Source organism: Podarcis tiliguerta, assembly GCF_965153285.1.
Source record: "Podarcis tiliguerta genome assembly, chromosome: 3".
Lineage (NCBI taxonomy): Eukaryota > Metazoa > Chordata > Lepidosauria > Squamata > Lacertidae > Podarcis > Podarcis tiliguerta.
In genome coordinates, this window is record NC_139536.1 from 31092541 (window position 1) to 31164629 (window position 72089).

Below are 72089 nucleotides of genomic sequence, written 5' to 3' on the forward strand. Positions count from 1 at the left end.
ACATCAATGATTTCTGGTATTCAATTGAATGTTGGGGGCCTTGCCTATGGTGGTCTTCAAGTGGAAGCTAGAAATTGGAGCTGTAACTAAGGACGGAACAAGGAATTCTGCCTTTAATGTTGCAGGCACAGCAGTGGGGATTTTTTCATTTGATTTGAAATACCTCTGCACCTCTATGTAAATATCTCATGCAAATTCCGTTAGGCTGCGGAGACACAGGCTAAAAGCTGCACTCAGCAGTTGAGCTCACTTTGGTGACCTTGGATCAGTCATCTGTCTTACCTACCTTACAGAGTTGTTGTGGAAATAGGTAGGTGTTATCACTCTCATTTTATTTCCATTATTTAATACTAATAATAAAGCTGAAAGAGGGGTGAATTGAATGGCTGTGGCAAGTGTGTAAGCCTTTCCCGCTGTATCATTTCCCCTAAATTACCCCTCCTCCCCGAGCTCACCTGTGATATGTAGATTTTCCTGCCTAGCCAATAGTGGCAAATGGGATGCTCATGTTGGTGTAATTTGAAAATATCTGTGAAATTGCACTAGCTGCTTAGTCTGTGTCTTCAGTTACCCTTCCCCCATGTCCAATGTTCAGGGTTAGGTCTCCAGTTGTGGTGGGCCTCTTGAAACAGCCCAAGGCCACAGGCCTCAGCCATGACTTATCAACCCTCCACCAAGGCTGCATGCAGCAACCTGGTAGTGAATGGTGAAAGTGGTGGATCTCTCTCTGAACTTTGATCTCTTCAGTTTAGCCTCTAACAGCAGGTTACGGTACTTGGTAGCATAGTTTATGATGCACCAGCATCTTTTAACTTTATGTATATAGTGTGTTTGGATTGTATTGTGTCTTGAGGCAATAAAACACTTTACACTGAATTGTGTGGGCAATGAGTTTTCTTCACCGTCAACTCTGGAAAGGCTGACAACTGGAGAAGACTCTGAAGCTTTGATGGACAACTACTCTGCTGGTCATACTGATATAGGTGTGGTATCCAAATGCTATCATCATTTGCCATCACCTCAGGAATAGCCCACTAGAATGCATTCATGCCTTACACTGTACACAGACTTATCACTTGTTGAAAGCTGGCTTATTTGCAGATAGTGGTGGCTTTTCCAGTGTTTAATAATGAGAACCTAAAGCACAGGCAAGGATAAGATCACAGCTGTTCAATGTCCTCTGGGCTCTCTGCTTCCGTTCTGTTGTTGTGAAGATAAATCCAATAGTTGACCCATGTTGAGTAAAGAAGATTATACAGGGCGATTCATAATGAAGTATACAGTTTCAACATACTATAAAAAAAGAATGTAATATATCTTATGTTACCTGTAACAGAATTGTAGGGGAATGTTTAATTTTTTTAAAGAAACAGTCAGATACATTTTCTGCTTGGAGGTTTTTCCCTCAATCGCGATAAAAAATGCAGTTGTACAACAATTACAGATTCCGTTCTGCTCAATTCAAGAACGCACCTCCTCCACTGCAGACGCAGCCATTTTGCCTGACTAGTCATGTGACATGTGCGCGATCGCCTATGTCACTTCCCTCAGTAGTGGAACACAAACTTTATGACTACATCTACCTCACAGTTCGCAGTTGTGGTCCGTGTTGTTGCCTGAAAACTATTTTACAGCATCTGGAAATTATACTTCAATATGAATCACCCAGGTGGCGCTGTGGGTAAAAGCCTCAGCACCTAGGGCTTGCCGATCGAAAGGTCGGCGGTTCGAATCCCTGCGGCGGGGTGCGCTCCCGTCATTCGGTCCCAGCGCCTGCCAACCTAGCAGTTCGAAAGCACCCTTGGGTGCAAGTAGATAAATAGGGACCGCTTACTGGCGGGAAGGTAAACAGCGTTTCCGTGTGCTGCGCTGGCTCGCCAGATGCAGCTTTGTCACGCTGGCCACGTGACCCGGAAGTGTCTCCGGACAACGCTGGCCCTTGGCCTCTTAAGTGAGATGGGCGCACAACCCTAGAGTCTGTCAAGACTGGCCCGTATGGGCAGGGGTACCTTTACCTTTACGAATCACCCTGTATAATAACCTGGGACAATAAGCCAGCAGACACTGGCATGTATCCTAATGAAAAATTTGTTCCTATGTGCACACTTCACAAGACTGCATTGTATGGGTAAGATGAGCAATCTGCTACTCAAGTGAGGCTACTGGTCCACAGACCAGTCACTGGCTAATATGCTGAATTTGCAGGCTTATATGTTTTGGTGTCCTCCTTAGCCCTAGGAATCAAACATCTTGGAATCCAAAGACTGAACTACCATTCAGGATTGATCTAGTGTAGAAAGTCTCCCATGTATACAATGGGTGGATATGGCAAGGCTCTGCATGACTAGAAAGCTGCTATGGATACATGGTCAAATGGTTGCTCTGTGGAGGTTCTGGCTTCATGACAGCTTGGGCAAGGAGAGATGTTGTCTTTCTGACTGCCTGGTAAGTGTATGGTGGAAGGGCTATTGGGAGTACAGTACTGGAGTTGGGTGATGTCAACGGGTTACTTAGCTGTTGACACACATCGATTGGAAGCCACACAAAGCAGCCACCTTTGGTGTAGACAAGATCACCGGGGCCTCATCAGTGCCTGGACTGGGAATGCCGTGCAATACTACCTTCAATTCTGTTAGAAGAAAGCTGGGGGGGAGAATACAACTGATCAACTATTATTACTGTCATTGACTGGAGTTGCAGGCAGCACAATCACATTGGCTTTCGTTTCTACAGCTGCTGTTGTGCTACTGACTGCTGCTGGTTAAGGATAGAATCGTGGCTAATTTACAGAGGCATTAGCCCTGGTCAATCACAGGATTGCACGAAAAGTAACTGAAGCTTTAAATATTTAGTATGAAATTAGTTTTTATTTTTACTTCAAAATAAACACGTTTAACATTTATTCATAATCGAAACTAAGGAAGGTATTTTGTAAAAAAAAAAACAAAAACAAAAAGATTTATAAACAATTCTAAGCTCCTCCTCCCTGCCTTACTTACAAAAGACGAAAATCAAAGGTGTGTTTGTGTGGCTATTTTGTTTTTGGTCTGTCGGTTAAAAGTCACAGAATGGCCTTCATACTAGAATTGTCCAAAAAAGAAGGAGCTGGGGAGGAGAGAGGAAAAAACCCAAACATTTCTCATAGTACAGTACTCCGTTTCATGTGTTTTTGCACATGTACCGGGGGGGGGGGGGGTCTTACTAAGCTGACTGACTAAACTTAGATTCAGCAAAGCCCTGCAACTTATTTCTTGCATCTCAGCAATGGGAGTAAACACTTCGATATTTCAAAAGGGTTTTGCGTTATTAAATCCTTTAACACGTCTTCCAAAATACTTGTTCACCAGAGGGATGTCTTATAGTTGAACTTCAGTTTTAGCAGGTACTTCAGATTAACCTGAGCAGTATCGTAGACAATATATCTGAAGGAAACAATGAGTTAAGACTTTTTCTTTAAAAAATGTTTTGTGAAGGACATCAATGCAGGGTGGATGCTGAAATGTTTGCAGCGCCAATGGGGAAAAACCATTCTTACTTACCTTTGTTACTGGTTTCTTCCATGCAGCCACATTCTGGGGCACACACACACACAAACAAACAAACCACTGTTTGGATTCTTCTAAAATTTCAGAAAGGAGCCCGATAGGTGGCTTCTGTCCCTCCCCTTGTCATAGTAGTTTGTCATATTGATAAGAGCACACAAAGTGGCACACGCTTAAGAATACAAAATATACAATAAAAAAACCTTTCACCTGAAAATTAAAATAATTAGAAACCTCATTGCAGATTGCAACAACTCCCCAAAGTCTGGCAATATAGATGAGTTTTACCAGAAAAAACTTACGTGGGAACTGTAAGAAAGAAAAGGCCTAGTTGTAGGAGAGAAAAGGCCTAGTCAGCCTCCATAAAGGGGCACCATAGCCAAGGATGTTTCACTCCAGGTTGACAAAACTGAAGGATGGGGATCAGAGAATCATCACTCCTAAATAGTTTGGGATTGGGTTGGGGCAGGGAGAGAAGCATTCCCTTAAATAAGCTGGGCCAGGACATTTCCACCAGTAAAGATCAAAACAATCTGAAATGGGCCTGAATACAAACTAGCAGCCATCATACCTGCAGGAGCACTGATACTTTATGGTCCTTAATACCCAATTCCCAACTAAGATAAAGGATTCAAACCCCAGAGAGCCGTGGCTTCTGAGTGTAAACAATAGTAAATTAGAGGAACCAACTGTTGTCGGCCTACAACAGTTTTCTTAGGATCCTAAAGGATCCTGGCTTTTTAACAAGGTAGCTTTTGAACTGTCACCAGTAGGAACTCTATGCAGAGCCAATACTTGTCCATCAAGTAAAGGCTGAAGGAACAAGGCTCCTATCTCTCCAGGAAGAGAACGCCAATACATCAGTGTGCAATTGATCAAACGCCCCGCTCCCGCACCCAGTAGCCCCTGACAAGCTTGGAGGGCAATCAGGGCACACCCACTGAGAACAGGTTTTTAAAAATCTTAAGTACTAGTGGAAGGAGAGGGTGCTCCTCACTCCCGGTTTGCTTCACGACTCCTGTGGAAATCAAGGGGTTTGGGTGCCATGCTTTCCAAACTGCAGAAAAAAGTTACTCACATTCAGTCTCATACTGATGTTAGGAGGTCAGTATCCCTTTCTGATGGTGGCATTCAATTGTCCAGAAGCAGCCATCGGCAGGCAGGCCAGCTCTGCTCTGTGGCCATGATTATCCCCTACCAGGAATGCTGTAGGAATGGATTTCCTGCATTGGCAGGGGGCTAAACTCTATAATTCCACGATCCTAGAAAAATACTGTTCAAAGGATACTCGTTATACAGAAGACAGGTATTGCTAACTCCTGATGGTATTCCATTGCCTAAAGGAACTTCTACGCCATTGAGAGAGGTAGTGGCTGTGGGATCTGGTGCTGTTTTGCCCAAGCCTAAATAGGAGGAAAAGCAAACAAAATTGCAACTGACAGATGCACATATGCATTAAGTGACTTTGAACTTAGCTGAACCGTGACTAATTTTCACTCGTTCCTTTGGTGTCAAGAAATCTATATATAGTACTTTGCTCCGGTGAAACTGGGAAAAGCACTACCTGTTAGATCCAGACTAAGGCTGCAATCCTAATCCTGGTTACCTGGAAGTAAGTCACATTCAACTGAATATGGCTTACTTCTGAGAAGACATGGCTAGGATTGTGCAGCAAATTTTTTTTTATTGTGAATTTTATGTGCTTTTACTGTGGCATTCTTTAGAGTTTCATTCCATTGTGATTTTAGATTGTTGCAAAGCAGCCCTGACTGCTTCATGAGCATTAGCAAGGTGGGATAGGAGCTTTATGTACAAGTTCCCACATAGTTCCCACTGAAATCAATGGGACAAGTCACTTGCCCTATTGATTTGAAGTCCTGATCCAATCCTTTGTTACTGCTCACAAAGATTTACAACAGGACATTATTAGATATCCAGCCAATCCAGTTCTACTAGATAGCCACTAGATCCAAGCTTTTTGTGAGATGGGTTTCTATTTGCATATACCAGAGATGGGGGATCTTCTGCATCTCAAGGCCACATTCCCTCATAAGAACTAATTAGTGAGCTCTGTGACAGAGCAAGGGATTTCAACCCAGATCTCTCATATCCAGCTTTGAGGATGTATGCAGAGCATCATGTTGGCATCAATGAATTAGAATTTCCAATCTTATAATTTGCTATTCAGCTCAAATTGTCAGTAAATATTTTTTGGGTTTTTAAAACATATTCTATTGACCTAAAATAACTGCAGAAGTCACCAAACAGTTTGCAGATCTTTTCCCAACAAGTTTGAAGGAATTTGGCCAAAAGCCCAGGGCCAGCCTTGGCTACTATGGCAAATTTGCTTGCAGTCTTTGAGTCCCCATTTGTAGCAGCATTTCCAGTGGGGTTTTACCTTTGACACTGTGTTTTCCTTTCGGCAGCTTGGTTATGTGGGATGCATTCTTCAACTCATACCTAGCAAACAGAGAGGAGGAGGACTTAGAGCAGTACATCAAATACATTTGAAGAAAAAGCCTTTCCTTTTCAGTTTGTAACAGTGGTTCGCAGATTCAGCTGATGCACGATTTCACCACTTCAGAATGCAGAATGCAGTGATTTAAAGCCTGCCATTTGATGAACGCAGCACAAGCATTTATATTTTGCAAATAATCAACTTGGTGAAAGGGTTCTTAAAAATCAGTCGAGTTCCAAATTTGGATTTAAGATACTTTTGGAGTTAGGAGCTGCATCATCGTACATGGTGCAAAAGTACTCTAAACACACTTGACTTACATGTTTCCAAGGGCAACTTCTCCCAGCAAGATTAAGCCAATCGGATCAGTCTGAGAGGTGTGACAATAGTTGGCACTCTTGGACACCATATCAGCAAAGTAGATACCTTTACCAAACATGTAGCCCGTCTAGAAGGAAAAGAACGGCGACAGTTTAACAGCCAGAAATCAGCTCATCAGAGAAGTCTAGTGAGAAAACAGAGGAATTGAGGACAGACTGCAACTTCCTGTTTTGTGAAACCTGGTTAAAAGTATATGGATATTATACCTGAAGGAGTGTCTCGACCCCCATCATTCTGCCTGGACACTGAGGTCCAGTGCCAAGCGCCTTCTGGCGGTTCCCGCACTGCAAGGAGCAAAGTTACAGGGAACCAGGCAGAGGGCCTTCTCGGTAGTGGCACCCGCCCTGTGGAACGCCCTCCCACCAGATGTCAAAGAAATAAACAACTATCTGATGTTTAGAAGAAATCTGAAGGCAGCCCTGTATACTGTCTGATGTTTTAATGTATTTTTAATCTTTTGTTGGATGCCGCCCAGAGTGGCTGGGGAAACCCAGCCAGGTGGGTGAGGTATAAACATTATTATTATTATTATTATTATTATTATTATTATTAATTAAAGCTCTGCCTGGAATGGACCTGGCTACAGCTCTGTGGACATGTAGCTCCTTCCTCGGCATCTGACAAGATTTCCCACACTGGAAGGCAGGAAATGATTTTCTTCCAGATCATCTTTGGCAGCAGTTTTACCATTTTGTTTCCTTTTGCATTCACCTGTGTGGCATCCAACCCCACTTGCCTGATTTAGTCATTTGGGTCTCTGGTCCGTGGTCTGGACTGCAAAGGGTAGCCTTCCGGTCTCTTGCAGCCCTCCAATTAGGCAAACTGAGCAGAACCACTTTCCCCAACTTGGTACCCTCCAGATGCCTTGAGCCACAACACCTTCTCTTCCCTGACTACTGGCTGTAGTGGTTGCAACTGAGGCAGTTGTAGTCTAAAACAGTTAGAAGGTACCAGATTGGGGAAGGCTGGAGTAGAACTGTACTGCAGGTTACAATGGTGATGGGTCTCAGATCACCATTCCCAAAGGGCTGGATTTATGGGGTGAGAATGAGAACCTCATTGTAAAGGCCTTCCTCTACGATGGATGCTTTAGTGGAGATTCTTGCATTGAAGGAGTTGGAATAGATGACCCTTGGAGTCTCTTCCAACTCTGCAATTCTATGATTCAATTCTGATGTATAGGGAGCTGTCTTTAAATTCTTCCTGCTATGCTTGACACTTATTAGTATTGCTTAAATGTTATTGGTATGTCCGCTTGACTCCCTTGGATGCTTGCACTTTTTAAAGCAGCCTGCTATCTGGGATGTATTTGCTGCATTTCTCGCTTTTTTGTGCTTTTCCCATGGCCTGCTTTTATGCTCATTTGTCTACTCTTTGCTGCCTTGGGCGCTTTAAGAGGAACGAAAGGATAACAACATTTTGAAAAGCTAGATATTATCCTTGGCTGTAAAAGCTTAAGCCACTTTGGACCTTGAAAGGCAGGGCAGAAATGGTTTTGAAATAAAATAATGCGTACATCTTGCCAGAATTCTGAATGTAGGGGAAAAGGCAGGCTTACACAAAATTACTTGGGCAGTTTTACTAGTATGCCTCATTCTCTCTCCGCTTTAGCAGATGGAGACATGCTACTTGCGTAGACATATGCAGAAACATTCATAACCTGAGCTGTATTAGAGGAATACTTTCTTGAGCAATTATCTTAATGGAATGTTTTTGAAGGTTGTTTTGGCTAGCCTGAGCCACATTAATATGGTTTCCAATGGTATATCTCCAGACAAGTAGTAGATTAGATGTTTAGTGTTCCCTCTACTTCTGATGTTCCAGTTACCAGGGCCATTGCTTACGCAGCCTAAAAAGCACCAGTCACCATGCAAGGAGGAGTTATCGGGAGGCTTGGGGGAAACTCCAAAGTTTGCAGAAGTTCAGAATCAAAGGAAAAATATATTCAGGACCTTTACGATGGGGAGAGGCAACGTGGTGCCCCACAGATGTTGCTGGGCTACAAATTCCATGGCCATGGGCCATACTGACTAGGGCAGGTGGGTGTTGCAGTTCAGCAGCATCTAGATGACATCATACTGGCTACCACCAGTGCGGACCGCACATGCTCAGTAGCTGACTGATTAGGAGCGGACGGAATACTGACTGATTGTTGGGGAGAAAAAAGCCTTGAAAATAGGTGGGAGTGGAAATCTGGGAGTATCCACTGGAGGAAGGCATTGAACAGGAACTCCCCACATGGCAACATTTTGTTGCCGGTCACACTTCCTTCTTTCTATTGTACATGGAAACCAAAAAGGTTTTTTTTGGGGAGAGGGATTAAAAGTTCTGTTTCTACACGCAATGCACTAGCAAACTAGCCTTGTACATACCACAGGAGCTTCAGGAGGAGCTATTCGGAGACCCTGCGACAAGATGCCAGCGTAGTTGGTTGTGCGAGAACCGTGCCAGAGCAACTGACGGTTGTGCAACTCCTGGAACGGCCTATAACGCTGAGCTTCTCCTTCCCGCTCAATCTTGAAAATCTTCGGAAGGGGTGGAGAGGTGTGGAGAAGAGAGGGAACGAACCATACATCAAGATATGTGATCACTGAAAAACCATTTCACAACTGCCTTATACTAAAGACCATTGGTCTACCTAGCTCAGTAATGTCTACGCTGATTGGGAGAAGCTCTTTCACACAATGGTCTCTCCCAGCCATATATGGAGACGCCAGAGACTGGACCTGGAACCTTGTGCATGCAAGGCTGATGTTTACCACTACAGCTACAGCTTGTCCTTGCTGCTGTGGGTTACAGTTCATGGCTAGTGAGCTTAACCATGAGCCTGATTTGGATGATACACTCAGCCAAGCCTTGAAAGGCAGCAGAAAGGACCACGGAGGAGCAAAGCGGCTGCCAAGTTCTTGCCCACGTGCCCTCGTGTTCAGCTTAGCACATCATGCAGAACAGGCCACAATCACAGCACACCCGTGGGCCTTGCCAGCACAAGTTATACACAAAATGTTAAATTCAGAATTCTCTGGGGAAATTAAATCTTCCAGATTGCTTGAGATACGGAAATGCTTGATGCCACATTTCGTTTCAGCCATCTAAGAATTAAGGTGGCTTTGAAGGTTCGAATTTCCATACTTTAGACTTGGGTTTGGGGGGAAAAAACCACTTGTCCAAAAATGAACGAGACAGCTGCATGGGCTGGGTTTTCATGTGACCTGGGACTGGGGAATCCCAGACAGGCTATTGACCAAGAAAGAAGAATATGAAAAGAGAAGACTCAATCCCATGGCCCATCCCATCCTCAATCCTTAACCTGCAAAAACAAAACAAAATAAAACCCACAACTGTCCTGTCTGGATTTTCTAGGTCAGCATTCTTCTCCTACAGCCACCACCCAGATGCCTATGTGAAGCCCACAAGCAAGACATGAGACCTCCTCTTGCACCCCAGCAACTGGCATTCCAACTGGTATTTATTTCCCACCCTTCACCCAAAGGTCCCAGGGTATATACACATATAGTGAGCAACTCACAGAGCCTCACTCACGGAAGAAGAGTTTGGATTTGATATCCCGCTTTATCACTACCCAAAGGAGTCTCAAAGCGGCTAACATTCTCCTTTCCCTTACTCCCCCACAACAAACTGTGAGGTGAGTGGGGCTGAGAGACCTCAGAGAAGTGTGACTGGCCCAAGGTCACCCAGAACTGCATGTGGAGGAGCGGAGACGCGAACCCGGTTCACCAGATTACGAGTCTACCGCTCTTAACCACTACACCACACTGGCTCTCAGAAGAGCTTGTGTTCCTTTACTATAGGTTTTTGCATATGGGATACTATTCTACACAAAGGTTAGTTCAGAACTGGTCATTTTACTTGTTTTATTGTGTGTTAAAATGACCGATTTTGAATTTAAACAATTACTTTTGATCGCCAGTCAGAACCTACCTCCATGACTTTCAAGTCATACGCGTTGTGGGTGCTTGCATGGGTATTCTTAACATACTGCTTTAGGATCTTCGCTTCTTCCGAGTCTTTATCTACTACCTTTGAAGGAAAATAATGGGGGAAAGTATTGAAAACCTGAAGCGAAAAGAATGCTAAGAACACATTAGGCCATTAAAAGTATTACACAATTTAAATGATTTCATGTTCCTATTGAGCCGGGAGGTTTGGCCTTATTTTGAAAGGGGACAATGACAAGAAAAAATACTGGTTCAGCACCCATGGGTTAGGACATTTTCTCAGAGGTATCCTGTGGTTGATCCTGAAAGCCCAGCTGAGTGACATCCAGGGAGTAGCAAAGACTAGACTGCAGACAGGACCACTTTTCCTAAGGCAGGAAATCTGGCTTTGGTGCTCTTCCAGCTCTTCTTCATAAGCCTATCTCCTTTTAAATAGGGGTTCAGAAAGAGACAGCCAAGGCACAGATGGAAGGCCTGCCCTAGAGGTGTCTTTGAAGCTTATTTACTCTGGGAGTAAGTTGAACCCAGGTTGAAATTGTGTCCCTTGTCTGGTATCTCCAAGCAAATAACAAAATGTGCTTTGTAGGTACAGTGGTGCCCCGCAAGACGAATGCCTCACAAGACGGAAAACCCGCAAGACGAAAGGGTTTTCCGTTTGCAGAGGCGCTTCGCAAGACGAATTTCCCTATGGGCTTGCTTTGCAAGACGAAAATTGACAAAAAATTTTGAATTTTTTCCCCGCTCCAAAACCCCTTTTTCTGAAGCGCTAAGCTGCTAAAAGCATTTTAGCAGCAAAACCTCTAATCCCTTAAGCCTTAAAAAGCCGTTTTTAGCCCTTAAACTGTCAATAGCGCTAATAGCGCTAATCCGCCAATGGGCTTGCTTCGCAAGACGAAAAAACCGCAAGACGAAAAGACTCGCGGAACGGATTCTTTTCGTCTTGCGAGGCACCACTGTATAGCCATCCAAACTGCCTGTCAACACTGGGTGGGTGTCCTCAGCTTGTGTTGAAAAACAACTCTTTTGAGATATACAACAGCCTTGTTTCTGTGCCATGATATCTTACCTTGATATCTGTTTTGAGCTTTTCATAGTTCACATCTATTGGATCTTTATCCCCATCCTGACCCCCACTTCTGAGTAGGCTGTAGGCAACCTCAATGTCAAGCAGATTGTCCAACATCTCCACCTTGGACTTGATAAAACAAGAAGATGCGGTTATTCTTGGCAGCAAACACATTTCATGGCCTAAGGACTTAGCCCCAATAGATTGTGTGGGGATCTACATGTCACATTGCTGCTAAGGAAGTCGGATACAAGGTCAGCAGCAATGTCCTGTTAACAGTAAAACTTTTGTCCCAGATTTAAGCCTGTCAACATAGTTCCTCCCCTTCCACTCATTTCCCCCCACAAATCAATCCATGAGGTTGATTAAGCTGAGGGCTAGTGATAGGTCACCCACTAAGTTTTAAGGCAGAGCAAGGATATGAACCCAAATCTCTCTGGTTCAATTCCAACACCCTGCTCTCTCCGAGCACAATTCAAAGTGTTGGTGCTGACCTTTAAAACTGTAAACGGCATCGGCCCAGTATACCTGAAGGAGCGTCTCCACCCCCATCACTCAGCCTGGACACTGAGGTCCAGCTTCGAGGGCCTTCTGGCGGTTCCCTCACTGTGAGAAGTGAGGTTACAGGGAACCAGGCAGAGGGCCTTCTCAGTAGTGGCGCCCACCCTGTGGAACACCCTCCCACCAGATGTCAAGGAAATAAACAACTATCTGACTTTTAGAAGACATCTGAAGGCAGCCCTGTTTAGGGAAGCTTTTAATGTTTGGTGTTTTACTGTGTTTTTAATATTCTGTTGGGAGCCACCCAGAGTGGCTGGGGAAATCCAGCCACATGGGCTGGGTAGAAATAATAAATTATTATTATTATTGTGCTATGCAGATCTCTCTTTTGCCCTCTGCTCAGTGGGCCTCTGGTTAAGGGGCAGTTGACTCTCACCTGATGTCTGAACTCATCACATTCAGAGAGATTCCTGCCCCCCTCCTCTTCCATTGCTCCATCCATTTTGTCTCCCCCTCTGTCCATTCATGGCCCCTAATATGCATCTATCTTTTGGGTTTTCCTCCACCCCACCTGAAATAAGCCTGAAGTGTGCAGACTGCCCATCTGCTCTCGGAGTTGGTACACAATATATTTTATTTCTGCACTTTAAGGGCCAGCTGTCAGAACTAAATGCTGCTGTTTGCGCCAGAGGTTCCTCATCAATACCTTGATGTAATCTAGATTATTCAAGAGAGGAGGCTTCTTCATCCCAAAGTCATGGGGGATCAGAGTGTAGAAGCGGTTGGAAAGATCCAATATCTGTGAATCGGTGCCACCATCAGAAACTGCCTACATAAAAAGGAAAAGCAACAAAATAAAAATAATAATAAAAATCAGCAAATATGTGTACCTGAGTGACTTCACTTACAAAAAGCTAGGCTTAGTTCAGGTCACACATTTATAACTCTAGCAAGAACAAGTTTTCTGGAAAACCAACACTTCCGTAAAAGCAGCTCTCCCATTTACCGTATTTTTCGCTCCACAAGGCACACATAGTTTTTTTTTGGGGGGGGGGAGATCAAGAAAAAAAATCTTATTCCCCCCCCCCCGGCCCCAAAGAGCAAAGAAGCCAAGACAGCGAGCGGAATCCATCCCACTGGCTGTCTTGGCTTCGTTTTTAACTGCGGGGTGGGGTGGGGGAAGCCCGAGCTTCCCCCGACCCCAGCCCCCAGAACAGGTCCAGGAGCGGTGGCAAGGTTGTGAAGCCTTTGGAGCACAGCGCGAGTTCCCACTGCGCTCCAAAGGCTTCAGGGATAGCCGCCTGAAGCCTTTGGAGCACAGCAGGACCTCACGCTGCGCTCCAAAGGCTTCAGGCGGCTATCCCTGAAGCCTGGAGAGCGAGAGGGGTCGGTGCTCACAGGCTTCAGCGAAAGCAACGCGTAGCCTCCGGAGCGTGGGGGTACGCTCCCTCTGTGCTTTGGAGGCTTCGCGTTGCATTCGCTCCATAGGACGCACACACATTTCCCCTTAATTTTTGGAGGGGAAAAAGTGCGTCCTATAGAGCGGAAAATATGGTATTTTCAATTCAATTCAATCTTGTTCACAAATCCATCCCATAGTGAATCAGGGTTAGACAGGCCCTAAAAGACAGTTACATTTATTTGAATCTGTCTTACATTTATTTTAAAACAGCAAGCATGAACTCTTAAAATGCTTGCTTAGGACTTGAAGATTTTCCTTTGTAATATGCTGAACAAGTAAGCAGGGAGCAAAGTACAGACTTGGGCTCAATCCCAATTCCCATTTCTGGTCACGTTCTTGGGTGTGCAGTGAATAACTCTTCCTACAGTCATATTAGGCCAAACTAGCTGACAGCGCAGCCCCACCAAATTTAACAAGAGAGTTTATAAAAGCTGTCAATCTAGCTTGACTTCCATGGAATGCCAAGCCATACACTTCAAAGGCTTCAGTGCCGCCTCAGCTGAGAAATAATCACACAATCAAATCACACCCTTCAGGCACAGCCATTCTGATGAACAAGAAACAAGAGAAAGAGAATAGAGAATAGAGAACCCTTTCACTATATAACAAAGACTCTTACCTTCTTGAAAAGGGAGGTTTAGGGGAAAACAGAAGTGCAATTTTTGGGAGGGGAGAAGCGCTAAGAATTCAAGAGTTCCCTCAACCATTCCAAAGGTGCCTTTTATTTCATCCTCACCTGATGCACCTCATTAAGGATGGAGTATGCACTCTGGATTTGTCTCTTGCTTAGCTTCCCCAAAGGCATCTTCTGGAGGTCAATCTGGCAATGAGATAAATGGAAGGAATCAACGTGAAACTTGTCGTTATGCGAAAACGTTCAGAGATTGCTTATTGAAAAGCTCAATGTCTTAAAGTAGAATGTTCCACGAAGAGAACAGATAAACTTTTTGTTTTGCTTTTTTACGAGTTATCCGTTTAAAGGTCTATTTAAGAGCTTCGCGCTCTGAAGATGCCGTAAGTGCTGTATCACCTCAGTTTCATGTGGGGGACTTTCTCATTATTGAGTGCCGCCACCACTGACTACTGAACCCCATGGGAAAACGGCTAGTGTTAAGAAAGCACTGCTGCCATTATCACACGGTGAACAAAAGCGAGAACGACAAAGGGGTTAAGCCAAGGATGCCTAGTAACCTCAAATTCCACCATGGCTTTCTTCATGCTTTCCACATCAAATATCATCTTGATAAGGTCCTGGACTGCCTTAGGAAGCTTGGATTTGGTTCCTGCACTCACGGTCAGCTTCTTCACTGCTTCTTCATCCTAAGGGGGGGGGGGGGGAGACCACCAATATCTGTTTACACGTGCAGAGATTCTGAAGCAAGAATGGATTCTGATTAAATACTCCAAGTTGAAGATGTTCATGCAGTTTTCTAGTGATCTTATAGCTCAGGCATTTCCATCCCTCCCCCCAAGCATTTAAAGCAAAATCTTAACACTGTGTTTTGAATCAACTGGTTCAATAGATTTTTTTTTCCCTGTAAAAGAAATAAGATTGATTTCCAGTTGCGTCCAATTAATTTCCCAAAATTCAGGGATTCCTTTTTAAAAAACACCGTAATTTTCTTAATCTAGATTTCCAACATAGCCTACAAAAGAGAACCATAAAACAAATATAAAACAGATCAAAAACATCAGAAACAAAAGCTGTTATTGTAGCAACAGTAAAAATACAAAAAGCAGTAGATATAAAATCAGTTAAAATCCTGGGCAATCTCCTCCCCCCCCCTCCAATGCTTGGGAAATTCAAGTCCAGAGCTAGTACATTTGCATATTAGTAGTAGTAGCAGCAGTAGTTCTTGTCTGTTTGTATATAGCAAAATCGTTGATATTTGCCGGTGGCATATATTTTAAAGCTATATTTCTATAGCATGGGATTAACAATAGGTCAACAACAGTGAACGTTGCAAGCCCTTATGGTTGCCAAGATATTTGTACTTCCAACCTGGCAGGATAAATACATTACATAGCTGTCTGAGGACCTCACTGCCCTTGCAACATCTGAAGCTGTTGTGTTTTGTTTTTTTTTAAAAAAGAATTTATTTTTTAATAAATTTTGTGTGGGTACCTATTTCAACAGTTGGGGGGTCTTATATTGACTCAAATGTTTAATTTTAGATGGAAGTTCACATATGCACATTTATGTTAAAAACCTGCTGTTTGGACTTCTCCCAAATAATCATAAGTACTTCCTGCTTGCATGATCTCCGATACAGTTGTGATTTTAAACAGGGTCACCCAAGTTACCTGCCCATAGTCTATTTCCAGAGGATAGAATTTTTTGGGATATTTAGTGAAATTCTTAGAATGCCACGAGTTGCCCGTCTTTTCCTCATACAGATTCAGGAAGTGCTCAATGGCTTCTTCTTTCGATGGCATCTGCTCTAGCTTGTTGCTTCCAATGACTGTGCCAACACGGCCCCAAGAGCGGAATACCCAGTATCTAAATTCAGAGGGAAAGGGGAGAAATTGGCAGGTGGAATCAACAGAGCTGGTTTTCTCCATATATTGCTGGACCGCAACTCCCATCATCTCTTAACATCCTGGCTGGGACAGAGATATTTCCTGCATAAGAGTTTCTTCAGAACTCAAACAGCACACTTTGAACTGTACACAGCTTTTGATCGAGTGTAGCAACAAAGGCAGATGCTGAACAAAGGAAGGAACAATCTAATCTTGATTGATAGGCTTGCTTGATATCACCCAAGACAGATAAGATTGTCTACAAAGGGGTTTGAAGGTAAGGAAACTAAACAGTTTTTTCTGGGCAGAAAATAAAGTCTGACATTTCCATCAAAGTCAAAAGTAACAAATTATAAAAGGACACTGACCATTTCCCCTTGCTGCTGGGATTTAAGGTTTAGTTAGGTTTCTGGCTCTCCGTTTTGTTTTACGGTTTTTTTAACCTGTTCTTGCGAGCTGCTTTGCTCCTTCCAGCCCAACTGATGAGGGCCTGAAAGGTAGGATAGGAACACTTTAATCAATTAAATTAACAACAGCAGCAATAGGGGGTCCTCCTGACTTTGTTGTGCCAGTTTAAAACCAATAGTAAGACAAAAACCTTTTTATTAAACTTCAAACATAAATGGCACTAACTCTTGTGTTTGCATTCAAGTCCATGAGAGTCTATGCCATAAAATAACTCTGTTACATCTTCAAAGGAGACACAGACAGGACTAAGGGTGCTGCCCTATGCAAGTATCAGCAGAGAGAGCCACCTAGTTCAATAGGATTTACTCCAAGGTAAGTGTGTAGAGAACATAGGAACCCCCCTGCTGGATCAGACCAAAGGTCTATCTTTTGTTCAAGTCTCGCAAAAAAAAAAAAAAAAAAAAAAAAAAAATCAAACAGAGGAGCCAAGCAGGAGAAAAATTAGCAGCACACTTTCTATTTGGGAAGGGAGGAGGAAAAGCAAACCTGATTTCTCGGTCATCTTCCAACAGCTGAAGCTTGTAATACGAATTTGTTCCTTTAGTAATATCTACCAGCCCAAGAGTGGCACTGAAGATTTTGCCACCTTTTTCAAAGACGTGGGCAGAATCTTCCAAGCCTGTAAAAAAAGGCAGTCAACCATAGACAGGGGGAAACGCATTTGACCCTTATCCAAATTATTATTTTAACTTGAACACATAGCACAGAGATGCTGAAATACATCCCCCCTCCCTTTCCCTGAAGCACACACAGAGACATTTCAAAGGGGCTTCTCGACACGTGGAATTTATTTACTTATGGTGTTCTACAACCTGTCCCCAAACCGTAAAAGGACAGAGTGGTTGCACCCTTTTAGAAGTTGTGAAGAGGGAATGTCAGCTTACTATGCAAACTGCACTTGCTGGAATTCCCTCTTCTGGACAACTATTCAAGGTGCAAAAGTGTAGGAGTCCTGTCACCTTCTGGCAACCCTAAAGTAGATGTAGAAATGGTCACCTGAATCGGGATCCACAGCAGCTCCTCCTTTAACTGTCAGCTTCATCTTCTTTTCCGATTTGCTCGTTCCTGGATCAGGAGAGGGAGAGATGCAGTGTTAAGCTGTATTTTATAGTGCTGTAAATTCCAGCTCCACAATTCTGTGATTCTAAGTCTTCCCTCCACTAATCACCTCCTTAATTTCAGGAGTGAACCCCGAAACTGGCTGCTAGGATGAGGTCTACCCTGAATGTAACAAATGCCAAGAACAGTAGTAAAAAAATTGGGAGTCCCGTGGGTTTTTCACCTTGCTCTTCTTTGACCTTCCCGGTACTTTTCGTGTTCGGCTGTCCGCTGGATTTTCCCCCCACGGGAACCGCTTTGTGCTCCTGCTTAACTTCAGCGCCCCAGGGAGAAAGAGCATGAAGCGAAAGCAGCTCCTGAAAACCCTTGCTGGAGGACTGCACATCCTGGAGAAATTCCTCAGAGACAACGCGCACCTGGGCCTCCTTCACTTCTTCCATTTTCTTGTTCATTTTCTCAACCTCCTCTGGAAAAGGGAAGCAGAGAATGCTGTGTCATTCTTCTTGCGATTTCTTGCACATGCAAGTTATTTTAATTTAACTTACAAGCTCAGCTCTGCCTTCGCCGGTCCTGGAAGGAGCCTTTTAAAAAGTCCCGTATGCTCAGAGACTTTGCGCCTGTTCATTGGGGGTGATAGGAAGCCCAGAGCACTTGTTCTTTAGATGTCCCTTTTATGAAAAGGCACATAGTAAGACCACTGAGCCCCTACTGGTGAGGCTTGCTGACCTCCCGGAAAAGCAAAAATTCGACCTTTTCCTGTTATGCAAAGATCAGAAGATGACCCAGATGGTTGCCAGATACTGTGTACAGATCTGTAGGCACAGACCATCTCCCGACTCAAACTAGTTCGTTAAGAAAATCTCCAAACTTGGTTCCATGGGTAACTCTGGGTCAGCTCTCTGTGGTAGTTTATCTTAAAGGTTTTATGTGTCTATACGCTTATAGCATTTATAAATTTTAAATTTATTGTTGTACATTGTTTTAATTGTTTGGTTTCCTTCTGGGACTGTACCCAAAGTGTGTTTTATAAGTTGGTCTCTGACCGTAATAAATTATATCTAATTTAACTTACAAACCACTTCCCATGAAACATCCCGAAACAATTACCAACAATGACACTGATAGCACACAACAACCATAAAACATATAAAAAACAATTTCAAACCCAACGCAGATACTGACCAGCATAAGATTCTCTGCTCAAGAGGCTTGTTGCAAAAGAGTGGACATCACTAGGCACCAAAAAGACAGTAAGAGGTGCTCATCTGATATGTAATAGGAGGGCGTTTCAAAGGGTAGGTGGCACCACAATAACATCCCAATGCCTGAACTAGGGCTAGAAGTTATCTGGTTTTCAACGTGATATATCACCAGCTAAATGCTGTGATATACTGATATATCGCAATGTCTGAAATAAGGATGGCGCTATATAGAGGCATTGGCTGGCTTCACGGTTTTTCCCACATGGTGATTTTTGCACACAATGCACCACACACATCGTGATTCGCGATATATTTCCAGGTCAAAAATGATGAAACCAATATCACGATAGGGGCTTCAAATTGGCTTCAGACAATATATCAATCTATCGCCCAGTCCTAGACTGCACTGTACTTCTTCTTTTCATATTAACTAGTTACCTCATCTAACGTCACCCTTTTCTCCTACTGGGAGTCTTCCTGTTTCTTAACACCGCCCATTAAGAGCATTACTCACTTTGTGAGCTGATGCACAGATCAGCTTTGTTCACAGTAGCCGTCACCTTTCCCCCAAGTTCCTCAATGACAGACTTGATTTCATCCTTGTTCTTCGACAGTTTTCCAACGATCAAAATCTTCATGCTACTTAACGGTTTACCTGGCAGTTGAAAGGTAAACACAGACTGTGTGATGTACAGAAGAAACACAGGAGACACAAAAAACTCTGAACATATTGAGAACCTCCACACACATCAAGGTTACCCAAATTTTAAGAAAATGTGTATGAATTGCTTAATTTATAGAGTTTATTACATGAAGTTACAATTCTTAATGACCATCAAGACTTTGCCTGGCACTGCCTACAAGCATTAAAACTTGTATTTGCATCATGCAGGCTAGCCTCTTTCCACCTCCCCCCCCCCGGCCTAAAGCCTTCCATATGTTTTGGATTACAACTCCCATCATCCTTTACCATTGGCTGTGATCGCTGTGGCTGATGGAAGTTGTAGTCTAGCATGTGATGGGCACCAGGGTTGGGGAAGAGTGTTGTAAGTTGTTAGTTTGGATCTTCCCAAACTGTGTGTCACGACGTGTTAAAAGAGAGTTGGCTGCAGTCTGTAGGTGTGCCATATGAACACTCCCTGCACTCCTCCTGGGGCTCGAAAAAGGGCTTAGTTTAACCTCCAGTTTGCTGGAAGAACTGAATTACTGTGTCGCGAAATGTCTCAAAAGTGGGTCACCAACAGGAAAAGTTTGGAAAGCTCTTGTGTTAGTTGATATTAGGGGGCTTATTATGCTCCAGTTAGCCAGTCGGTGGCAGCAAGAGGACAGAAAAAGGCCATTTCTGCCCTGTGCTTTCCTCACCCCTTTCAGCCAATTCTGCAAAAATTTTGGAACGTTTTCTTCATCAAATCAGTTTCTCTTTAGTATGAACAATGCCTGCAGGTTATTTACCTGCTGGTGCAGCTGAGTTCTCTGTAATATGGGTAGCAACTGTTGGAGGAAGGGCTGAGTTTTCAGAGGCAGCCTCTGGAGGGAATGCTCTATCCTGCTTCTTAAATTTGAATTTCTTTAGATAAGCAATTTCCCGGAACTCCTGCGTTTTGGGTAAGAAAAGTTAACACACGTGAGAAGATCCCACAGGCTACAACAATGATCAAAATCAACTTAATTCAGAGAATAATATTTGCTATTGTGAAGATTCCTCTGCACTACTAGAGGGCTGCTTCTCTCCAAAAATGTAATTCACCCTGGACTTGGAGCCACACACAATTTCTTTCAAGAGGTTTGGGAGCTGCACGGTCAGGGGAAAAACAATGCTGTCCAGGGATGTAAAGACTGCAGAGAGAATAACTGGGTGCACTCTTCCCACCTTGGATCAAATCTATGCTTTCAGGTGCCATAAGAAAGCTGCAGAGAGGACTTCCGGTCCAGCGCGATCGCGATTGCAAGCGGGGATTTTCCAAGCGGAGAATCCCGTGTTTTTCGGAGGGGAAAAAGGGGTTCCACAGGGCGCCGTGGTCCCCGGAAAAAGTACCTGGAGGGTGTCCAGATACACTGGTTCCTGCAGAGCTGAAACGCAGACCTCCCGGCCGTCAGGTAACTCCCGTTTGGGAGCGAAGAGTACAGCGGGGGGAGACGCGGGCTGAGGGAAGCCATTACAGCCTCCGGAAAACGAAGCCCCGAGCTTGCAGCGTGAGCGCTGGGTTCTCAAAAAAAAGGAATCCGACCCTAAAGAATTTATTAAAACTGTATCTGAGACAAAGGAAGGTCTAGGAGCAAAAAAGAAAGCTAAAAAAGAGCTCAGCATTGTCTGGAATCAACTTAAACGCAAGGACATAAGCAAAGCAGGGGGGGAAAAAAAGCGAGCGACGCTAGCGGCTAAAGCTCCTCTCTCCCTCTCAACCTCTAAAAGAACTCAAGAGGATACAAAGTAGCCGAAAAGAAGGAGAGAGTTGGGAAGGAGGGCAAAGGGACTAATATTTTGTTACTTTAAGTTCTCTTGGTATCAGAAAGAGGAAAGAGGAAGAATGGAAGCTTTCTAGCCTCATTTCTGACAAAAAGCTCTGCGGAACGGAAGTGAAGCTTCCGACTCCATCTTAGTTTTTTTTTTTCTTTTTTTGAGTGTATACGACGGAGCCCTGGGTGGTGGAGAAGAATAAAGGGCTTGGAATTTTCGCTGCGATTTACCGCCTCTCTAGGAATTTGGACATAAAATAAAATCTTTAAGGACTAATTACGTCTACTCTTGAGTGTTTGGGACTTAGAACTCAGAACTGTTGGGAAAAGTGAGGTTTTTCTGGATTCCTTGAACTTATAGAGACCCCTGGTGGACAGGAAAGATATAACAACTGGTTTTTTTTTTTTCTTTTCCTCTCTCTTTTAATATTATTTTTTTTTTCGATTACCATTTTGTTGCACTTGCTACTATTTTTGTCTTCTCTCATATTTGAGAGCTTCAATTTAAGAAAAGGGGACCATTAATTCTAGGGGTCACCAACTATTACTAGAAGGAAATCTTTGTAGTTCTTACAACATATGGACTAACTTTGTTTTGCTTTTTTCTTTTTTGTTTTTTGTACTTTTTATTTTTTATTTTTCTCTTTTTTTCCACCGTGGATGCTGGATGCCGGATGCTCATTTCTACATTTTAATTTTTACTTATACTCACAACAACATGAGGATTTAGCCTAAGTGGTGGCAAGAAGATAAAGACCAAGCTTCTTTTCTGTTTTTCATTTTTTTTGATCTCTTCTTTGCTTGGTGGGGGGTGACTGGAGTAACAGAGGACTTAAAGTAGGGACTTTATTTTACTTTGGAGGGATTACATCCAGATTTTGTATCATAGAAATCTTAGGAAGGTCTAACCTATTATTTGAATAAGAGTCTCAGGAAGGAATAACTTACTGAGCGGCAAAAGGGTTAAAGGGTGAAAATAAGGGAAAGAAGAAATTACTAATAGGCTTAAAAGAAGATTGTGTTGTATTCATATTGGGAGTGTGTTTTGCTATTATTATTGAGTTATTGTGACTATTGTGATGGTGATTTCTGTTCTGCGGAAGTGACTCTCGAAATTGTAAAAGCAATAATTTAAGTGTGGAAAATGTCTCATCAACAAAAGAAAGGAGGAAATGGGGGGACTCCAGCTGAGAGAAAGGGATCAAAGCAGGAATCGGATTTCAAATCAGAAATATTAAAAATGTTTGCAGATATAAGACAAAGTGAAAAGAATTTAGAATCCAAATTAGAGCAAGTAGATACTAAGATTGGAAAATTGGATAGGAAAATAGATGAGACAGTCAATGAACTGAAGGGACAGATTAAAGAGGTGTCTAAGAGAACACAAGTGCTGGAAGAAGGTATGAAGAGGACACGGCTGGAAATGAAAGAATTGAAGAAGGAAGATGAAAAGATCAAGGTGGGGCTCTCAGAAGTAAACAGATCACAGGAAGAGATGTGGGATGCGATTTCTATGAATGAATTGCGACAGCGAGAAGTGAATTTAAGATTGAGAGCCATACCAGAGACTCAAGGAGAAGACATCAGACGAAAAATAATAACAGAGCTAGCACAATGGTTGGAGTTACAAATTGAGGAAGTGGATAATGCAGTACAAAATGTCTTTAGGATGAGAGTAAGAACGACCAAACCAAAGAAATTTCCAGGCGATTGCCTCATAACCTTTAAGGATAGAGACATAAGAAATCTGATCCTTCAGAGAAACAGGGAAAAAAGATTATACATAGATGGCAGTTACATAATCATCTTTAAAGATATCCCAGTCAGATTATTAAAGCGAAGATCCCCATATAAATCTCTGGTGCAAATTCTTAAAAAAAACAGCATTGAATTCAAATGGGAGTATCCAGAGGGGATATCTTTTACTTATAAAAGCAAGAGGCATAGGTTGAATAGGCCAGAAGAGATAGGCAAGTTTCAGAGAAAATATAAGGAATTGGTAACAGAAGACGAGGAAGATAAAGATAAAGGAGCATTCGGAGGAAGTGGAGCTACTGGTGGTCTGGACTCAGACGAAAAAGAGAGGAGAGGGGACGGGATTGGTGAAGAAGAAGAGGAAGAGGAGGAGGAACAAGAAGAGGAAGAAGAAGCGGAAAGAGTATAAGAAAAATAATTTATAATTTAATTCTTATTTATTGTTAATCAGGAAGTACAATGGCGTTAAAAATATGGAATTGGAATATTAATGGGATGAACGAAAAAAAAAAACGGAACAAAGTGGAACAATATCTAAAAAAGAAAAACTTGGACATTATCTGCCTACAAGAAACACATGTTGCAAGAAGACACAAGAAAATTCTGATTAACAAAAGACTGGGGAATGAATTCATATCATCTGATAAAGAAAAGAAAAGAGGAGTAGTTTTGTATATTAAAAACAAAATTGAAGCCCAACAAATTTTTAAGGATGAAGAAGGAAGAATAATCGCTGTACAGATCAATTGGCAAGGCGATAGATTGATTATAGTCGGGATTTATGCACCTAATGGTAATAAGACTGATTTTTATAAAAGCCTGGAAGAAAAACTGATGGAATATATGGATCAGAAAATAATTGTGATGGGAGATATGAATGGGGTAGTGTCAACAGAAATGGATAGACTAAGAGATAAAAAGACGAAAGAGGGCAAACTACCCAAAACTTTTTTTGAAATGGTTAAAAACTGTAATTTGACTGATATTTGGAGACTAAGACATCCACTAGAAAAGCAGTTTACGTTCTACTCAGAATCTCAACAGTCAATGTCTAGAATCGACCAAATTTGGATTTCTAACGATCTAGTGCCAAGAATCCTACAAATCGAAATCCAACCAAAAGTAATTTCAGATCACAATCCAATTAAATTAGAGATAAAAGGTTTCGAAGAAAGAACTTTCAGATGGAGAATGAACGATTACCTTTTGGACGATCAAAAAATTGTACAAGGCGCACAAAAGAAACTGATGGAATATTTTGAGGATAACTGCAACAAAGGTACGAAGATAAATACAGTGTGGGACGCAAGCAAGGCAGTGATGAGAGGGTTCTTTTTACAACAGAATTCAATCAAAAAGAAAAATAGAGAGAAAGAAAAGAGAGAAATCCTAAAACAAATAATGGATAATGAGCAAAAATTAATTAAAAAACCAAATAATTCCAAGATTAAGCAAAGTATAAAGGTGCTCCAAACACAATTTGCTATGATAATAAATAAAGAAGTGGAGTGGAACATCAAAAGGTTAAGACAGAGAAATTTTGAATTTGCTAATAAATCTGGAAAGTGGCTTGCTTGGCAAATTAAGAAAAGGAAAGAACAAAGCACAATAACCAAAATTATAGTAGATGGCGAAGAGATAACCAACCCGAAAGGAATTAGAAAAGGATTCTTGGACTTTTATAGACAATTGTACAAAAGCAACGAAAAAAATAGCACGAGGAAAATAGAGAGATACCTAAGAGGAAAAGAGGTGCAAAAGATCCCGACAGAAATGAAAGACAAGCTGAACACCCCAATAGAAAATGAGGAAATAGCAGAGATTATAAAAGAGTTGAAAAAAGGGAAAGCCCCAGGACCAGACGGATTTACAGCAAGCTATTATAAAGAGCTAAGACAGACCCTGATGACACCATTGAAAGAAGTAATGAATAATATCTTGAAAGAAAAGGAAATACCGGAGACGTGGAAAGAAGCCTTTATAACTTTTATTCCTAAACAAGAGGCAGACCTAACACAAGTAAAGAACTATAGGCCAATTTCCTTGCTGAATACAGATTATAAAATATTTGCGGGAGTATTGGCGAGCAGGTTGAAAAAGTTATTACAAGAAGTTATCCATGATGACCAAGCAGGCTTTCTTCCAGGCAGGCAGATGAGGGATAATGTAAGAAATATAATTAATATTTTAGAGTATCTGACAGCCAGGAATGAGAAGCAGGCAATTATGATGTTTGTGGATGCCGAAAAGGCATTCGATAATATTTCATGGGACTTTATGTTAAAAAACTTAGAATATATGGGGATTGGGAAGGATTTTTTCAACGGAATAAAGGCAATTTACACGGAACAAAGAGCAAAATTGATGGTGAATAATGTAATGACGGAGGAGGTAAAAATATCGAAAGGTACAAGGCAGGGATGTCCGCTCTCGCCTTTGCTGTTTATAACGGTTCTGGAGGTCTTTTTAAATTCAATTAGGAAAAATGAGGTGATAAAAGGGGTGTCAGTGGGTCAAAATGAATATAAAGTGAAGGCTTTTGCGGATGATCTGGTACTAATGATGGAGGACCCGATGGAGAGTGCAACCGAAGTGATAGAAGAAATTGAACAATTCGGCAGAGTGGCAGGTTTCATATTAAATAAGAAAAAAACTAAAATTATAGCAAAAAATATGGAACAAACATTGATAGAAGGTTTGCAACAACAAATTGGTATTGAAGTTGTGAAAAAAGTAAAGTATTTGGGAATATGGATAACCCCAAAAAACATTGATTTGTTTCAGAATAACTATACACCAGTGTGGAACGGAATTAAAAAAGATCTGGAGGTGTGGGATAGATTGAATCTATCATTCTGGGGCAGAATTTCATCGATCAAGATGTATGTGCTCCCAAAGATGTTATTTTTATTCCAAATGATCCCAATACTGAGAGGGACGAGGATATTTAAAGAGTGGCAGAGGAGTATCTCAAGATACATCTGGCAAGGCAAAAAGCCGAGGATCCAATATAAATTGTTAACGGATGCGAAAGAAAGGGGAGGTTTTGCTTTGCCAGACTTGAAACTATATTACGAGGCCTCATGCCTATGTTGGATAAAAGATTGGATAAAATTAAAGAACACCAAATTGCTAGATCTGGAGGGATTCGATAACAGATTTGGGTGGCACGCGTATCTTTGGCGGGAGAACAAGAAGGGCCACAAAAGTTTTGAAGACCACATCGTCCGGAAATCACTAAAGGAAGTATGGGAGAGGTATAAAAACTTGCTGGAATCAGGGGTCCCACATTGGTTGTCACCACTGGAGGTCACGTGTGTTAAAAAAACCAATATGAAAGGCAGTTGGATTACTTATGGAGATTTAGTGGTTAAAGACGAAGGTAAATGGAAATTGAAGCCATACGAACAAGTAAAGGAATACGTATATGATTGGTTTAATTATTACCAAATAAATGAAATGTTTAAAAAAGATTTGAAAGAGAAAGGCTTTATAGAAAAAGATTCAAGATTTCAAAAGGAAATAGTAAATAATGACTGTAAAATTATCTCAAAAATGTATAAAATGTTATTAGAATGGTGTACGATGGACGAGGAAGTCAAGTCGGTAATGATTCACTGGGCTAAGGATTTTGGGTACAATATATATTTGGAAGAATGGGCGAAAATATGGAATGATAACTTGAAGTTTACAGCATGCACCACATTAAAAGAAAATACAATGAAAATGGTATATAGGTGGTATATCACACCAGTTAAATTAGCAAAAATGTTTAAAATCAATAACAAATGTTGGAAATGTAAGGAGAAAGAAGGAACCTTTATTCACATGTGGTGGGAATGCAAAAAAATGAGGGGGTTCTGGGAGTTGATTCATAATGAGTTAAAGAAGATATTAAAATATAGTTTTGTAAAAAGACCAGAAACTTTCCTTCTAGGTATAATGAGAAATGAAATTAACAAAAAAGATCGCAAATTCTTCCAATATGCAATAACAGCAGCGCGAATTTTAGTGGCCCAAAAATGGAAACAAGAAGATCTGCCGACTGTAGAGGAGTGGAGATTGAAGTTAACGGATTACGCAGAATTGGACAAGTTAACAGGGAAAATCAGACACCAGAAAGATCACAAATTCATTGAGGACTGGGAAAAATTTTCGGAATATTTGAAGAGCGTATGTGATGAACAAACAACGCTAGTGGGTTTTAAAGAAGCTTTGTGAAAAAAATAAGGAATATTGCAAAAATGTAAACAAATTAGCAAAGATATTTATTTATTTACTTATTTTTATTATTTATTTAGCTACTTACTTATATATTTGCTTATTTAAAGGTGATACGATAATTGAGGAATGCGTAAGGAAATCTTAAAAACGGATGATTGTCAGAGAAGCTGAGGGAAGTCCTTAAAATTGTAAATATGTTAATTGGAAATATGCAGGATTGTTAATATTTATGAAAAAATGGAATAAAAATATATTGCAAAAAAAAAAAAAAAAAAGAAAGCTGCAGAGATAGTGCAGGATAGTGCGCACCCCGGAAATGATCTCTTTCAGCTTCTGCCTTCTGGAAGAAGGTTATAAAGACTAGGAATAGCCGCCTGAGAAACAGTTTCTATCCAAATGCGATTTTGGTTTTAAACACAGTGTAAGGAGACTCTATGGGAGTATATTGTATTTAAAAATGGGGTATCAGAGTTTTTAGGGGGCTAACCAGGTTGGGATAGCAGGCTTGTTTGGTTTTTGAATGTCTTATGTACATTTTTCAATGTCATTGTTCTGTATGGGACAATGACAATAAAGATCATCGTATTGTATCGTAAATACATTTTTGCTTAGAATTCCCCTCTGCATTCCGAACTCAGTGAGGGGGGGGGGAGGTTTTGCTGGGAATCTAGGCTGCACCCCCGTTACCCATCCCAGACAGGGCTCTAAACCATTTCTGCTTAATAAAACCAAAAATTCCCGTGTTTGTGATGGCAGCATAGCCCAGCAGGCTGATTTACTGCAAACTTGCTCTTTCTTACAATAAAGCACTGGAACAGATCGTGCTGGAGTTTTGGACGCCCTCCTTTGGCATCCCTGCGTCAAACCACTCGAGTACACAGGCTCCCCTTGGGACCTGCGGTTCAGAACAGGACCCTGGGCCAACCAAAGCAAGCCTGGCTCTGCCAACTGTGGAAAAAATACTGTATTTTTCACCATATAGGACGCACTTTTTCCCCTCCAAAATGAAGGGGAAATGTGTGTGCGTCCTATGGGGCGAATGCAGGCTTTCGCTGAAGCCTGGAGAGCGAGGGGGGTCGCACAGCTCTCCCACGGCTTGGGGAAAGCTGCCTGCACCCCAAAGCCTGGGGGGGCGCTGAGCTCAGCATGCCCCAAGCTTCGGGCTTCGCGCAGCTTCGTGCAGATAGCAGCCTGCTGCCTGGAGCATGGGGCGCGCTGAAGCCGTGGCTGGGGGGGGGGGATAATTTTTTTTCTTTATTCCCCCCCCCAAAAAAAAACCTAGGTGCGTCCTATGGGCCAGTGCGTCCTATAGGGCGAAAAATACGGCACTGCTGGAGATGGAGAGAGGAAAGGATGGAAAAACGAAAGAAGTATCTGTCTCCTCCTTTCTCTCCTATTGATGAAGATGGAGCGAGGCAGCTGTGCGTGGGACAGAGCCAGTCCAATTTCTCCAGGTCCAGCCCAAACCTATTTTCATCAGAATGATGGTGAGGGAGGCAGGAGAAGGGATGACAGTACTGGGCAGCACAGGGAGACTGTTTGTGTGTGTAGCTATTAAATAAATTAAAATATGCAGTTAAAAACATGATGCACTGCCCACCTTTGGGATTACCCAGTCTTTCCTTTTGGGAGTCTGCGTCTTGGCAACACACTTGGTCCAACCGGTGATGTAGCGTGTACAGTAGTAAGCGTCACCCTTGAACACAAACTGCCCTTTGCACTCCTCGCAAGGCAGCAGAGCCCCAAAGGCCATCCCATCTGCAACACAGTCCAAAATCTAAAAAAGCCATGAAAAGACAAGAAAAAGAAAGAAAGAAGGAAAAGAGGAAGTATTTATTGCACCATACTACTCATAGATCACCAACTCAGGACCTCACTCTGCAGCAAGATGGCCTGCAGTTCTGGAGGTCCGTTCTTAACCTGAAACTGTTCTTAACCTGAAGCACCATTTTAGCTAATGGGGCCTTCTGCTGCCACCGCGCCGCCAGAGCACGATTTCTGTTCTCATTATGGTTGTAAGTAGAGGTTCCACTGTACTGAATATCTCCTCTCTCAATTTTATCTTGTGAGTCGCCCCAAGTTCTTCAGTTGAAGGGCAACAAAATTAACACTTCCCTACATGCGGACGCAAACCACATTCTTCTTGAAGCTATTAAGAGTAGGGCTTTCCCTCCATAAAGGTTTCACTTTGCCATCATTTACCTAAATGTAATTAACGTGCAAGGAGTGTTAATACAGAGCAAGTCAAAATGTTATCTACAGGAGAGCATCCAACTCACAGCGGATTCCCCAGAAGGAATGTCCTGCTTGTTGGCTTTCAGGAGCTCTTTCAGGTCGTTGGTGGAACAAGCTTTCTTCAACTCGTCTTTGATGTTCCAAATCAATTCCGTCTGTTCCTGTAGAAGAGAACAGCACAGGTAAAAAAAAAAGATTTATTTGTTAATGGAACTATTAAAGTGAGTACAGTGGTACCTCGGGTTACAAACGCTTCACGTTACAAACACTTTGGGTTACAAACGCTGCTAACCCAGAAGTAGTACCTTGGGTTGAGAACTTTGCTCCAGGATGAGAATGGTAATCGCGCGCTGGCAGTGCGGAGGCAGCGGGAGGCCCCATTAGCGAAAGCGCGCCTCAGGTTAAGAACGGTTTCAGGTTAAGAACGGACCTCTGGAACGAATTTAAGTTTGTAACCCGAGGTACCACTGTACATGCAAGACACATGGCAAGGAACATTACAGGTGATTATGTTAAGGTAAAATGCTATCTTCCATATCAGAACTGGGTAACCTAAGCCCGAAGGGCTGCATAGATTAATTTCATGTGGACAGTGAGGTGGAGAAAATGTAGGTGGAGCAGAAGGGGTTGCAGACTGAGAAAAAGGGGGTGCCCCATGTTGGAAGTGCAACAGCAGGGATCATTCAGTTTGTATCCAACAGCACGGTTAATTTTGTTGTTAGCAAGTCAGCTAACAAAGGAGTGGAGATATCAGCTTTTCAACACTGTGGTCTGGCGATATATCGCAATGTTAAAAAAACAAGCTGCATTGGCCTCAGCTTGCGAGGCGCCAGGGGAAATTGCCACCGCTCTCACTGTGGGAGCTGAGGCTGTTTCACCCCAGTGCCTAGGGGACTGGGACAAGGCAGCTTCTTTCCACAGCTCATCTGGGGAGCGGGAGGGCTCCCCATCCCCAGCAGAGCCATCCCTGGTGCTCCCCCTGCGTGTGTGGGAGCCAGTGCCCGGCTGGGGGATCCTCAGCTGAGCAGTTTAAAGAGGCATAGGGAGGAACAAGCTGTATCGGCACCCCAACAATGCAGCTTTCTTCTCCCTTTGCGCAGTATGAGGCCAGAGTGGGATGGCGGTTGCACTCAGCGATATATTGCTGGTGAAACCACCACTGCTCCTGAGTCTCCTGGTTTGTTTATGATATGCAGCCAATGTTTGTTTTTGGCTTACTGACTGTGATCTGCTTGGAGCAAATCTTGCATATATGCTTGGATTCCAAAACGCTTTGGGATAGAGGCACTGCAGAAAGGACAATCACTACTTTTATTCTGTACGTCCGCACGGCTTTTGAATCCCCCCACAGAAGGTAGTTCAAGGGTGTTTAGTCAGCGAGAAGCAAACTAAGAAACAAAGAGAAGTCACTGAGAAACGCACCTTCAGCAACTTCTCCTGTTTAGACTGTTTTTCTTTCTCCTTTTTTGGTTTCTTTTTTGTGACTACGTTGGCATCCACCTCATCTCCTTTTCTCTTCCTGGAGGAGAAAGAAAACTCAGGTCAGTAGTTACTCAAACGTTAGCCCATCAGTTCCATTTACTAGTTCTTGGGCAGCACCAGGTTATGATGCAGTGGCATTGCAATGGGGGGGGTGGGGGGTGGAATGCCCTGGGTTCCATGTCTGACAAGTCACCCAGCGGGGGCTTGCAGCAGCGCAAGCAGCCATTGCACCGCTGCAGCCGCATGTGGAGAATCCTCTGTTCACAGCTGCAGCCGCGAGCAGAGGATCCCAGCACCAAACCACTAAGTACAGCGCATGTGCCGTGTAGCACACATGTGCTGTACGTAGCGACACTGCACGTGCGCTGTATAGTGGTTTGCATACGAGCGGTGCTGGGATCCTGGAGCAATGACGGAGGGATCCCGGCACTGTCTGTACGGCGACAAATTGCTATACAGCGCATGTGCGGCACATGCGCCCTATGTAGCGACGCCCACCCCGGGTGTCACGACATCTTCCTTCGCCCCTGTTATGATGGACTGTATATTTGGCATAGGCTTCCCCTTCCTTTCTTTGCAGCTTTTGCATGTATCTGTTAGATCTGTTTCAAGTATCCCCATCATCAAAATGCAAATCAGGAAACTGAAAAGTGCCCAGAAATGGTTTAACAATTTGAGATACATTGAGCTAAATGGAAAATGGGTTAAATGTTGTTAACTGAAAACAGCACACCAGATCACAGAAACATAGAACTGTAGAGAATTTCCTTTTCTCTTCTCTTTTTTAACCCTTTCCTACTTTGAGCTTAGAGACTGGTCAAGCGCTTGGGACTTCTGTCTCCAGTCTCAGATTGCAGTCCTAGAACACCTTGCAACCAGCTTTCTGAACAAAGAAAGCCCATCTTACCTACCCCTTCCTCAAAGCATTAGCTATCCTTAGCTATCTTGATGCTCTACAGCAGGGATGGGGAAACTGCAGCATTCCAGATGCTGTTGGACTCCCTCTCCCTTCAGGCCCAGCCAAGGCGGTCAATTTTCAGGGATGATGGGAGTTATAGACTAACCACATCTGGAGAGTCATAGGTTCCCCACTTAATACCAATGGCACTAAGACTGCAGCCTCTTTCCTACTGCCGAAATCAAAGCATTTCCCTCGATCATTTTCACCACACTTGCCAAATGGGCAAAAGGTCTCCTCGCCCTACCTGGAGACAATGGGAATGAACAGGGGACCTTCTGCATGCAAAGTAGATGCCCTATGACTCAACCTTTGGCCCCTTCCCCTAGGAATGAAAAGGAAGCGACTGAACTGCGCCACAATGCCTTGTTTGGTCTTTGCGTGCAAAGGTCTGCCTATTAAATGAGAAAGCTTCTTGAAAGTCTAGCCATTTTTGAAGACCTGGATATGTCTCTGCTGCATGTGAACTTTTTACATGGCCGCATGTACAGAAACCAAGAATCTAAGTGATTTCAAACTAGCAACCCAATGACAAATGAAGCTGCTTTTAGCACTGACACCAAGCGAAGTTATTTTCCACCGTGATTCTAGCACCGTTCTGTGCTTCTGTAGTAACCTGCCAAGCAAATGCAAATATTTCATTATGGAAGGGGTGCAGGAGCATTAATGAAAAGTTATCTCCTTTGAAAATGGAAGCAAAAGCCCCCCACCCTGGAAGCTTTTGCATAGTCAAAGCCTCCATGATTAGGCTCAGTTGCCAGAGCAAATCATTTATCCAGCTTCAGTTTCCTATGCTGCTCTGGGTGTGAGGCAAAGCAGCGGCCTCAAAATAGACACGGGAAGAAAGCATGCAAATCTGATCCCTTGGTTGCAAGCAATAGCTGACGAGTGTAAACATGGCATAGAAGCAACTTTCCTAAGAGCAGCTGGGTGCTTTGTCTGGCTCACAATACCATCCACCATCCAAGTGTTGAAGTAAGGCTTGTACAGTCATACCTCATGTTGCGTCCGCTTCAGGTTGCGTTTTTTTCCGGGTTGCGGACTGCCAAAACCTGGAAGTACCGGAATGGCAGGTACTGTGCAGAAGTGCTACATCGCACTTTGCGCCTGCGCAGAAGCACCGAATCGCAACCTGCACCTGCGCAGGTGCAGGTTGCAAATGCTGCGGGTTGCAAATGTGTATCCTGCAGAGATCACATTCGCAACCCGAGTGTCCACTGTATATATATTTCATGAGCTGCAGAGGTCTGAACAACCTCAGCTAGAAGTTGGGTATTTAGCATTTGTCCACACTTCCAATTATCCCGTGCCTAGAAAGCATGGATGTGAGTGGTTTTCTGTTTGCTCCATGCTTTCTAGGCATGAGTCTGAAAGGTCTTCTGTTTGCCCCACAGCTTTCCCTGGAAAACCCAACTCTTTAACACTAAATCAGAGCAAATGGGGAAAAACCCCAGTTGACATTTGCTCCACTTCCGTGGCAGAGATCGGGTTTCCAGGGGAAAGAAGAGAGGGACGAAAGGAAATCTGGATTAGCCCCGACAGCTATGTTTCTCAAACTTGGATCCTCAGCTGGACAACAACTCCCATCAACACTAGCCAGCAGCACCAGTGGTCAGGGATGATGGGATTTGCAGTCCAACAGTGCTGGGGACCCAAGTTTGAGAAACACTGGTCCTATACTGTGCGACCATCTTATGTTTGTAGGCACTCCCGCTGTACCAAAGGAGACCCTGTTAAGGGCTTCACACAAGCAACCACTGCTTAGTCAAGACACCTTACTCCCTGTGCCACTAGGGCAGAACAACGGGCATAGTCTGTGACTATGAAGTGCCACCTTGCTGATAGGCAGCCCAGCATGACCAGGTAACTCCATGAACCAAGAAGGTCAAATTACAGGACTTCAGTCTGAGCAACTTGTCTCGCAAGGAAGGTTAAGTTGCTGCAGACTACCTGAGCCCCCTGCCTGAGCTAATTGAACCAGTCTCCTGGCAGCTCTCTGAACATCCTCTCTGAAGAAAGACCTTTTAAAGTTTCTGGCATTACTGTGCCTGACTCACAATTGCCTTAGCTATTGCTGCGTCAACAGAAACCCTGCCTTCTTTTGGCATACTCAACATACCCTTCATTCTTGACTGCAGGCAGCTGCTTTTTCAGAGTCTCTTTATCTTCAGCATTCAGGAGCCCAAAGCCTAACAGCTGAGAGGCACTAAAAGAGGCAAGAAACCCCAGATCTGCTCTGCGGCTGACGAAACAGGCTGGGTGGTACCAGTTGTCTATCATCCCCAACTGGGGCTTTTCAGGATGCACCATTTTCTTTGAAATCCTGATTTGACCCTGCAGGAGAGAGTGGGAGAAGGAGGGTGGATTAAATAAATGAGTGAGACCATACAACTGTCTGTGTTACTGGCTTCACGTAAGCCAAACTATGGCTTGCTGTGAACAAGCAAGCATGCTGGAACCCCCTTCATTCCTGAAAGTGCCACACTGGGGACTCAGCTATACAGCTGCAAATAAAATATTTTAAGTGTGCTGTAAAGTGCAATATACGAATGTGACACTAGATGGCAACAGTGAGCTATGGCAAATTCAATGTATTTTATTCTTCAAAACTTTTTTTAAAAATGCATTTTCACAGCATTTTTTATTTGTGTGTAGATTCCATCTAGTGCTAGTTTGTCTTGCTTGAAACAAACCATGAGCTGCAAAACTGGCCAGGATGTTCTCTCCCGGCACCAGCATGCTTGCATGTTCACAGTAAGCCATAGTTCGGTGCAGTTATGTGCAAAAAAGCCAGATAATTTTATACACGAATTCACACTATAGTGGCTAAGTCAGCTCTTATACTAAACACATGAGCTCCACAAGATTGTAAAAGGTTGCATCAGTTATTGACAGAAGGTTGAGGAAAAATATGTATATTAAAAGACAATAATGAAGCATTTTGGAGAGAGAAATCTCATTAATTTCCCCCCTATTAATTAAATTAATCAGTGCCTCTAATTCGTGCAGAAAGGTCCACAACTACAGATTATGCTCTGAAAGGAGGCAATTTTTGCCAATTCCCCCTTTAGCCCCCAGCCACATTATTCTAGAGAATTTCTTAACCCTCCACAGTACAGGAAGATTGGAAGCTGCTTTATTTAGAGTGAGATCATTAGTCCATCCAGCTCAGTAATGCCTACACTGGCTGGCAGCAGCTCTTCATGGTTTCAGACTTGGGACATTCCCAGCTCTACCTGGAGATGCCGGGACTGAACATGGGACCTTCTGCATGCAAAGCAGATGCTCAGAGAACAAGCTACGGCCCTTCCCGAAAAGGATTTATACATTACAAGTGCTATAACTCATATTACAGAGACACAGAATTGGACACCTATTTTACCTTTTCTATCTTCTGATCGCAGCCTTTGCAGGTGCTTCTGTTGGACTTTGCATATTCTGCGGCAAAATCGTTTAAACTTTTATCACTTTTGCCACCTCCCTCTTGGTCACCTTTGCCTGGAAAACAAAAAATATATATTTACAAATATATTTATTAGATAAATGTCCAGCATTTCCCTGCATGGACCTCTGGGTAGTGAACATGGGTTAAATCTAACCCTGAAGAGACCATTCGGTATCTACGTCTGAAAAAAGAGAGAGGCCGAACAAAAACAATTTCCTCCAGTCCTCAAGCTGAAAACTTGCAAATGTCCATGGCAACTACATGGGAGGCTGATTCTTATTTACAGCCGGTTTCCTTGCATCCAGGACACCTTCCACGCATCTGGGGCAGCAACTAGCCCACAAGCCTGGGAACCCAAATCGCCCAAAGCTGCTTGATATCTGGGCTCATACAGCAAGTGGCTATCTCTTTCGAGAGCCACTAAACATTTGCCTACCTGTTCCGGCGCCGCCACTTTCTATGGACTTCTTAATTTTCTCCTGATCTTCCCAACGCAGTTCCGAAAAGCCGACCACGTCGGTGTGGGACACCAGTCGAGCCCGCTTCCAGAAGCAGGAGAAGTGGTGCCAGTGGGGTACTTTGCCATCAAACATGGGGGACTAAGAAGAAAAGAATGGCAAGAATAAGAACAGGAGAGGAAGAAACTCAAATATGAACATGGCTATCCCATTTGGGGTGTGTGTGTGTGGGGTGTGTGTGTGTGGAGGAACCCAATGTAATTCTGGCCCAGCTTATAATATATTTTATAACCTCACCCTCTACCAGAGCATCACCCCTCCATCCTTCATCATTTTACCAAAGCTGTTTAGTTACTATCCTGGCCACAGCTACACCTTAAAGCAGTATTATGCCACTTTAAACAGCCATGGCTTGCCCCCAAGGAACCCTAGGAACTGTAGTCTGTTAAGGGTGCTGAGAGTTGTTAGGAGACCCCCATTCCGCTCACAGAACTACATTTCCCAGAGTTCCCTAGGAAGAGGGACTGATTGTTAAACCACTCCAGGAATTCTTAATTTAAACTCATTTTTAGTCTTATTGGAGCGAGTCCCCTTCTACGGTACATAAGAGGCTACAGTAATTAGGTGGCATAAAAACGGTCGAAATAAATACTGAATTAAATTAAACATTCTCCACAATTCAATCTTACTTTTAGGTCTGGGAACAGGTAGATAAAAGGTGGCAGTAAGAGGTTAATGCATTTCAAGGTATTCAAAAAATGGCATAGGCTTGGGAGATGGGTGCAGACATGTTGAAGCTCTCAGGTATCAAGAACACAGATTAGAGCAGAGTAACTGGAGTCAGAAATATGCCGTGCATGACCAGAATTAAGTTCAAAACCAAAAGAAGAAGAAGCCGGAAGCCCTATGAAATATCCTGTCTTCTACTGACGCCCTTGAAATGCTTCACACAGGAATGTAATCTCATTTAGCTGATAAATGACTCCAGACAGCAGATGCTAGGGTTTTTTTCATGAAGCGCCTGAAGTATTGTGAACAGCAGAGCAGAACGTAGCGCAACCTCCCATCATTATTGCCAAGTAATCCTAAACGCTCTAAAAGCTGAAACGTGAGCAGCGGCCTCTTCAGAACAACGTTAAGTGTCCTCAGGTAAAGGCTCACAAAGGAGGCAGCACCTCTCGTGCTTCAAGGCCCTACTCCAATGCAACGAGGCTGAGTTGAAATTGACACCCCACTCAATACCATTCGGATGCAAACTCACTCAGGGCCCCAGAAATTGTAATAGGTGGTTGGGGAGACGCACCTGTCAGTCACCAAACATCACAGGACAACCTCAAAGACGAGCAGTCAGTCCCAAACTGCTGAACGTTATTTTCTGAAAGCAGAACCTCCCAAGAGGCTCACAGGCCTCCCCAGTTTCCCAATGGGGAACTCCCTAGTGTAGCTGATCCCAGTGGGGGTCACTGTCAGAGAGACCCACTTGCAAAGGAACAAATCAGGGATACACACGAAGCTCCCAATTATAGTACGTTTGCTTCAGGTTGCGAGTTTTCAGGTTGTGTCCTGTGGCGACCCGGGAGTACCGGAAAGGGTTACTTCTGGGTTTTGCCACTCGCGCATGTGCAGACGCACAAAATGATGTCATGAGCATGCGCAGAAGCGGCGAATTACGACCCGTGCACGTGCAGACACGGGTTGCATTCTTCTCATGTTGCGAACGGGGCTCCGGAACGGATCCCGTTCACAACCAGAGGTACCACTGTATTCCTTTGTGACCACGTCCTTACTTACGAAGCCAGGTGTGCGCAGTTTGGGGAAATCACCTCATGGGTCCATAATTTATAATGCATGTGATTTTTATTGTACATCTATTTTTCTAATTTGAATGCATGTCAGCGACATTTTGGAGCTGTGTTAGAAGCTCAGATATATCTATAAGCTAGGTTGTGGTCGCCACAATGGGATGTCTAGGCACCTTTTTCCCCCAATGAAAATTATGATTATGATTATTATTAATTTCTATACTGCTTTATATTTCACAGAAAAAAATCTCAAAGCAGTTTATAACACATTAAAACATCAAATAAAACAATACAATACGGAAGAAAACCAACTAAGATGTACCGGGCTTCTCTAAGTTACTTTTCGCTTTCCCAATACAGTGGTGCCTCGCAAGACGAAATTAATTCGTTCCGCGAGTTTTTTCGTTGTACGAGTTTTTCGTCTTGCGAAGCACCACTGCATTTAAACACTGACAACGGCGGGGTGGGGTGGGGAGAAGCAGGACAGCTGCCGCAGCCGGTACCTCAGACTCACCCGCGCGTTGTGGCCACCGTGCGATGCGGCTGCTGGAGGGCGGCGGGGCTCAGGAGCACGACTCCAGGGAGAGAGAGGCGCTGGCGGCAACGGCTCTCTGAGGGGAGCGCGCGAGGGGGGTGGACAGCGGCGCGAGGCACTAACCGTCAGCCGGAAGGTGGGAGGGAGCCGGAGGAGCCGTCAGCCGGAAGGTGGGAGGGAGCCGGAGGAGCGGGGAAGCGAGCGTGCGTGCGTGCAGTGACCATCGCCATGACACGAGAGGCAGGGCCGTTTCGTCTAGCGAAGCAAGCCCTTAGGAAAATCCGTCTTGCGAAGCACCTCAGAAAACGAAAAACCCTTTCGTCTTGCGAGTTTTTCTTCTTCCGAGGCATTCGTCTTGCGGGGTACCACTGTACTTATTTAACTACTTAATTTACAAAGCTGCCCCACAGCAGAAGTACTCTAGGAAGCCAGTGTGGTGTGGTGGCGAAGAGTGTGGGACTAGAACCTGAGAAATCAGGATTCAAATCCCCACTCAGACATGAAACTCACTGGGTAACCCTGGGCCAGGCCCTTAACCTACTTCACAGCGTCATTAACTGAGGAGGGGGATAAACCAGGTACTCCTTGGAGGAAAAGGTGGGATATAAATGCAATAAATAAGCTCTTCTGCTTACTTGCTTAAGAAAACTGGAGGGGCCAGCCAGATGGAGATATCTGTTGCCAACCTCGCATCCAGAGATCTCCACATGGTTGCAATTGGACCCACACCAGTTGCAAAATGTGCCTGGCACCTGGGGAGTTTCAAACAGTTTTGGAGTATCGGTTACACAGGAACATAGGAAGCTTTCTCAGAAGTCAGACCACTGATCTGACTAGAGCTCAACACTGTATGGCAGGGCACATTCCTAAACCTACCTGGAGATGCCTTCTAAATGCACTGAGCTCTAGTTCTTCTTCATATGAATAAATGAATAACATAGGATTATAAGAAGGTCTTATACCAAGGCAGACACTTGGTCCATTTAACTTGGTCCATTTACACTGACTGACAGCAGTTCCTCAGGATTTCAGGATTCTTGGGAGATGCCAGGAATTGAAACTTAGACCTTCATTATTCAAAGCAAATGCTCTACCAATGAACAATGGCAAATGAACACTAAGAGTTTTCCCCAACATTTGTCATATTCAGAGCAGACCACCTGAAATTAATAGACATGACTGACTTACATCCATTAATTTCAACAGGTCTACTCTCTGAGTAAAAGTTTTACTACCTAGTTCTGTGTAATTCTCTTTTCTCCCTAGTTTGCTCCTGAAAAGGTGAAATTGGTTACCAATGCCTTCCTCACACCAGTGTTCCCAGGAAGCTACCAGTTCTGACTGTTGCATTTCCTACATGACAACTGCAACACGGAAAAAGGAGGAAATGCTGCTGCGCAAACAAATGAGGATGGCTGCTCAATGTTATCAGGAAACACCCTCCAACTCTTATAGTGGATGTTTTCCTGACCTAAGCTATTACTCACTAATGGCTAATGATCTTGGCAAAGAAAATGCTGTCCATCTCTCACAAAAGCAACAAAGCCCTTGCTGATAATACCGGAAGTCTCTTAAAAGGGAGGGGTGGGGAATGTGCAACCAAGTCATTTAATACAACGGTTGTAAAATACTGTATTTTTCGCTCTATAGGACGCACCCGAGCAAAGGACGCACCTAGTTTTTAGAGGAGGAAAACAAGTAAAAAATATTTTGAATCAAATCAGTGTCAGGGCTGAAGGGGGAAGCCTGGAGTTTCCCCATAAAGCCCCGGCATCCCCAAGCTAGAACAGCGAGACGCTGCGCAGCACTCCGTCTCTCTGTTCTGGGTTCGGGGACAGCCTATCAAGCCTCCGCAGGGCAGCGGGGTGCCTTCAGCGGAGGCTTTGTGCAGCTAACCCCGAAGCCTTTGGAGCGCAGTGCAAGGTCCTGCTGTGCTCCAAAGGCTTCAGGGATAGCCACCTGAAGCCTTTGGAGCACAGCGGGACCTCGTGCTGCGCTCCAAAGGCTTCGGGTTCCTTTCGCTGAAGCCAGGAGTCTGAGGAGATTTCACCCCTCCCATATCCAAGAATCTCCTGAGGAGTCTGCTGATTCTGCAGAGAGGAGGAGGCGTGTTCTGCTCTCTATTTATTCTGCTCCAGCACCACATCAAAGAGTCAGTCAGTGAGTGAGTCGGTCCGTCAGTCAATGTGTCGGAGAGAGAGACTGAGTGTTAGAGATTGTGTGTATAGATAAGGTTGCTGCTAAGAGCAGCTGCAGACACTCAGTGTGGTTTAGCATTCATTTATGCTTAGGCTCATTTAGCTCTGTATATAGTTGTATAATAGTTGTAGATAGAATCAAGAAGATATTCTACAGAGCTGCTCTCCGAGTTGTTTATATACTCTGCTGTACTCTGCTGTGCGACGTCTGTCTACTTGTGGAAGTGAATCCGGTGCTCACAACTCTAAGCTGTGAGTCCACAGCACTTTGACCTGTTCCTGTGCAGAAGGTGGTCTCTGGAAGTGCTACCCAGCTCGCCTAGCCCAGTTGGGGCTGAAGTGGATGAGTCCAGTTAGTGGCACTGGCTCAAGGGCGATGCTGACAGAGTCTTGCTCCCTCTGCGCTTTGGAGGCTTTGCATTGCTTTCGCTGAAGCCAAGGAGCCTGCATTCGCTTTATAGGACGCACAAACGTTTCCCCTTCATTTTTGGAGGGGGAAAAGTGCGTCCTATAGAGTGAAAAATACGGTACTTCTAATTACAAGATACTTCAGTTATAGGGTTGCAAGACTGCAGCCTGGAAAGAACTGGGGGGGGGGGGGAGGAATCCAAAATTATCTCATGAACTGAGATCCAACATATGTTCTCACTGGAGGAAGATGGAGGATGCAGGTTTTGCCAGTGCCCCTTCCTGCTGTTTCCCCAGGGTCACCTCCCACATTATTCTAGAGCATGGGTAGGCAAACTAAGGCCCGGGGCCCGGATCTGGCCCAATTGCCTTCTAAATCCGGCCCACAGAAAGTCCAGGAACCAGCGTGTTTTTACATGAGTAGAATGCATCCTTTTATTTAAAATGCATCTCTGGGTTATTTGTGGGGCATAGGAATTCGTTGATTATATATATATATATATATATATATATATATATATATATAATATAGTCCAGCCCCCCACAAGGTCTGAGGGACAGTGGACCTGCTCATGGGAATTTTGGATTCAACCCTGTATCTTCAGCTACACTGATTTTTCTGCTATGGAAACCCAGACCTGCCTTGCAACGTCTGCACAGGATTCTGGGCCATATTCTAGGCCTTAGAATCCAAGGCAAATCTATTCAGATCATGGTAATATAAAAGGTACAGCAGATGAAAAAGTATTCCTCTCCCTAACTTTTCCTCCTCTTCCTCTTCTTATTTTGAAGGAGCTGAAAGAGACCTTCTGCAAATCCTTTGAAAAAGCTCTCACTCAGCCTCAGTAATCTCTTAACAAGAAACAAAGCTGTGCACTTTGCACTATATTAGCTGCAGAAGGCCATCTTATTTAAACAACTGAATGTTTTTCCACTGGCTGCCTACTTGCTTCCCAGTACTGTACAACTGAAGTTGCTGCTTTTGATGTTTAATTCCTAATGGACTTGGACCTTGTGCCCCTCACAGAACATATACTTTCGTATAATTCACCCCACTTCTTAATATCGCGTAACGGTCCAGGAGTTCCTACTTCCTTCCTCTCCAGTCCTTGACTTAATGTTATGTTCAAACCATGTTTTATGGTTTGTCTTGCTCTGTGCAAACCACAATATGAAGCTATGTTTTCTTCTTGGCTTCTGATGGTTTGCTCTTTGTTTATCGTCTTACTGGAGGTGCTGCTGCACAACTTTTCCATGGCAGCAAGTTCCAAACAAAAGCAAGGAACTTGATTTGTGAGAACAAAATCCATTTAATACAAAAGTCCTGCTGACTAGGGGATCAGTTACTCACAATAGGGATCCAAAGTATCTGTGATGGGGTTACACTTCCCCCTAAAGGGCCAAGTTCTTGGTTTGCGGTGATCCTTAAACCTGGTGTTGGATACTCAGGTGAGCTCCATGGTTGAGTGGGGATTCAACCATTGTCTCTCAGGTTCTAGTCAAACACTCTAACTACTGCACATCAAGCCATTTTTTAAAAGAAGGCAGTTTAAGAACCATACTCTGTTAACTAGCACGAGTTCTGTAACATTCCCCCAACCACTGATGTAGTCAATGTAAAAGGGGAAAGTGTAAAATGAGCTAGGGATTTCTGGGAGACAGTGAGCAGTTGCTAAGCATCTTTTCCTCACTAGAGGAGGAGCAGAACCCATCAAAATAACATTGGGATTACAAAACTTAGAATAACTTGTTGGGCCCAAGCGCTTCTGCAGAGTAATTATTCAAGGAATTAATAAACAAGAATTATTTTTATATTTTGAATACTATAAAAGTCTTTCAGGATTACCCAGCATATGCTAATTGAATTTCTATCATTTTCCAGATGTTTATACAGTGCTTTGTATGTTGACAGAGGTCTTTGAACCTTTCAAGATAAATGCTTTCCATGTCTGATTTATGAATAATTGTAGCCACTAAATTCATAGCGGAAGACAATCTTTGAACATTGTCTTTTGAGTGGAGTAAGCACTCTGAAACCAAGAGACTCTATTTGGATGCTTTTCCAGTTGGGAAAGGCTTGTGAGCAGACCTGTCTTTCTGCTAGAGAAAGTTCACTTATTTGCTGTTTATCTATGCCTGCCTGTTCACTTGAATTATTTGGTTTACTAGGCATTATCTTAACAGACTTGTTTCCAAGACAGTTATTCCTGCATGACCTAAATCTTTTGTTACCCACAGCAGCATGTGAGAAATCTATTTTTAGCTACAACTTTGTCTTTTAACAGAAGTCTGAGTCATTGCCACTCAGGTATGCCTTCACACCTTTCTTGTTGCATAATCTCAGCTGTCAAATTGGCTTGATCAGGATTTGAAACACTGATTTAACATGATGATAACCCAGAGCCTCCTTGGGCCAAAAAGCCATGTCCTCTTAAAACTGCAAGCTCAGCCTATAATTCCAGAGCAGAGGGGAAGCTCCTGTCATGCACCCAGACTAGAAAACTCATGTTTGCAGTCAGACATTAAAACACAGATTCCCAATTTGGCTGTAACAGAAAACTGATTCAAGAAACCTCAGAAGTACTGAACTGCAGCATATCAGAGTAGGGAAAGGGAAACGGAAAGAGCGGGCGCAAAGCTGGTGAATAATTCTCAGGCTTCATACACTGAACCATGCTTAAGTAATTGTAATATTGTAATATTAGTGCTATACCATTACAATGAGATGTGATCACACATTACATTCAGTGAGTATGCAACCTGTGAATACACCAGGCTTATCTGTGTACACAGTAGTTGCTGTACAAATCAACAAGTGTACATGTTCACAGAAATACTTGTGCATTGGTGGAGACAGTTTGTACTTGCATTCAATGCAGGTTGTCTATGGGCTACTCATATTACGACTGTTTTTACCACCTTGTAATACTTACCAATGGTTGTGTTTCAAAGTCAGTGTAGCCTACCTTATTGCGTTATAATGTTAAGGTGCTGAGGCATATTTCTTGGAGAACTGACAACAAATTTAGTAAGTGATGCTGCAATTCTATAGACCAGTGGCTCCCAATTAGCTAAGTACTGCAGAGTACTACAGACCCCCTGTTTTTCAAAAGCCAAGCCATGGTCTTTTGAAAATGTTGACAAATCTATGGTAGTTATTGTTACGTGAACGGTGCTGCAGACCCCTGGGTGGGGAATTGGGAACCACTGCTATAGACAAGTTTCCTGGGAGTAAGTCTCAGGAACTCAATTGCTCTTTCTGGTGAATAGGCATGCACAGGATTGAAATGCAAATTATTTAGAAGTAGTGTTGCCAATTCGCAGCACATAAGTTCTACAAGTTTTCTCATCATATATCTTTTACCACTGCTGTTACAACATTTCAGAAGTTAAAACTAAGCTGGTGTATTATCAATATATGCCTATTCATGATATTTTGTTATGTGTTATTGATTTCTATGGAAGTAAACTGGCCATCAATAAGGGAGAAAGGGGTTGCTAGTATTAAACATTACACACAGAACCTCTGCCAAAATTCTAAACTTACTGCCCTGGGCTCCTTTGGAAGGAAGGTCATGACACAAATTTAGTACTTGCAAAACGAGAGAAATGGTACCCACAGAGATCTGATGAAAGCGACAACAAAGTATTGCCCAAGACAAGGCAAACTCTGCATAAAAAGCACAATTAAGTTTCCAGTTCTCATGCTTCTGGAGTACAGCTTGAAAACGTGTGACTGGGGGACTGGCACCTGATCCAATGTGTACCCTGAACCTAAACCAAGTCCCACAGAGTTTAAAGGAAGTTACTTTCTCCCTATTAAACCCACAGTATTTGTATAGCACATTGCCCATTTACCTGGGAGTAACAAGGTGCTTACTTCTCTCAGAAGCATGCCCCAAAGCCTGCACTGCAAGTCATCTCTCCTGATCGCCGCCAACCCAAGCGAGATCTTCAAGAGTGGCAACCAAGTTCTGATTTTGCACCTGGCGATCGGCTAGCTACAAAAGCTGACACCGGCCACTCTGGGGCAGCTTTCCTCGCCGTGACCAAACCAACCCTTTTAGCCATCCGGAGGTGGCCGAGGGAGGAGCACACGGATGACCAAGCCATGCCGCAATCCTACGCCGCGTGTTACTTTCTTTTTATACAGCTGCCTTCAGGTAAACGTAGCCCAGGGCGTTTCACCACGTTTTATCCAGGCGCCGCCCCACTCCCCTGAGTTGCTCGGGGCTTACTCTCGGGCAAGTGTGCTTAGGATTGCAGCCTAAACCTAGACCTGCACGCCGAGCTGCTCTGAGGCAGCGGGAGGAGGAGAACGACGGGGAAAGCCCCTTCGCCCTGCAAAGAGCGAGGCCGTGCATGCAAGTGGGCGGCTTCTCCTCCGAAACCCTCATGCGGCACATGGCCGGGCTGCTCGGACCCCGGAAGGCAGCTGCTCCATCTGGCTGCTGCCAGAAACAAAGGGCGGCGGCGGCGGCCCCCGAGCAACCCTGGAGGCGCACCTACAAAGGCACCTGCGCCTCTGCAAGCAACGTGGCGCGGCTGGGCTGCCCGGAGCCCGCGGCGGCTGGTCGGGCGAAGTACCTGCACCATGATGGCCAGGCGGAGCGAGTCCTTGGCGATGTTGTCGCCGCATTTCTTGCAAGAAGCCCGGCCGCTCTTGGCGTACTCGGCCCGGTACATCTTCTCTGCAGGCTCCGCCATAGCTGCACCAGCAAGCCCGACCGAAATCAGCTCGGGCGGAGGAGAAGGAGGAGAGGCGGCAGCAGCAGCAGCAGCGGCGCCAAAAAACCAGCCGGATGGCTTCTTACACAGCCAGGCTCCCGCCCCTCCGAGCCGAGCGCAGAGCGCTCGAGCCGCGCCTCGTCCAAGCCTTCTTCCTTTCGGCGATCGATTAGCCGCGCCGCGGCCAGGAGTCCTAGGTCTCGAGAGCGACCCCCACAAACTCTCCAGGGAGGATGACGAGGAATCGTCGCGCTCGGCTGGCGGAGCCGCGAGGGAAAGGGCCGGGGGTCACGTGGTCGGCGAGGGCGTTCTATGGAGTTGCCCTCGGCGTTTAAGGGCGTTCTCCCTTCTCCCTGCTCTGCCTCGTCTGGGTGGCGGCACGTGCTTGCTCCTTTTTCGGCAGGCAATCCTTTATGGAGTAGCTGTGCCGTGACTGGAAAGCTCTTCCGGATGGAATGCTGCTAAAGTCAGGCTCTTGTCCTACGCGCGCATGTCCCTGGGAGTAAGAACCCACTGGGGTCTACTTCTGAGTAAACAGGCATAGGGTTTCAGGTTGCGTAGAGCAGAGGGCAGGCAATGGGATGTGCGTGTTTGTGTGGTATGATCCAGTGTTTTGCTGTTACCTAGAAATCTTCCACGGTCAGTCCGGGAAGTAACTTTGTTAAGAGCAACGTTTCTTCCCCTGCAGATTATTCTAGATTCCCCAAGCTTCCCCTGAAAATCAATTTCCTCAGGACATTCTCATGTTATAATGGTTTACCGCAAAAATATCCTCGTGCATGAGTGAATGGTATTTCTGCTTAGCTAGGAGTTAGCATTATTTTTGTTATGTTTAATTGTTTTTTTTACAAAACATCTCTTTTTTATATTTTTTATTTTCACAATAAACATTACATTAAAAAAACTAAAAAGACATAAAATAAAACAATTAAAACAGCTATGTACACTCTTGATATTAAATCCATATTTTGGGATTTCTTTGAATCCCCTGACTTCCCTCCCCTCCCTCCCCTGGTTCCTTTGTATTATTTTCATTTATGCATGTCAACAAAGAATCTTTATCTCTAATTACCTCCTAATTTAAACATTGTCCATAGCATTACAAGTCTTTTTAAAATCCTTCTAATGTATTTCCTTACATTGCTTTTGTATATATGCAATAAACATTTCCCATTCTTCTTTATATTTGTTTTCTAAGATTTCCAGTTAGTTTAGACATTTCCATTAACTAAATTTGCCAGTCTTCCTTAGTTGGGATATCTTCTTCTTTCCAGTGCTGGGCTAGCAGTATTCACACAGCCGTTTTTGCTATACTCTTTAGGTAGATCAGCTCCTGTAATTCCTAATAGAAAAGCTTTTGATTTCTTAACAAAGGTTATTTTAAACATTTTTTTTTCCAATTCATTATATATCATTTCCCATTTTTAAAAATAACCTTACATTGCCACCACATATGACACGTAAATTTTATGATTTTTACGAAACATCTCAGTGCCTTCCAGTGGCCTTCTGGATATTGCTCGACTACAACTCCCATCATCCCTAACTATTGTCCCTTCTGAATGGAACCAATAGTAGTGGAGTCTAACAGCAACTAGAGGGTTACAGGTCTACTACCGTATAGAACTGCCCTTGATTTAGGATCTACTTCAGAAAACCTCCTGCAGAGACCTTCAGAGTTGTTCTCCCACACTATTAGGCAAAAGACAGTAGCTTTCAGTGCTAATGTCACAGACTACTGGTTTTTGTATGTACACACACACACATTGGGAAGCAACCAAAATGGAGACAATGGATTGCACCTCCGGGGGTGAAGTCAACGTGCTGCATTAGTAGCACCAAGGTAACCTGCCTAGGGCACAAGCCTGGGCAGAGTGTATGAAGGTCCAGACAACAAGACCCACCTCTCAGCCTTGCTGATGAAATCAAAAGGAAATCAGAATGGTATGTTTGGCACCAGCTTGACTGCAGGAGTTGCTGGGAGGAGGCATACAGGGTGCCACCCAACCATCTTGGGGACTCTACTCCGGATTTGTGTAGGCTTTCCTTCTTGGAGGGATCACGTGAGGTAGCAGGGATTAAGGATGAGAGTTCCTTCTAGATGGGCTACCTTCCCAGGTTGATAAGCCCCACCTGCTCTTCACTTAAGCATGTGCAGAAACCATCTTCTTGACCTTGGGACCCACTTGACCTTGGGACCCACCGGCTAAACTAGCTGAGGGTAGCCAATGGGTCTCAAACCTTTGGTGAGTTAGGGACTTCCCCTGCATGCTTTTGGATAATATAATTGTTATAGCACCAAATTATTATACAGTGGTGCCTCGCAAGACGAAATTAATTTGTTCTGCGAGTTTTTTCGTTCTGCGAGTTTTTTCGTCTTGCGAAGCACCACTGTGTATTGACGGTTTCCCATAGGAATGCATTGGCGGTTTTTTAAAAAAGGCGCAAGACGTTTTGTCTTGCGAAGCAAGCCCATAGGGAAATCCGTCTTGCGAAGCAACTCAGAAAATGAAAAACTCTTTCGTCTTGCGAGTTTTTCATCTTCTGAGGCATTCGTCTTGCGAGGTACCACTGTACGTATTTGATTAGGAAATTGGAAACTTTCTTTACAATCACCTTGATTTAAACCAGTCCGCTGAGCACCTGATCTAAAATTTCTTATGAGAGAGTAAAAATGGACAAAAGAAAGGCAAAGCATGCAAGGCAACTTAAAATTACATGTTCTCACTCCCAGTGAAAAGCTTCAGTTCCCAAAGGTGCTTGAACATAACTTGAACTGATAAGGTGACCTAAATTCAGCAGACGCAGGCTGCCCTATTTATAAAGATCTGTCATCAAGAGATAACCAGCAGATGAGTTTTCATGATGCATCTGCTAATTCAGGTAGGAACTGTAATGGACTCTTAACAGAGGTTTTAAGGATAGAGAATTAATTGGGGGGGGGGGGTTGTGTCCATTGCTTAAACTAACTGTAATGAATATTATAAATAGGGAAATGCATTAGCGGATTTGTTTGATTTGGTATTGTGAAGGTAATTGTGTATTAATGCAAATATTTTAATGCAAATATGCTACTACTGCAAATAACAACAGTAACAGCCTGCCACCAGTATGCAGGTTATAGGATTTGGGTGAAGAACAACTTGTAAATAATTGAAGTAAGTAATAAATAAACCTGACCGTGATAAGCACACCAGAGGGTCATCTCACTCCCTTTCTCTACCATGAACTGATCGGTCAGGTGCTATATAGGAGGCTGGGAACCATTCTTGTGGAATCAACTAAGCATCAATGACAGATGGCCATCCAACCTCTGTTTAAAAACTTCCATTGCAGTCCCTCACCTTCCAAGGGAGTCTGTTCCACTATCAAACAGCTTTTACTGTCAGAAAGTTCTTCCTGATGTTTAGTCTGAATCTCCTTTCCTGAAACTTGAATCTATTGGTTTGGGTCCTCCAGAGCAGGAGAAAATAAGCTTGCTCCATCCTCCAAGTGACAGCACTTTAGATATTTGAAGATGGGTATCCTATCTCCTCTCAGTCTCCTCTTTACCAGGCTTCACATACCCAACTCCTTCCAATGTTCCTCATAAGGCTTGGTTTCCAGACCCTTGATCATCTTGGCTGCCCATTGCTACACATGTTCCAGCTTGTCAATATCCTTCTTAAACTGTGGTGCCCAGAACTGGACAAAGTACTCCAGGAGTGGCCTGACCAAGGCAGAATAGAGTGGTACTATTACTTTCCTTGAATATACATGAAATAAATACACCTGCCATCCCCTGTATGAAGAGTCCTGTGACACTCCAGAACCAAAGAAGCATGCTCTGTTTTCCTTATCTGAAGAACCCCATAGGGCAGGCATAGGCAAACTCAGCCCTCCAGACGTTTTGGGACTACAACTCCCATCATCCTTAGCTAACAACCAGTGGTCAGGGATGATGGGAGTTCTAGTCCCAAAACATCTGGAGGGCCGAGTTTGCCCATGCCTGCCATAGGGGATACTGCAGGCACTCCCTAATCTAGATATGCCTGAACACTGAGCTATTTGGGACACAGAGTCTGGCTTGATGGCATCTTCCGCAAAATCTGCCTATGTTGGGAAGGGGAGAAATTTGATTATCTCTGCACTAGATGGCACCACAGCTACAGTTAAAATGTGGCACATATAGGAAACACTCCATGGTGAAAATGGAAGAGAGTCACTCTTGTATTCACATTCCTTCCTAAGGGCCAAAGGACCACCTTTGTTGAATATGACTTTGCATTGGCAGGTGTGAGTTTTTCTTAAATGATAGCAGGGCAGGAGCTGGAAGGAGAGAAAAGAGGGGGCAGAAAATACTCATTGCAGTGCAGAGGAAAATGGTCTAATGGTATTTTCACTTTTGCCATGTTCCAGATCTCAACTGGCCCCTCCAAGGATGTGATTTAACATTGATATACACATGCACAATATGTAGTTTGGCCAAGGACATAAGTTCCAGGATGTTGTTTTACAGGGACGGATTACTTGGGATGCAGGAGTATACCTGTGATGCGTGGTGTTTTTGTCATTTATTTTTATGTGTAAATATACAAACCAAGTAAGGGGAAGCAGGCAGACTCCCAGAGAGGCATCTGCTAGTCTTTGAAGCTACATCAGAGGCAACAGCATATGCCTGTATCTACCCAAGGCTACGTCATGCCAGCCAGCAGCAAGCATTCAATCTGTTTTTTTCTCATCATTGCTTTTTAAAAATCATGCTTTGTTTTTTTAAAAAAAGATGTCAAGGCAATTCACAACAATTAGGTGAAAAGTTAAATAAGAGCTATCAAAAATACCAACACTACATTAAAAAACCACCCTCAAATCATCAATGTAAATCAATGAAATATCCTGACGTTGACCTGGAATCTCTTTTCTTGTAGCTTGAAGTTATTGGTTTGGGTCCTACCCTGTGGAGCAGCAGAAAACAAGCTTGTTGCATCTTCCAAGTGACAGCCCTTAAGATATTTGAATATGGCTATCATATGTCCTCTCTGTCTCCTTTTATCCAGGCTAAACATCCCCAACTCCTTCAATTGTTCCTCATAAGGTTTGGTCTCCAGACCCTTGATCATCTTGGTCACCCTACTCTGCATATGTTCTAGCTTGTCAATATCCTTAAATTGCACTGCCCAGAACTGGACACAGTATTCCAGGTGCGCTCTGACCAAGGCAGAATAGAGAGGTATTATTGCTTCCTTTGATCAGGACCCTATAGTTCTATTGATGCAGCCTAGAAAAGCATTAGCTTTTTTTTACTACTGTTGATTCATGTTAATCTTGTGGTCTGCTAAGACCCCTAGATCCTTTTCACAATATACATCCGGAGGCTTAGTTTGGTCAGAATTGAGTATACACATCCAGAGTTAACACTATGACTAAAAAACAACAACAAACTTTACTTCTGGTCAATGAGCCACCATAGCGGCTAGAGGGCACGAAAATTTGTGTCCTGGTTTTTTTAGACTCGTCTGCCCATGTACTATATGAAACCAAAGGGGCACATTGGTTGCCAGATGTGATTTTTTTCAGATATCCTACCCACTATTTCTCCTCCAGCTCCAGCCACCTGAGAGAATGTCAGAGCCTTAAAGGGCCAGCCCTCTGGCCTGAAGGTGAGCCCTACTCTACAGCCTTCCTTCTGCTGTGTTCCTGTCATTGCTGGACTGACAATGTGGTGTGGGTGGCATCTGGTTCTTCAGGGGGTCTCAAGGGTGCAGGATCTGGCCTTATAGGCCCTGGTGATCTGAAAGGTTCCCCTGAAAATTCTTAACCAACTGCCTCAGGTGCAGTGGTCTTCCTCAGCCAGCTCTGAGCCCTGACCCAGACCTAGCTCCCCATCTGGTGCCCCTGCAGCTTCCGTCTCTGTGCCCAAATCAGTGCTGGGTACAGGGGTCATGGAGCTTTGGATCATTTGCTCCTCCATATAGTCGTCTTCAGCCCATATGCGCAAAACATTTTCATTATATTTTTGTTATTTGTCTTGGGAGGCTCACTTTAGTGCCATATGATGCCTCTTGTCTTCCAAGTGTGTTTTTTGCAGAGGACATTGCTGCCCTTCCACAAGGGACTTGTTATATTGATGAATAAATTAGGCATAAAGATCTGTTTCTCCTGCTTCCTAATTATAGGCATACAGCTGTTTCCTCTCTGTGGACGTGCACATTCTATGCACATCAGATTTCTGAGATACAACCACCCCTTCTGCTTGTATATTTAACTGCTAAGAAGTTGTAGTGAAGGCAGTAGGGAGTTATGTATGTGGAGTTAAAACCCATGATCCCAGTGTCAATAAGGCTGGTCCAGGTGGGCGTGTCCACAGTATCCCAGGTGAGAGATGGGCTAGCATCCCTGGATGTTTCAAGATTGCGACTTGGATCCAAAATATGTGCATCATCTGGAGCATGTGGGTGTTTTGTATACTATTTTTTATTACTGTGTTGGGTATTATTCTCCCTCCTGTTTAGTTCTAAGCTGGTTTTTTTAAAAAATTGTTTTAAACACATTTGAATGGGCTTTTTTGATTGATTGATATTATTATTTCTAATTGTTTCTAATATATATATTTGAACTGTTAGTTGTTCTCTTGAGATGTTGTGAGCCTCTTTGAGCACATTTTTGTGGAAAAGTGGCATATAGATAAACAGATGATGATGAAAAATAAGCACAATATTACAAAATGGCAACCAGTCTCCAGTGAGCTCTTTTCAAAGAAAACCAGCCATTGGTAAGCACTGTGCTCATGGAACTTTTTCAGCACTATTAGAATTGGGGTGTACATCACAAATGTCCCTATGGGAAATCAATACCATATAGCAGGGCTTAAAGAGGCAACTTTTTGATGTCACCTCTCTGGGGTTACTGACTGATCTGGGCTCCTCTTGTATCTTTAACAGTGTCTTTAGCAGCAGTTTCTGATGGAGAAACTAGCCCCATTGGCCGTCACTGACAATTCCCATATTGTGCTTTCCTTATCTCTGTAGTTGAACTGTGGCTCATTCTTGGTCCTTGTCTAATCACCCACTATATGACTAATCTGCATCATTCATTAAAAGGGCCATAAATTACTGTTGACAGGAGTGGGAAATGTGTGACAGTGTCACTAGCTTCTGTTGGCTTTCAGTGACAAGCTTTCGAATCTAGCAGTCAGTGTGATTCTCTTCATTCTGGTTCAGGAGCTGTTGGTTGCATGGAATGTCAGACAAATCAAGTGAAGATGAATAGTCCAAGGAGATGAACTTTTCTGCTGGCAAAAGAAGCTGAGCTTTGGGGTGGGGGTAGAGGAATACAGAGTTCATGTTTTATAACTCCTTCTTCACCTTGTATCCTATAGTTTATGATATTTGAGGTGCCTTTCTATAGACCACTGAACTCCAGTTTAATCAAACAGAAGCATAGGTGACACTTTACAGGGACCAGTTTGAAACAGAAGACTCCCAGAAGTATCAGTTGATCAAAGTAAGATGATCTAGTGCTGGCTTGTGGGATTTCAAATAAAATAAATGAAAATAATAGCATTGGCTTTCTCTGAATTTAAGCAGGACTGACCAGGGCTGACTAGGATCAGACACACACACACACACACACAACTTATGGGGTCCCATAGAGGGGGGTCAAACTGGGTCTGCCTGGCCTTCAGTCTGGGCCCAGTTTGACCCCCTTCTATGGGACCCTGTAAGTTACCTCTTTGGCCCTTTTATCGGTTCATGTGGGACCAACATGGATAGCTGGTCTTGATGAATATTTGAGGTTCCTGACCCCTATGGTTGTACAGTGGTACCTCAGGTTACATACGCTTCAGGTTACAGACTCCGCTAACCCAGAAATAGTGCTTCAGGTTAAGAACTTTGCTTCAGGATGAGAACAGAAATCGTGCTCCAGCGGCGTGGCGGCAGCAGGAGGCCCCATTAGCTCAAGTGGTGCTTCAGGTTAAGAAGAGTTTCAGGTTAAGAATGGACCTCCAGAACAAATTAAGTACTTAACCCGAGGTACCACTGTAATGGGCAGTCATTTAATTTTATCCTCATTCTAATTTTTAAACTGTATTTTAATCAATTGTTTGTGTTTTAATGTATTTGATATTTGATGTTAGCCGCCCTGAGCCCAGTCTTAGCTGGGGAGGGCGGGGTATAAATATAAATTTACTTACTTACTTACACTCCAAGGAATGGTGTGAAAAATTCTTCCTCTCTCATAAGACTAGGACTAGAAGACATCAAATGAAGATGAATGTTGGCAGATTGGGATGAGACAAAGGGAGATGCTTCCTCCCACAGTGCATAGGAATTTGCTCTTGCAAGAGGTAGTGAGGGCTATTGGTTGGATGGCTTTAAAAGGGGATTGGACAGTTGAATGGAAAATAAGGCTACTAGACACAATGACTGAGTTGTACTTTCACTGAATACCAGCGACAAGTGGGGAAGTGCATAAGGACTAGATGGGTCATTGGCTGATCCAGCAGGCTTCTTGATGTTCTTATTAAACAGTAATAAATGCAAGCATAGGAGGAGACCTGCCCATACCCCTGCTTATATTAAGAGGTGAAATGGTGATGATGATGATAGCAACCACTGTGACCCACCAGGACAATTCTCAATAATAAAATAGATTTTCAGGATTTAAATGGCTTCTCAATTCTTTCAGAGGAAGATCCGTCAGTCTTTGGCAAGGCGACTAAAAAAACAACCCATCCATAGTGGATAACATTAGCGTTATGGTTTATTATTTCATTTTTAATTAAACAAAAAGTCTCTGTTGTTCCAGCACAGGCTTGAATGGGTCACAGATATTATTTCTCTCCTATTTCTTTGCAGGGGGGAGAAAAACCATCAGTTCCATTATCTGAACATGGCTATTATATCACATCTCGGTCTAAGCATACCTAACTTCCTCAACCGAGCCAGTGTGCTGTAGTGGTTAAGAGCGGTAGACTCATAATCTTGTGAACCGGGTTCGTGTCCCCGCTACTCTACATGCAGCTGCTGGGTGACCTTGGGCTAGTCACACTTCTCTGAAGTCTCTCAGCCTCACAAAGTGGTTTTTGTTGGGGAGGAGGGGAAAGGAGATTGTTAGCCACTTTGAGACTCCTTAGGGTAGTGATAAAGCAGGATATCAAATCCAAACTCCTCCTCCTCCTCCTCCTCCTCCTCTTCTCATAAGGCTTGGTATCCTGACCCTTTCATCATCTTGGTCACCCTCCTCTGTACATGTTCCAATTTGTGAATACCCTTCTTGAACTGAGGTGTCCAGAACTGGACACAGTAGTTGTGGGTGGGAGTGTTCCTACATACAAAGGTGCATGGTTCTTGGTGACAAGACTTGTATTCTTCACCTCTTGATTTTAGCTCTGCCACCTCCTCTTCCTGCGGAGTCCCTTCCACTGGTTGGTCGAAGAATTCCTCCATTCCCCATGAGGCTCTGCTCTCTGCAGGAGGGGCAATGAAGAGAGCCATTAGTTCTGATTCCCTCTCTTTAGTGTCATAAGGTGAGGACTTTGTCCTCTTTTCCTGGTCACCAGCCTTCAAGCCCCTCCTCCTCCTCCCCTATCCGGGGCTGCCCAAGTATGTCAGATCCTCACAGAACCCAGGGGTCCATATCAATATCTGTCCTGTGTCGATCCTGTCATTCTTTTTTTTAAAGGGAAACACTGTGTTTTGATTGATTCCCCTCCCCCCAAAATCAACCTTGATCCAAATGAAGGGGGAAAACACAGTCCAGACACATTTTAAGCCAAAAATCTGTACACAGCCTTAGTTGTGCTATAACAGGTGAGTTAAATAAGATCACGATTTAATGAGCAGGAAGCAGAATATCTCAAGGAGGTTTCCAATAGTCTTTCTGGAAGAGGATACCATCCAGAAAGGTCGTGTCTGAGATTATGAATCCCAAAACCCTGTGAAAATTGGGTTGGAATGTCGGTTTGTATTATCTTGTTTATATTAATGCTGGAGCTCTGAACTTCCCTGGTACAGGTTATGAAGAAGGCAGGGAGAATTGTTTCAAGAAAGAAACAAAACTTTGGCTCCCTATAGGTCCTGGGAATGGGCAGTGTTTCTAATTCTAAGGACAAGCTGGTATGAGGCGCATGCAACGGGGAGGCCAGGGCATGTAGAAAATAATGTGCCCTACAGGGAGAGTGCTTTGGTGTGGCTTACAGGCTCACAGCCATTTTGCAGTTTCCATAGAAACACGGAGGAGATTTTGAAACAACTTGCTGTGAAAGTTGACAAATCCATGAAGCATTGCCTGCCAATGCCCTTGTGGTGTTCGAGTGCATTTAACTCTCTTGTTTTCATGTGAGGTGAATGGATGTAATACAAACTATCAATTAAAGCCTTTTGAAAGTTGGAAATAAAGAGACTAAGTGGTTTTAAAACAACAGAGGGGCGGAATTGTGGAACGGTGTCTTTACTCTCACAAGAGCAAAGAACAGCTGTATTCACAGATCACGTTAAACCACAGTTAAGCTGGGTTTAACTGTGGTTTGATGTAAACGAGCAGCATGCTCAGGAATTCCTGCACTGCTTCTCCGCAGATCTTGGCCTTGTTAGGAGCAACAAAGTACAAGTCTTGGATTGTAGTATCATCGGAAACTGGGCTCATGGTCTGTCTCCCCCAGACAAACTACATACTGTTAAGACAAGAACAAGTGTTGATTACTGTTTACAGTTCTTTGGAGAGAAGCAGACTACAGCTGTGAGTATGGACGACATAGTAATCCAAGGCTTGTTGTGTTTTGTTCCTCCTAGTGCAGTGTGGTGTGGCCAGAAGCTAGGAGGAGTCTGTCATCACTCTCCCCAGTGTTACCATTTTAAATACAACCAGCAGTGTGCTGTATAGTAATTGCAGCCTGTGTTTTTGATCTGGTGAACTTCAGGGGCCAACAAGGCAGAGCTATTTATTTGCTGTTTCAATGTTTTATGAGTTTTCTTTTATTATAATGAAGACAGCAGGAGGTTGAGTGGCTGGCAGGGTCTAGCCGAGAATCCATATTTCCAAGTCTATTTTTGAGCAGACACAAAGTTGGATCTCATCTGAAGCTGCAGGCACAGTTATGTCTCTGGAGACATGGCAGGCCTGCACCTGCTTGACGTTAAACAATGCAGCTTGATTCAGCGGCGTTCTAGAACTTGCCAAACAAAGAGTCTGGCAATCTCTATGGAGAAAAGGAATATTGTTGGCTACACACGATGGCTATATGCTATCTTCCAGATCAGCAGGCCTCTGAATAATAACAGCTCCTAGGGAGCAGTTAAGACTATTGCCCTCATATCTAGCGAGAGAGCTTTTCATGCTCTTCCTCATCTCCAGAATCCCAGAAGCATCTTTTTGGCCGCTATAGGAAACAGGATTCTACTCAAGTAGGCAGACCTTTGGTCCAGCAGAGTTATTCCATTTTCTTAATCCCTCTGTACTAGTTTAAGAGACCCTCTCCTCCTGTGTATAACATATACTTCTAAACCAGCCTTGCAGATAAACAAACAAACCCACAAAAGGTACAAACTCCACCTGGCAGGCTGGGATGGATTACTCTGTGCTGGTCAGACTTTCCTTCCTCCATGTCTAGCATAGAAACCAAGTAGGCTGGTGAAGGAAGAATGGAATGGTCCACACCTCTTCTGCCAGGCTGTTCACTCGCCTACATGGAATTTCGGGTCACCTAGGGCTACCAAGCAAGATGTGAAATTCGATGCTACCCTCATCTATTCTGTGCCCCTGTGCAGTTAAAGTTGCTGCGCTTGAGCCAGATGGATGCAGAAGACAATACAAACCTTTGATGAACAGAATACAGAAGTGGATATAAAATGTCAGCAGCAGCAACAGCACTAATGCAATGCAAGAGAAAACTGTTGAACTGGATTAGGTTGGGGGGTGGTGGAGAGACAATGATCAAGCAGTTCTTTCAAAAACTGTCCTTTGTGGTTACCCAACATGCCTGGAATAAACTCCCAATTATGAGCTATTGCAGCAACATCTGCAGGACCTCAAGAGGCTCCCAAATTACTAAACTACAGCCAAGGTCCCCTGGCACACATAACAACAAAAACAAAGGCAACAAACCAGAGGCAGAAATCTTTTAAGAGAGTTAAAATAGAAGGCTGCATTTTTCTTGCCCCTCAAGGGTTTCCAAATGCTGCCCCAGCAGCTTCCTAACACTTTATTTCAGCAACACTTTGAAGCTCTTTAAGAAAATTGGGATAAATAAGTGGTGCTGTTTTTTCAAGATTGCAGCCAATAAACTAGAACTTTTCCTACTTCCCTGCAGTGATTAAAGCCTGTAACCACAGCAAACGAAATGGCTATATAAATCCAGATTGCAAGTGTTACCTCCCTATAGGCGAGAAAATTAGAAGGAAGAAAATCCCAGCCTAGTAACCCCTCCTCTGCAACCACAATACATATCAGCTAGAAAAACATAAGAGGTAATGAAGCTGTTGCACATGTTCTCTGAGCCGTTGCTTTATTTTCATCTGGCTGAACTATTAAGGGAGATTACATGACCCCCCTCTGGGCATGGAAAGGTGTGGAGGGAATCGTGAGCAAGCTCTGTTCCTCTGTCATCACCTGCACATTCAAGCCAGTGGCAACTGATGCCCGTTGGAACTGGTGGGCTGGAAGGCAGGGAGCCAAACAGTAGGCAGAGCCAGAGCCAATGGCAGGCAGGACCAACTAATTCTAGCACCCCCTCTAAGTGTCCCTATTTTCCAGGGACAGTACTGGATTTACAGAAGGCGTCTCAGTTTCTGATTTGATCCCAGAATGTCCTGCTTTTCTTTAAAGGTAAAGGTAAAGGGACCCCTGACCATTAGGTCCAGTCATGGCCGACTCTGGGGTTGCAGCGCTCATCTCGCTTTATTGGCCGAGGGAGCCGGCGTACAGCTTCCGGGTCATGTGGCCAGCATGACTAAGCTGCTTTTGGCGAACCAGAGCAGTGCACGGAAACGCCGTTTACCTTCCCACCGGAGCGGTACCTATTTATCTACTTGCACTTTGACGTGCTTTTGAACTGCTAGGTTGGCAGGAGCAGGGACCAAGCAACGGGAGCTCACCCCGTCACAGGGATTCGAACCACCAAACTTCTGATCGGCAAGTCCTAGGCTCTGTGGTTTAACCCACAGCGCCAGCCACGTCCCGTTTTGCTTTTCTTTAGGATGTCCCTATTTTCATTGGAGAAATATTGGAGGACATGGAATTATGCAACCCCGTAGCGGAGGAGATAAGAAACAATACAACCTCTAGAAGACATCTGAAGGCAGCTCTGTATACGGATTTTTTTAAAAAAAATATTTAGTTATGCTTTTATAACTGTGTATGTTGGAAGCCTCCCAGAGTGGCTGGACAACCCAGTCAGATGGCTGGGGTACTACTACTACTACTACTACTAATAATAATAGGACATCCCTATTTTCATCAGTGAAATGTTGGAGGGTGTGTTCCAGTTTCTGCCCCCCTCCTCCCCCCTGCTTAGTTCTATAATGGCAACACTGAGTGCCACAACCTGAACTGGATGCAAGTAAGATGGCAGATGGCGCCTGTCTGGAGGCAAAGCAAGTTTGGTGGAACAATGCCCAATTTGCCCTAATAGACTAGGCTCCATGTACTGCAGATGCATGGGTGGATGGATGTGCAAAGAGACCCTCTATTTGAAGAGGGACCCTTGGCCAAACAGTCTTTCCCTGAGTGGAAGCCACACCCCAAGCAAGTTATCTCCCTTTGTTGTAGCTTCACTGCATGGATGTCAGGAGGCATCTTGGAGATGCAAGGAGATGTGGCAGTACACAGAGAAATTGGAGTTGGCCCGCCTAGCTACACAACCCCCTCCATACCTTATTTCAGCACATGGAAGAAGTTGTGTTCTACCCGCATCCTCTGTTATTAAAGAACACCCATATTAGACTCACCAGACAAGACGGCATATACATTTTGTTTTGGTTGGGAGACACGTCATGAATGCACCAAGTAGGAAAATCTGTAATACATCTCATCAAAGCATTGAAGGAACAGAAGGACTCTATTGTCTCTCAGATGGCTTGCATAGTTTCTTTAAAAAGGGTAACACTTGTCTGACTGACACACTAAGCAGGGAATATTTCCAGCTCAATTAAGCTTTATGGGTTGATAAGCAGGGAATGCAGACTCTTTTAAAAAAAAAAGTTGTGTGGGACATGATTTCAAATGCAAATAAGGGCACTTGCAAGCTGTTGTAAAATTCTGGACAGTAAGATGTCTGACTGCAGGCAACTTTTTTTTTAATGCTTCCAACCCTCAGTGGTGGTTGGTGTTCCTCGTGGGGCTGCTCACAGGGTTGCTGCCAAGTTGTTCTGGTTTTCTCCCCATTCTTCTCCCTTGCAAAACTACTGTGGCCACGTAAACATTGTGATTTAAGAAATAGCACCTAAGTAAACTCAGAAGCATCTTACTTTGGTTCAGAAGGGGTCCCAGGTGCCACAATTTCTAGGGTTGGTTCAATGACAAAGAAACTGTACGTTACTCAGAAATAAGCCCCACTGAATTCCACGGGGATTGCTCCCTTAGAAGTACAGGATTGTAGCCTGAATTTGTTAACAGGATGCAGGACTATTAACAAGGGACCTGTCACCCCATAGATTTCCAAATTTATGGGAAAGGTTATCATGCTCTCCCATCTTACTCACTTCTACATCTTTCACTTCAAGAATGTGGACTTGATTTAGAGATGATTTGAGAGTTATTAATGAGGGTCTTTGGGGGATTAAACTGATTTGGGGCAAGATCTGTTGAGAAATTAAATGGGGGGAAACAAATTATAGATCTGGAACAGGATGCCAGTTAATTGAAGATTAATTGAATAAATTGCTGAATTGGATGCAACTGTCCGTCTGCCTTCTATATAACCTTTACATTCTAAATATTCATCTGTACATATAAATTACCACTTGCAAATTTGTGTCTATACCTCCCCCCTCTCAATCTTTGAAGTGCTTAGCAACCTCCCTGTTTAAGATAATTTAAAAAATCTACTGCAAGATAAAATATTCTATGGTTCTAACACCAACATGAGTAGTTAAGGCCGCAATCCCAACCCCACTTACTTGGGAGTAATCCACATTGAATTCAGTAGGACTTACTTCTGAGTAGATGTGGTTAGGATTGCATTTTAAGTAGTTGGCCACATCCATTTTTCTCCTGCATTGACAAATTTGTCTTTTCCACCACATTTTGGGAATTCATAGCCATAAAATTAAACATCAAGCTTTTGTCCTGTGAGTCAAGTAAAACTTATATCAAGGGTGTTGCAGAAAATAACAGTTCCTGTTTGGGTATATTTTTAACATATCCAATGCTTCCCCCACCTTCCTCCTAGCAACTACTTGATGAAAATGAGCTGTGTTGGAAACACACTGTGGAAAATGACTTTCTGGAGATTAAAAAAAACACCTCTCCTGGAAAAGCATAGTTATTATCTAAAAGTAGTTTTGTTACCCAGAATGTGCCTATAGAAATTTTAACACAAAGGTCGTCAACCGCCCGTACATTGCCAGCATGTGAACAATTTAATTGCAATAATGACAACGTGCTTTCTCTAAAGAATAAATTGTAGCCGCAGTAAACGAGGTCTTGCAAAAATAATGCAACTGAGCAACCATAACAAACAACTATTGTGGCAAGAATAATCAGGTGACCCTGTTGTTAATTCTGAATCCTGCTTATGTGACCTTTCAGGGATGAGGGGCTGGGGGTGGATTTGACACCGAGAAACTGAGATCATTATTCACGGCTGGTTATTAGAGTGCAAAAGCAGGGTTCTGCCATCTGCTTGACTAGTTTGCTTTCCACCTCGATCCTCCTGTGGGGATTGCGGAGTTCCAGTCTTTCCCCCTCTAGCTTGCTAGACACCAAATGGACTGCAAAGTTGTAGGCTGAGTAAAATGAGGACTGGCCCTTGTCTGATGGCATCTCAAGCTTCTGTTTGCTATCTTTGCTTATCACAGTTGCCCCCTTGGAACAGGGAGGAGAAGAGAAGGTTCTGTGGCAGCAGAGAGGGGGGAGCAAGTGGCAGTTTTTACAGATCACTTTGCTGATCTGGGGAGCCAGTCCAAACCACTAGGCTGAGGCTTTCTGACAATCCAAAGGAATACATGTTATGCTATAAATAATTAAACAAACAAACAAACAACACATATATGATTTGTTTTTGTTTAGTCGTTTAGTCGTGTCCGACTCTTCATGACCCCATGGACCAGAGCACACCAGGCCCTCCTGTCTTCCACTGCCTCCCACAGTTTGGTCAAACACATATATGATATAACACCACAAATGAACAACATAGTGGAACCTCGGGTTACAGATGCTTTAGGTTACAGACTCCGCTAACCCAGAAATAGTACCTCGGGTTAAGAACTTTGCTTCAGGATGAGAACAGAAATCGTGCGGCGGCAGCACGAGGCCCCATTAGTTAAAGTGGTAGCTCAGGTTAAGAACAGTTTCAGGTTAAGAACGGACCTCTGGAATGAATTAAGTACTTAACCTGAGGTACCACTGTACACTTATTCAAAGACAGGATAATAGTTACCACTGTGACATCTCTTTCTTTTCTTTTACTTTCAGAAGAAAAATACAAATACTTTCAAGCAATGCAAGCAAGTGTGGGATCACCTTAAGAAAATTTATTCTCCCTTAGAGGCAATGGAATTGATTAATAATGTTTAAAATGAACCAAGAACTGGAGCCACCCCCATCCTGCATGTTTAACTGAGGCACACATTTGTCACTGCGGGAACCCTCTTATAAGATGCATTTTTTCCTGTGTCTGAGGGTTCCCGCAAGGACAAATGTGTGCCTCAGTTAAAAACAAAAGGAAGTTTCCTCCTCTTCAGAATAATTTTCAAAATTATTAATTTGCAAAATGCTGTGGATTCAATTAATGTAGCACCCATGTGATTAATCAACTCCGCTTTCTTTGTTCAGGTGTCATATAGTTTTCACGTGTGGCTTGACAGCTGAGATGTGCATTTTCAAGACCCACCTCATTCCTCTAACTATAACTTGTTTTAACTGTTTTTAATTCTGCATTTTAAATTGTCCTAGTCCACTCTGGGACATGCTGTTGAAGGGCTGGTAATAGGTTTAATAATAACTAGAGGCTGTTGTCCCTGTTTGCTCTGCTTGCTAGACCCACCTACCTGCCAACCCCTTTCCCTCACACCTGGCCAACTCCTCCTCCCTTTGTAATTGACCAAACCCTACTCCCTTTATGTCTTGCCCACTCCCTGCCTATCCCCTCACAATTCACCCCAAACCACTTCCCTTCCCTCACAGCTTGCCCCAACCCACAGTGCCTCACACTTTTAGAGGAAGGTGAGAGGACTGTTTGCCAGACCACTCTCTGAAGTGCCTTCCACCCTCTTTTAAACATCACTATAGTGATATTTTCCCCGCTGGACTCCATCTGCATTGTTTAAGTGACTTTGCTGACACCAATGTAAGCTTTGATTTGATTGTTTTGTGGGGATCCAGTGTAAAAATCATGCAAATTCAAGAGGATCCACTTGAGCCAATCACTCCATCTTCCTCTACCATCCTCCATTAGGGAAATTTTCGGGTTGCACTGACTTCCTCCCCTGACTCCCTTGGTTGTCATCTTAACCCTGTACTCTGTTGCCCTATTCTTCCCCCTACCCCTGTCATAAGAATTGTCTGCTGGATCAGACAAACAACCCATCTAGACCAGCATCTATTCTCACAGAAACTGACCAGGTGCCTATGGAAAGCCCCAAACCATGACCTGGGGTCGACAACACTCTACACACTTGTGATTTCCAGCAACTAGTATCAAAGGTGCACTGCCTCCGACAATGAAGCAGAACATACTCAGTGTTGCTAGAAGCTCTTTATAGACTTACCCTGCATGAATTTGGCCAATCCAAGTCATCCAAGTTGGTGGCCATCTGTCTTCTGCTCCACCCCCATCACTGTGTCTTCCTCTCCCTGGTCACTTCAGACACTGCCTGTTCCCACTCCCACTCGTGAGGCAGCTGTAGCAGTATCCCTCTCCTCTCTCACAATTTTGCTGAATGTGTCAGCCACCATCTTTATTTCTCAAGAATGCCTCTGGCCCCCATTACTTGCCTCCTTAATATCCTCTCTTAATTGCCTCAGTGTCAGTTTCTGTTCCCGCAGGTGGGGGGTGGTGGCAGTTTTAAGTACTGATTTCCTCTTGTAGTTTCCCCCCCTTTTATTTTTATAACAAAATAGTTATTAAAAACAGCACTTTAGTTGTTTTTATCACCTATAACTGAAGCACTTAAAATTACAGGAAAACATCTGAAAAGGAACCTAATATCAAAAATGTGTTCACTCAATTATCCTTGATTGTATTTTACTGTGATTGACTGTCGTATGACTCAGGAACTTCTGTATTGCTCTGCATTTATTTGCTGTGACATGATGTTTTATAATAATATGAATGTTATTTATTCATTTATTTGATCCATTTCATTCCAGGCTTTCCTTTGTCTAAATGTGATAGACTTTAATTATGGCTTCTATTTAAGCTGGTAAAACGGCAATACATTACAATACAATGACTAATGGAGACATAGAATCACAGAATTGTAGAGTTGAAAGGTCTTTTTGCCCTGTGAGATCTTACAAGAGCATCCCAGAATTGGTGGTGGGTCCTTGTCGTGAGTATGTCTATTTTCATTATGAGTAAAGATTATCTAGTATGTCCCTAAGGACAGCCAATTAAAGCTTTTACTTCATAAGCCAATTTCTTGGTCTTAAAAAATAATTACCATAGACACCAATATTTCTCTTAAAATTATTTAAGATTTTATTGATTACAACAGGTTAATTCTTTTTGGTTTGTTTTTGGTCTATGTCTAGGATACTGAATATGGAGCAAGGTTATTACATAAAGATAAGATACAGTACCAGAACCTGGAGCAGGAGAACCTTCCTCAGGCGCAGCTGAGTGCTGAAGGAGTCTGCCCTTACAATCTAAACATAGGGTATATATACTCATAATTCACTGAGAGTGAGAAAGGAGAGTGAGCTTTGAGAGTGGTAAATAACATTAAAAGAGGCACCCCCACATTCCACAGTGCAGAATATTAACTATGGGATGCGGATAGGAGCCTACTTTACCCCAACCCTTGCATCAGAAGAGAAGTATATATGTTCATGTGGTTCTGTCTAACCTACTAGCATACAGTAATTCAAGGTGCGCTATTAGAGGTTAGGGTATTAAGCATTGAATATATCTGTCTATAATATGCAGGCAGGGGCATGCTCTAGAGAATATGAACTGAGAATGTGAACTGAGAATGTGAACTGTCTTCTTAGCTTGATACTGCATGAGGCAGCTGTTCTATGAGTCACACTAATTTCCGGTGCCTTTTTTGAACAGACTGGGCCATCTACGCAGACGCGAATTTCCGGGAACAGAGGAAACAGACGGGCCAGCCCTAGGTGGGCGAGTGTGACGATTCACCAGTCCCGGAAGGGAGGACAGAGGACCAGCACTAAAGTGTCGGATGCGGTATCCCTCAGGTAGGCGAAGGATAGTACCAGGGGGAAAATTGTGCTCAACCCACTGTCGTGCGGCCGATGGGTCGGAGAAATTGGTAGGCCAACGCTGTGTGTCAGGGACCGGATCAGGACTAGAGGGAGCAGAAGGTTGTTCCTCGGATTGATCCGAGTGATCCGATGTCTTGTCCTGTGACGTCCTATACAGCCCATGGCAAGTTGGGGAGCTCAAATATAAAATACAAATCTGTTGGGCACCCTTCCTTGAGGGGAAGGGCCATGGCTGAGTGGTAGTGCATCCATTTTCCTTGCTGATGATTCCTGGTTCGGCTCCTAGCATCTCCAGGTAGGGCTGAGAGACACCTTTTTTTCTGAAACTGAAGAGTGACTGCCAGGCAGTGTATGCCAGGCACAGGGAATCTTTGGCCCTCCAGATGTCACTGAACTGCAAATCCCACCAGTCCTGGTGGGGAGAAGAAATACATCTGAGTGGAATTTTCTGGTTTGTGTTAGCGAAATTGTTAGAAATCCCTAAGCACTGACACCAAATGCCTCCTTATCAGTCCTACAATGCCAGTTCTGGTGAGAACCAATAAAATACACTCATAGTCGAGTAGTGATTTCAGACTCAACAGACACCTGAGTTTGGGATTATTTTTAGAGGTTTACCGAAGGTTTCACTTTGAAAATAAACAAATTCTGAGCCTGTCGGTAAGGATCCTACTGAGAGCCTGAAGGAGACTCTGGAGAGTTCTCCAGGTAGAAGAGAAACCAGGTCTGAAGCAAAACACAGTGTAGTGAATACTTGACAAGATTACTTCAGCTACACATGTAGTGTTAGAGAAGCTATTCTGTTTGAAGAACCCAAAGGGAAGTGGTAAGATGAGGCTCATCTTACCTCTTAGGACATATCCACACTACAGATTTGAATCAGTTTAACAGCCATTGCCTGTCCCCAAGACAAGGGACAAGGGGAACCAGTGGCCCTCTAGATGTTGTTGGTCTCCAGCTTCCATCAGTTTCAGTTACTAGGATGATGGGCACTTTAGTTCAGCCACTTCTGGAGGAGTTTACTTCTGGAAGAAATATCAACAACCTCAGATATGCAGATGACACAACCTTGATGGCAGAAAGTGAGGAGGAATTAAAAAAAAACCTTTTATTGAGGGTGAAAGAGGAGAGCGCAAAATATGGTCTGAAGCTCAACATCAAAAAAACGAAGATCATGGCCACTGGTCCCATCACCTCCTGGCAAATAGAAGAGGAGGAAATGGAGGCAGTGAGAGATTTTACTTTCTTGGGCTCCATGATCACTGCAGATGGTGACAGCAGCCACGAAATTAAGAGACGCCTGCTTCTTGGGAGGAAAGCAATGACAAATCTAGACAGCATTTTAAAAAGTAGAGATATCACCTTGCCAACAAAGGTTCGTATAGTAAAAGCTATGGTTTTCCCAGTAGTGATGTATGCAAGTGAGAGCTGGACCATAAAGAAGGCTGATCGCCGAAGAATTGACGCTTTTGAATTATGGTGCTGGAGGAGACTCTTGAGAGTCCCATGGACTGCAAAAAGATCAAATGCATCCATTCTTAAGGAAATCAGCCCTGAGTGCTCACTGGAAGGTCAGATTGTGAAGCTGAGGCTCCAATACTTTGGCCACCTCATGAGAAGAGAAGACTCTCTGGAAAAGACCCTGATGTTGGGAAAGATGGAGGGCACAAGGAGAAGGGGACGACAGAGGACGAGATGGTTAGACAGTGTTCTCGAAGCTACAAACATGAATCTGACCAAACTGCGGGTGGCAGTGGAAGACAGAAGTGCCTGGCGTGCTCTGGTCCATGGGGTCACGAAGAGTCGGACACGACTGAACGACTAAACAACAACAACAAACTTCTGGAGGTCCTCTTTCTCTGAGCTAAGGATCTCCAGTAGAGAATTCTCAGCATCACTCTCCCAAAGCTCCCATTCCCCACGTTTCTTGATGAGGAGAAGCCGTAATTAAAGGTGGAGTAGAAATAATATAGGGTGGTAGCATAGACAAGACCTTTGGATGGAAAACGTTGTGCACATAGAAGCTAAGCCAGGGAGAGGATAATAAGGCCTGTCCCCTGCCTTGCTGCAATGACAACACAATAGCCTTGCAAGAAAATTATGTTTGCTTTGATTTATGCCACAAGTGTTATTTGTCTTCCTCTTGTGCCTCATAATTACTAGCAGTATTACGGCAGCTTACTGGGTTCTCTTATTTAAAAAAATTAATGTCGAAGTGGGGCATAAGCTCTGTTGATTGTCAATGCAACATGACAGAAAAGCCACCCAGGTAACCGAATGCTGAGGGCACAATTGATTTTCTGCCAGAGAGTCTACTGTTCTCTCGCTGTGTTCTCTTTTAAAGTGAAAAATACAAGGCCTCTCCTCATGTTTTATTGTTGCTGTTTTTCCTCAGGACTGAATTTAATCCTGATAACTCAGATGTTAGGCTGCATATACTCTTTTGCTGAAAGAGAGCTTAATAAGTCTGTTGGCTATGAGCAGGGTGCGTCCTTCCAAAAATCCAGATTAACTGTAGCTCTGAATTCTTTACGCAACTTTTAAGGTTATCATTCATTTTTATGTATAACCTTTCCCAAGTGCAAAGTGCTGTTAAGAATTTTAAAAAATGGAACAGCACCGACCTCATTTCATACTGAAATTCGCTTGATGATGATGAATGAGGGCGAAAGGCTTGCTGGAAGCATTTGGCCTGTCTCCCCTCCCCCCACGTAACACTAGAACCCGTGGCCATCTAACGAAGCTGAATGTTGGGCAGACAAAATAAAGTACGTCTTCAAACGGCGCGTGGTTAAGCTATGGAACCTGCACCCACAAGAGGCTTCAAGCCTAAAATGAAGAGGACAGAGAAAAATCCTTTACAGAGAATGGGCACATATTGCAAAATTTGTTAAGAGGTTCCATAGCTTCATACAGTGTGTGGATGGTGGGAATATTCAGAGGTAGTATATAATTTTATTTAGTTTCGGTGAACAGGGTTGCCAGCTGACAAAAAACTCAACTCATCCTGGCATGATCCGGTAGCTTTAAAGCCATCCTGATGTGCAGAAACAATCAGGGACGTTTTTCATAGCATTTAGATAGGCATTATAATATCCTGGAAATAATAATGAGCGCCAACTGAGCTGCTGTTAAAGGCACAGGAACAGAGACTAGTTAAAATATGGGCAAACTGTTAGTGAAGGTGGAAAAACTCTTAAGGTGAAGAAATAAAACTATTTTTTTCTGAATTGCTCAAGAACACATGACTCAAGTCTAGAAAGAAACAATGCTCTTCCTAATGAAGCATTTATCTAGTTTATTATATATATCCCTATGCAAAGGGCCAATGTGGGAGGGAAGACACCACTAAAATCCCATTTAATACAGGATTTAATATGGTTTAATAGTGTTATGCTTTGAGCTGTGATAAACAGTCTCCCTGAATGAGCCAAAACAATAATAAACTCACAGGGTCTTACTCTGAGCTGGAAGCTCAGTGGGAATTATTTTTTAATTAAGGAGAATTTGTTTCAGTTTAGCATGGAGCAAATACTGGTGACATGTTTCTGATTAATAAGGGTCAATGTAGTTATAAGCAGACTCCACCTGCCTGCATGTGGCTATTAGCTTGCTTTGGAGAATATGAACATGCTGATTTGTCAGTCCTCTTAGATATGCTAGCAGCATTATTTTTCTGGCTCATTCGTTTGCAAACGAAGTGTAAAGATGAGCTGCTTAGTGGATTGGCAGGAAGAGGCAGGAAGGTAGACCTTGAAATGCAATTGTTGGTGATACCTTCCAAATAGGGAAGTATGGCACCTTATGTGGAGGTGGAAAATGGTTCACTAGTCAAACTTTCTATCCATAAAAGGTAAAGGGACCCCAGACCATTAGGTCCAGTCATGGCCGACTCTGGGGTTGCAGCGCTCATCTCGCTTTATTGGCTAAGGGAGCCGGCGTACAGCTTCCGGGTCATGTGGCCAGCATGACTAAGCCGCTTCTGGCGAACCAGAGCAGCGCACGGAAACGCTGTTTACCTTCCCGCCAGAGCGGTACCTATTTATCTACTTGCACTTTGACGTGCTTTTGAACTGCTAGGTTGGCAGGAGCAGGGACCGAACAACGGGAGCTCACCCCGTCGCGGGGAGTTGAACCGCCGACCTTCTGATCGGCAAGTCCTAGGCTCTATGGTTTAACCCACAGCGCCACCCGTGTCCCATACAGGGTTGTAAATCAACCTTCAGGACCTTCAGTGCAAAATATCTGGGAGCTCTATCCAAAGAAACAGCAAAACAAAACACAAGCTACATATTTTCATAGTGCATCAAAAGTGGTAGGGAAAAGAACCTACACCAGAATATTTCTGGTGTGAAACGTTTTGTGATATTTGCTGGAAGCTACAGACCATGCAGATTGCTGCTTATGCCATGTGACCACCCCAAGGGTGGATAGATGCAAATCAACTTAAATGTGGAAGTGTGTGTGACAATCCTGATAGCGTCAAGAGCACAAACCATCCTGAATGTATATAAAAAGCTCATCTGGAAAGGCCCTATAGCTTTAAAACTCATTCAAAACACGCCATCCACCCAAGATTCCTGGCCACTCTAGTTTGCTTAGAGTTTCTGGGGATGGAAACTCTGAGAGAGGTAAGTTACGCTCCCCAGGATTCCTGGAGGGAATGAATGTGCTTCCGAAGTCAGGCATCCTAAGTCAGGTATGATTTTTCAATGTGAGTATTCATCTAGGCTAGGTGAATGGAATGTATGGCCTATCTTTAGATTCAACTTTTAACCTATCTCAAGTGCTTTATATTCCTTGTACCAGAGTTATTCCTGTCTTAAATTCCCCAGTGTGATATAATCAATTATAAACTCTAAGAGCATGAAGAATGGGTGACTGTTGGAATGAATGCTGATTCTGCCTAAACTGTTGAAAATAGAGCTGCAGATGTATTTTTTTTCAAATAAGAACTGTGCCTTTTACATCATCATCATCATCATCATCATCATCATCAAGTAGCAGAGTAAAAACATTAGGTAAGAGCAACCTTCCTTGCAAGTTGTAGGTTAACAGACATGCCAGAAGGCAGCTGTCTCCCCTGAAAGGACAGTAGCATTCTGGTAAGATCCCTGCAAATAGGTAAGATCCCTTGCAATCTTGTCACATGCCAGGGAACTTTAGACAAAAAAAGAGGAAGCCTTGCCCTTCTGAGTGAAACGTTGGACATTTCAGGACAATAGTGACTTTGGAAAAGAATGGGAACCTTTTACAACTTATTTGCAGAAACAAAAAACAACAACCATGGACTCGTTGGCAGGATTTAAATAAACATTTACAATTTTATTTACAGAGAAAAAGAAATATAACATAGTGTTATGTACAAACAGCAGACTGTAACATTTGATGTAATAAACCAGAAATGGAAGTTGGGGGAAGTCACAGGGAGGGGGGAAATTGGAAAATGAATGTTAAGTAATGACACTGGATATTTGTTATGAGAAAAGAAAATCAATAAAAACTATTATTTTAGTATTATTTTTAAAAAGAAACTTTGGACATTTCAGCATTAATTAAAACAAGGTAGGCTATGTGGGAGTCCACTTAATTGCAAGCCAATCTGGGATCATCTTCTATGATGAAGGGGAGATAGAAATGTTATAAAGGTATTATAATAATATAATTAAATTGCTTGGGGTGAGATTTGCCCTATGGGCTTCAAGCTGGCCAACCCAGCCCTAGAACATTTATCGCTCACAATATGGCTGTGCTGGAAACCCCAAGCAACAGTGAGACTCAGAGAAGCACAGAGGCATGCCAAAGAGCTGCCAAACACGCAGTGTGTGCCACTCATGATCCACCAGGACTCTGTGAGCTGCTAAGGTTCCCGATGGTGCTGGCAGGCTTGCCAGGTCCCCTATGAGTCATCAAGCAAGTGCTGAGCAGCTGCTTGGGGAAGAGAGTAATTCATGGGAAGCCTGTCTCTTGTTGATGACAAGCTGTGCTCTTGCTGTTCCTAAGGGCAAGCACTGCCTCGCTCAAGACACTGGGGATTTGACAAATCCTGTAGTAAGAGAAAAGGCAGAACAGTCAGGGGCAGTGAAGATACAATTGTCCCGTAGTTCAGAGAATCTCTTAAACAATTAAGCTGTTTCTTGTTTTGGAAGACGACATAAAACTGGCTCCAGATTCATGTGGACCTCAAGGAAAGAAACTGTTGGTAGGGACAACCAGTCTGCTTTTGCAGGTTATTTAATTCATGTCTATTTTATCCCATTACTAGGTTGATCTGCCATTTAATAAAAAAGTTCACACACAAAATCACAATAGCCTTGAATGCATTCTTCGTAAAATAGGCATTTTTGTATGCATTCTATCATAACACACACACACACATTTTAACCTCAAATACAGATTTCAACATGTATTTTACTACTTTGTGGAACTGAGAGTTGTATCACAGAATCCAAAGAAGTTTAAAAAAATCAAAGGACAGCTGTTTAGTCCACAAAGAGTGAATCAGTTTGGTTCACTTAAAAATGAGGAGAAAACCCTTGAGCATCTGTAGCTAACAATAGTTCTTCCTCTTTGTCCCTAGATATGTGAGAAAATAAGACTGCCTCTGAGAATGTGCAAAATGCTTTTCCTACTGTGGTGTAGCCACAACTGGACTCAAAACATCTAAGAATGGATAAGGGAAGATATTTCCAGGGATAAGGCTGGTACTTCCAGACAGCACCTGAAATTTCTTATTAAACTGATACTTGTAAACCAAGCTAAAGATTACTTTTGATAGTATGCATGGAAATCTCAGCCCAATCTTGCACACTAGTAAGGAAGGTGGCAGAGACCCATGGTGGGTGCTGGCAAAACCTTCACCTCACTACTGCATGGTGCTGGGCATGACAACTGCAGAAATAATAGGTAAAGGGCCCCCTGACCATTAGGTCTAGTCGTGACCGTCTCTGGGGTTGCGGCGCTCATCTCGCTTTACTGGCCGAGGGAGCCGGTGTACAGCTTCTGGGTCATCTGGCCAGCATGACTGAGCTGCTTCTGGTGAACCAGAGCAGCGCACGGAAACACCGTTTACCTTCCCGCCGGAGCCATACCTATTTATCTACTTGCACTTTGACGTGCTTTTGAGCTGCTAGGTTGGCAGGAGCAGGGACTGAGCAATGGGAGCTCACCCCGTCGCGGGGATTTGAACCGCCGACCTTCTG

General features: G+C 43.6%; 1 protein-coding gene and 1 long non-coding RNA gene across 2 annotated transcripts; one reads left to right on the plus strand and one right to left on the minus strand.

The window, feature by feature from the left end:
• Window positions 1–2847: 2847 nt before the first annotated feature.
• PARP1 (poly(ADP-ribose) polymerase 1) lies at window positions 2848–45605 on the minus strand. The gene is made up of 23 exons (XM_083434417.1): window positions 45163–45605; window positions 35611–35773; window positions 35112–35227; window positions 33849–34063; window positions 30712–30808; window positions 29334–29450; window positions 28655–28831; window positions 20071–20212; window positions 19133–19273; window positions 17640–17882; window positions 17354–17422; window positions 16844–16976; window positions 15674–15869; window positions 14561–14689; window positions 14106–14189; window positions 12614–12736; window positions 11407–11535; window positions 10324–10422; window positions 8754–8906; window positions 6321–6448; window positions 5941–6002; window positions 4831–4945; window positions 2848–3422 (listed from the first exon to the last, which is right to left on the minus strand). The coding sequence occupies exons 1-23, from the start codon at window positions 45280–45282 to the stop codon at window positions 3341–3343; spliced, it is 3033 nt and encodes a 1010-aa protein (XP_083290543.1). The 5' UTR covers window positions 45283–45605; the 3' UTR covers window positions 2848–3340.
• A 9071-nt stretch (window positions 45606–54676) lies between these two features.
• On the plus strand, window positions 54677–71644 carry LOC310674838. The gene is made up of 7 exons (XR_014509775.1): window positions 54677–54811; window positions 55862–56905; window positions 59597–59694; window positions 64195–64319; window positions 64718–64860; window positions 69841–69908; window positions 71468–71644. It is a non-coding gene; the product is annotated as an uncharacterized lncRNA (long non-coding RNA).
• Window positions 71645–72089: the final 445 nt, after the last annotated feature.

Excerpts from the sequence above, each read along its gene's own strand:
- PARP1 (XM_083434417.1), bottom strand. The coding sequence starts at position 45,282 with ATGGCGGAGCCTGCAGAGAAGATGTACCGGGCCGAGTACGCCAAGAGC. Across the intron at positions 17,883-19,132 it reads TCTGTGCATCAGCTCACAAA|AGGAGGTTGAGAAAATGAAC; the intron begins GTGAGTAATGCT and ends TCCCTTTTCCAG. Across the intron at positions 11,536-12,613 it reads ATAATCTAGATTACATCAAG|TCCAAGGTGGAGATGTTGGA; the intron begins GTATTGATGAGG and ends TGTTTTATCAAG.